General features: G+C 33.6%; 1 protein-coding gene, 2 long non-coding RNA genes and 1 pseudogene across 7 annotated transcripts; 1 reads left to right on the top strand and 3 right to left on the bottom strand.

Moving 5' to 3' along the window:
- Window positions 1-6,814: 6,814 nt before the first annotated feature.
- On the bottom strand, window positions 6,815-16,995 carry LOC141661518 (uncharacterized). Of its 5 annotated transcripts, none has more exons than XM_074468539.1 (6): window positions 16,867-16,995; window positions 16,448-16,781; window positions 15,971-16,185; window positions 15,730-15,849; window positions 15,594-15,638; window positions 6,815-8,332 (listed from the first exon to the last, which is right to left on the bottom strand). In XM_074468539.1, the coding sequence occupies exon 6, from the start codon at window positions 8,199-8,201 to the stop codon at window positions 7,299-7,301; it is 903 nt and encodes a 300-aa protein (XP_074324640.1). In that variant the 5' UTR covers window positions 8,202-8,332; window positions 15,594-15,638; window positions 15,730-15,849; window positions 15,971-16,185; window positions 16,448-16,781; window positions 16,867-16,995; the 3' UTR covers window positions 6,815-7,298. The 5 variants fall into 4 exon arrangements, with proteins under 5 accessions (XP_074324638.1, XP_074324640.1, XP_074324642.1 ...); XM_074468537.1 differs by having other exon boundaries at window positions 15,730-15,899; XM_074468542.1 differs by lacking the exon at window positions 6,815-8,332 and having other exon boundaries at window positions 15,473-15,638; window positions 15,730-15,899.
- A 7,761-nt stretch (window positions 16,996-24,756) lies between these two features.
- LOC141661819 (uncharacterized) lies at window positions 24,757-26,244 on the bottom strand. The gene is made up of 4 exons (XR_012550144.1): window positions 25,611-26,244; window positions 25,259-25,357; window positions 25,078-25,167; window positions 24,757-24,988 (listed from the first exon to the last, which is right to left on the bottom strand). It is a non-coding gene; the product is annotated as an uncharacterized LOC141661819 (long non-coding RNA).
- Window positions 26,245-29,926: 3,682 nt separating this feature from the next.
- Window positions 29,927-32,629, top strand: LOC141724644 (uncharacterized). Its single transcript, XR_012576833.1, has 3 exons — window positions 29,927-30,100; window positions 30,697-31,566; window positions 31,961-32,629. It is a non-coding gene; the product is annotated as an uncharacterized LOC141724644 (long non-coding RNA).
- Window positions 32,630-48,326: 15,697 nt separating this feature from the next.
- LOC141660505 (uncharacterized) lies at window positions 48,327-55,016 on the bottom strand (annotated as a pseudogene).
- Window positions 55,017-72,089: the final 17,073 nt, after the last annotated feature.

Raw genomic sequence — 72,089 nt, 5'->3', positions numbered from 1 at the left:
GGTCTTGCGGTTGTTTTCAATCAAATGATCAATTTTGGCAAACTACTTTTACCCATTCTTCTGAGATGTCTCACTACTGCTTTACGTGATCATTCTACAAATCGTAGGGTTTCGTGCTACTACGCTCATTTTCTCATGCTCATAGCAGAACATCTTCTCTCACCTGAGCATAAAGCTCTTTTTGCTAACTCTTCAGTAACTGAACCCACTCCAGTAAGCAAAAAGATTTACACACGCCAAGACACAACCTTGAAATTCATGCAAGTTCCAGTACTTGTATCTGCTTTCATGGCCACTTACATTCCATTACCTATCTTCAATCTTCCCGGTCATGAACAGCAAGCTCAACCTCCAGTGGTTCAAACCACCCAGGCTCAAACATCAGATGCTCTTCCTCTGCAGGTAATAATTCCTCAAACTCAAACTATTCCTACTTCTGTTGAAAGACCCCCAGTGGTTGATAGGACTGACCATGAAGTTGTAGAACCACAGCTTCAATCCCAGGTCATAGGGCCAAACACAGAGTCACAACCTATCTCAACCTCTCCCCCACTGTCTAAAATGTTGCCTAGAAGGTTAGTAGGAAGTAGTATGTTGGTGAATGTGAATGAACCCTCAGCTCTGCCTCCTCCCAAGAAAAGAAGAACATTTACTGAGGCATCTGAAAGCCCATCCTTGTCCTCCCAACATGACATGGACTTTGATATGGCCAGTGAATAGTTACTAGAGACATTCTATCAACATGATGAATCTATTGAAATTCGCCATAGGGCCATGGCATCCTGTACTGAGTCAAGCACACTTCCATTACTTACAATGGAAGCATACAGACCAATAGATGATACTCAGGACACGGAGAGAGGAGTGCACATTGAGTCGGTTACAGTGTCTGCCATAGTTACGACAGAAGAGCAGTCACATGCTTCTGAGGGAAAATCTGACTCTCAGCCACCTTTAATAGAGTCATTTTCTCCCCTCCCAGATCCAACACCTCTGGCTCCCTCACGGGATTCTCCACTCGCAGATTTATCTGGAGAAAGTGGAGGGCAACTCGGTCAATCTATCCCTGAAGCAATTCAGACATCTATTTCACATGAAAAGATAGGTTTGACTGAGGATCGGGACTCGCGGATTCCCATTGCACCACCATTGACCTCTCTTGAAGAGGCTAGGGTGATTTCAATTGCAGGTACAGACGATCAGCATCAGGAAGACTACTCACGAGCAATAATATTGAGAGATACACAAGCACGTGGGTTGAGTGAATCAAACAGGAGAGATATTCAGAAGAGCGCACACACAGACACAAACACTGAAAATCTGTTAGCTCAAATTGCTGAACTGAAAGAACAGCTTGCAAAAAGTCAGGCTGAGGCTCAATCATTCAAAGCACAAGTGGCTGAACGATCTTCTTCTTCCACCTCTGTCAATAATCAGCTGGCTCTCATTAGGACTGAAGTATCAGATTTGAAGACCTCTGTTGTACTAAAGCTTAACTCAATTCAGACATCTCCAACGTTATCAGCTGAAGATATTTCAAACTTCTGTTCTCTCCATACAAGAATGACTTCTCTTGAAGACTTGGTTGAAATGAATCATTCACTGGATTCCTCCAGATTTCTGAAGATAGAGACGAGCATGGAACATCTAAATGAAGGGATGAAGCACTTGTACTTCATGATCAAAAATTCTCACTACCCTAATGAAGAACAAAGAACTTTCTTTGAAGGGCCGTCTGGTGGAGGCTCAGGCTCTGGAGGTGATGGAGGTCATGGAGGGTCTAAGGGAAAGTCTGTAGAGGATTCCTCAACTAAGGGGGAGAAGAAAGGGAGAAGTGAAAAGGGAAAAGAAAAAGATTCGTCTGCTGGAGGCACATGGAAGGCTGATGATGTCTACTATAGTGGAGAACAGGATGACTTTGATATTTTTGACGTTCCCACTGAACCAGTCTTGGAAGATAAAGATGGTTTCTTAGAAGCTGAGGAGGAAAGTGATTTTGAAGAATGGGAAGAGGAAGCTCCAGTGGATCCTGTTTTTGAGAAAGAGTTTCAGCAGCAGCAGTCAGAGTTGAAAAGAAAAGAAGCTGAACTTAAAAAGGTATCCCAGATCATTGATATGAGGAAAAACATTGAACGAACAGAAACTCTTGAAAAGCAACGTCTTCATGACATTAAAGCTAAAGAAAGGAGAAGAGATGTCAGACTGAAGATTGGTGAAAAATGGGATGAAGCTAGGAGAGTACTTGATATGCCTCAGCTGAGCACAAACAATGATAGGCAGTTTCTACATCTTCTTGACAAATTGGAGATCTCTAATCCAAACAATGACGTGTACATGAATGCTATAAAGACTGAAGTCTCAAGGATCACAACTGCCTTTGACAGATCTCTAAATGAAATGAGCATATTTGTATATTGTCAGAGCGAAGGATCTTTCAAGGTATCACTTCATCTGTTTGAGAATCGTTCTTCGTCAGAGATTTGGGTTCTTCTCAACAAAGTCAAAAGAAGCTCAGAATTGAATGAAGTTCTTCGAGAAAGGCTCAAAGAGTTTGCCAGCAGGGATAGTCCTCAAGTGGTCAACAATCCTCATCATGTAAGATTCTTTAAGTCTGACTGTCTTCAAATCTGCCAGCTCGATTCACAATCTCTTAAAGACTACTCAGCTAAGCATCTTGTCTGGATGGAACATCACTTAATCCATGTTGAACTCAAGCAGCTGATCTGATTCAAGCTTATTGTGAAAAGAATATTAAAAGGTACAATCAGTTCAAGAATAAGCTAAAGTCAGTTGGAGTTCAACCAGTCAGACCAGCCAGCTTCACTTCTGAAAAGGATCGTGTCTTTGACAAGGAATTGCTTCAAGATTTGGAAGGAGGTGAATTCGGAAGGGAAGACAACTGAATTCAATTAGCTCAAAACTTAATGTAATATGATTAGGGCTTTATGAATCAAGATAGAATAATGTAGTTATATGTTCAGTCTAGAGGAACATCTATCTTGTATTCACTTGTAAATTTCTTTTGGAATCTGGAAAATGTTAAATATAATCCAGAACTTTTCTGCTATTTACTTTGCATTACTGTTTATATCTTTTTCTTATTTGTTAGTTGAGTTATCCTCTAGGTATTTATTGTTATTGTCTAACAAACAAATAGGGGGAGATTGAAAGACATATCTCATAGCCTATTTGTTTATTCGAGGATTTAACTCAACTCAAATAAGGATGTAACAAGTAAATAGTGGTTCTATCGTCAGAGAGATCTCTCAAAGTAACATATGTCAAAGGATTAAGTAACATTGTTCGTCTACAGACTTGAGGACTTAATTCACTGGAAGAAGCTCAAGAAATTGATCAAGCCTCAGTGATATAAATCAAGATTGTGGATTTAATCAAGTAACAGAGATCTCGTCAGGGTATCAATTAATTTCAAGGATTTAGTCTGAAGAAAATCAAGAGTATCAAAGTCAAGGCATGAAGAAACGTCACAGAAGTTAGTCACTCATGAACCAGACAGTACATCGAGTGTCAACATTGAAGTGGTGGAATTGATTCATAATTGACAGTGATTTTCAGAAGATTTTCAGAAGAATGGTTGCTGCTCAAGATTAGTATTAATTCTCTATTAATTAATTAAGTCATATAATTTAATTAAGAGAATAAATTAAATCTGTAAAGATTAATTTATTGATTAATTGAATTGATTGATTAATTAATTCAGAATTATTATTTGATTAAAAACTATTTTAATCTAGCAAGACTATCTTTTGTATTAGCGAGACAATCGGTATGACAATCAATAGTCATACCGAAAGTCATGCTAGTTCATTTAGATTGTCTTGCCGAAAGTTCTTTCAGTTCAATGGATAGTCCTACCGAAAGTTCTACCAGTTAAAAGGATTGTCATACTAAGCTAAAAGGATTGTCTTTCCAGTTAAATCAAGGACCGATTTAATATAAAAGAACTGAAGTTGATTTTCAACAGAAGCAGTGCATTGAATATCAAACACAGAAGAACACAGAACAGAGAAAAAAAGTAGAGAACTTATTGCAAATTCACAGATCATTTATTTCTAGTATTTATTGTTAAATCTAATCCACTAGAAATCCTTGTCTTGTTCTTGTGTAACTATCTAGCGGATCAAAATCCCTACAACTTAATCTCAAATTATATTTAGCATTTGATCCTTTTTATTACAAAAATAGAAAAAGTTCATATCGAATTTATTCTAGATTTGGAATAATTTATTTGAGATTAATCCCTTGTAAACGATACCATTGTTAAAACACCTTTCAAGTTTAATAATAGTTTTATTTAACTTGAATTTTGTTTCACTTTTTTATTCCGCATTTTATTCGATTAAACGGTATTTTTTGTATTCAACCCCCCTTCTACAAACATATTGAGACCTAACATTATTTGTATTTTACATTCCTTTGATTTGCTATTATTTTGTTTAAAATTCATTATTTTAAATTATAATTAAAATTTGATGAATTAAATATCTCAGAACACATGAATTTTATTCATTTCTCAAGATAAATTTATATAATATTGTGATTAAAAATATATATTAAGAATATTAATTTAATGTGAATTACTAATTTATTGAGTTCTGATTTGAGCAACTCTCTATATACATATAGGGGCAAATTTAAGAGAGACTCTATAGTGGTAAAAGATCCAAAAGACTATTTATCTAGTGATTGATTTGACGGTTAAAATTCATATATTAATTTATTATTATAAATATTATATACTAAAAATAGAGAAAATGACAATATTAAAAATATAAAAATACATATTACTTACAGTTAACTATCATTTATGTTATAAATTAAAAACAAATTTCATTTACAATAACAAATAAATACATATCTTATTATAATATATGGTAAGAAGTAAATTAATGTAATTCGATCAATTATATAAAACATATTATAAATTTATATCTCAATTAAATATAAGTTATTATAAATTCATATTATTAATTTTTGGCTATCTATTATCTATATTAAGAAATAATTTATATAATTCTAAGTTTTGAATATGTACAATATAAAATATTATAATTTAAATATTTTTCTAAAATTATTAATTATAATATAATAACAATAAATATTATAATATTTTAAATTCAGTAAATATTTGAAGTTCTAGCTTTATTCATTTTATGTAGTATAGCTTTAAATAATATACGTAAGATTTTACTAGATAATCTAATAATAATATTAATTTTAATTCAATATAATTTATTATTCTTTCATCGATAAAATAAATATGTTTTCAATATATATTTTTTCTTAATAATATTATATTATATTTTAAATTTTGATTTTTTTTAATTTTTCAAAATATTATAGGAATTCGTAATTAAAAAAATATGACAATGCTGAGATTTTCTAATGTATTTAATTAACTAAAATTTAAATTAAAAACTTTAAATTTAATTTATAATAAAAATATAAAGAATTTATAATATTGTACGTATTTAGAATATTTGATTATATACACGAAAATAATTTGTTAATTTTGAATACTTATTGATATGTAATCTCCCAGTGCAGCAGCTTTTATATCATCTTTAAACACCAAGACAGAATTACAACTCCGTAGGATCAAAAGTTTACACATGATGATAGCTACCAAAAAGAGTAGTTAAGATTTAGCCCTCGAAAGTCTTGCCTGATGTCCACATATCCTCCCAAAATGAGCATAACATTAATCCTTTTATAAGAATCTTAAATCATCTGTCTGCAAATGCAAAGAAAACTATAAAAGTTGCAGGTCCTCTATTATATATATAGGTTTTTACTCAAATAGAAACTAATCTAAACATGTTCAATTTAATCTAAGGGCCTACGGATGCACCCACACATAAATATAATACACCCCACTAAAATTTCTAAACTAAATTAAAAATTTACACAAATTTCATCAAAATATAACACATATGGTATACAAATTGATAGTTGGGATTAGATGGGATTGTATATATTAGATTGAATATGTGGCTGAGATTAGATCTAAGTTTTCATTTTCAGAAAAGTTCTCATGATTTCAGCACCTCCCTATATATCTATCAACACACTAAAATTCACAACATAAACACTTAAACCAAATTTTCTATTAAAACTATGCAGAGATACAGGAAAGGAAAAACAAGTGCAATGTATAATATTTCAAGAACGGTAATACTCACTACCTAAGAAAACCAACTGGAATAAAAAATACTTTATCAAAAAAATAATCATTCACACGCAATGCCTTGTTGTCAACATACCATATATATATAACTGATTATTATATAGTATATACACTTGTCTTTTGACTGATCCGCTTTTTTGGGGGAAATGGTTTCTGGATCGTTTATATATCACAGAACCCTAAAGAGGGAAGGCGCATTAAAATACATATTCATATCGATTAATATTTGCATGTAGTAAGCAGTAGACAAAAACGAATTCATTATTTTAAATGAAATCATCCCTATCACCTCATACTAATTAAACATCATAATCTTAGAGAACATTATTTTATAATACTATCATACACAATAAGATTTAAATCAGAATTTTTACCTCTTACAATAGCTTTCTGGTCACCGGAAGTCTCAACTCACCCTTGCCCTATTATCCTCAACGCTCTCCAAGCTCCTTTGGATATTCTTGGCTGGATGCAGGAGTCCTCACACGGTCTCTTCCATATTGCTATTTCCCAAGGTATTATTTTCCTGAATTAATCCTGATTGTATATGATACATATAAAATAATCTTTTCTCTTATTATGATGTATTCTTAGTAGAGTTTATAGAGAGTGAAGAAGTTTAGCCAGACATATTCAAAGAGAGAATTGAACTTCAGAATTTTTTTTGATATCCTTTACATTTTATGTATGGACTTATTTATAGTAGTCCTTCTATATGGTTACAGATTACCGGGATAACCAGTTTATTTTACATAATTACTAATAATTCTCTTTTGCAGGTTTTTTCCACGAATCTTTTATTTTCTTTGTCTGCCATTTCTTTGTCTGCCATTTCTTCTTTTGTCGTCTCTTCATATTTTCTTCATCTTTATCTTCTATGTCTGCCATGATATCTTGCAGGATCTGTCATCTTTTCCAGGGAATCTGCTTTTCCCTGCTTTTCCTTTTCTTCTTTTTCCATTTTTGTCATTTTGCCTTGATATTTTGTTGTTGAAAGGAATCTTTTATCTTCTGGTAGTATAGCTCTTTCATATTTTTTGGTTTTCACCATTCAATTTACAGTGTTTTGGTGTATCACACCATTTTTGTATCATGCAAAGGGATCAGAATTCCCTTTATCATTATCTTTTAGACTGATAATAGGTCTCTTTCTAGGACCTGTTATTCTTTGATAATATTCAGTAGTATGTTTTACATGATTATATTTCAGGTTTTCTATTTTATCAAGCATTATCTCTAATGCCATAGTACCTGAATTTTGTATAGTATTATCATAATATAAGGTTATTATGCTTTCGGTGAAACCTCCACCATGGCTTTCAGAAATGATTATAACTTTCCGAGCTCGTAGTATATCTTGTATTTTGGACCTGAGGGTAGCTAGACCAATGGCTCGTTTTTCACATAACCATTCTTGGAATTTGTTAATATCACAGGGATTTGGCAATTTCAAGCTTTTGGTTTCTTCCACAATATCTGCCATATTCCTTCCTAATTTGAATAGTTGGCATATTACTATGGGTTTTCCAACCAGATCAGTTGATGCATCAAAAACTTGTATTCCGTATGAGCCTGCTCCCATTTCCCGTACCATAGCTTCCATGGATTTGACAATTATACTTGGTAGTTTTAATATACAATACATGGTTTCATTTGTTAAGATCTTGTCAACAAAACCATGTATAAACAGGTTATAGACTATGTCAGGTTTTGCATTTTCACAACAAATATATCTGGGATATTTTGTAGATTTTGTCAGTCTGCAAACATCAGGGTTAGATTTATAATCATAATATTTCATCATTTGCTCATATGTTTTCACTATCTCAGGTGAGTGTTTCAGCCTATCACTAATTGATAAATTTGACAGAGTAGTTGATATGTTGGTTGAAGGTGATGGCATGGTTGCAAGCTTTGATGAAAATGTCATAGGTTTTATTGTAGGGATTGCAACTGAAGCTTGTAGAGTTGTTTTGTCTTTTATAGCTTCCATAATTTGTTTCAGAAAATGTTGGTTCTCCTGAACCAGGGTTTCTATCTCCTTTTGGAGTTTGGTGATTTTTCATTATTGGTTGATATATGAGAAGTGACATCAGTGATATATTTCTCAAAATTTTCCATATCCTGCTAAGAACAACAAACAATTAAATTTTCCCTTTACAAAAACAAAATGCATGACATTCAATGGCATTTAATTTTCTAATAATTGATATTAATAATTCATCAATATACCTTCTATTAGGAGTGAAATAATAACCAATGTGTTTTTCTATTTCTAGAAATCCTTTATATGCTTCTTCTAGTTTTTCTGTATTATTTTCATCTAATCCTTCGAGAGCAAAATTTTTTATGAATTCTACAGCTTCTAAAGTAGTAGTCCATATTATTAAAGATCCCGATATTATTTTCCATGGTTGAGCTTGTCTGCTAGTATATTCTATTTTCATTGTTTATTTTCTCTACTAAGATAGTCAGCTAACACATTTTTTGTTCCTGATATATTTTTTATTACAAAATCATAACAACAGAAAAAAGATTGCCATTTTCTTCTTTTATTTAATTATGGTAATAATTCTATTTTATTAGTAATAAAGGCTTTTACTTGAGTATTATCTGTTCTTACTACAAATTTAACAGGCAATAAATGATAATGAAACTTCTTAATCCCATATTTTACAGCTAATAGTTCTTTTTCATTTATGTGGTAGTTTGATTCATTAGGTTTCCAAGTTCCTCCTGCATATCCACATATATGTGGCTTTTCTTTATCTATGTCATCCTTCTCATATGCTATTAGGACTGCTCCCCATCCTATATCGCTAGCATCAGTATATAATTCTAAATGATCTGTTTCTATGGGTATTCTATGTTTTGATAAATCTTTCACCTTTTCCTTAACAATTTTTATACAATTTTCATGTTCTTTTATCCATTCAAAAGGTTTATTTTTTGTTAGTTCCTGTAATGGTTTTCTTAATTTAGGTAAGTCTTTAATATGATCTGAGGCATAATTTACTATTCCTAAAAACTGTTGTACCTCTTTTTTGTTTTCTAATTTATCCTTAAAATTTACAAACTTTGTTACTATATGATCTTGTAATTGTATACCTTCTTTATCTATTTTGTATCCTAAATATTCTATCTTATTCTTAAAGATTTCAGATTTCTTTTCAGACAATAATATTCCATGCTGGTTTATTGTTTTTATAAATTGCTCTAAATGTTTTATATGCTCTTCTAGAGTTTCACTATATATTAATATATCGTCTACATATACTATGCAGAAATCTTTTAATTTTCTAAAGATTTGGTCCATTCTTCTTTGAAATATTTGTGGCGCATTTTTTAATCCAAAGGGTAATACTATCCATTCATAATGTCCTTGCGGAGCACTAAAGGCTGTTAAAGGTCTTGATTCTTTGGTTAATTTTATTTGCCAAAATCCACTTTTACAATCGAATTTACTAAACCATTTCTTATTTCCTAGTCTATTTATAAGATTTCTTTTATATGGTAAGAAATATCCATCAAATATAGTTTTCTTATTTAATTCTCTATAGTCTATTACCATACGGGCTTTTCCCCTTTTCTGTTCATTATGTTTTCTTACAAGGAAAGCCGGGCTGCTATGTGGACTTTTACTTTCTTGTATTAATTTTAGTTTTAATAATTCATTGGTTTGATTATCAAATTCTTTTTGGTCTGAAGGGCTATACCTTATAGGTTTAGATCTTATTATATCATTAGGGTTTAATAATTTTATTTTAGCATATATCTTTTCCTTATCCCATAAACTCATAGGATTTTCTCCGAAGTTGGATTTTAATAAATTATTATATTTTTCAGTTAATTTTTGTAGATTATTATTTCTTTCTATTCTTAGATTGTTTATTCTTATAGTATTTATAGTACTTATTGGCATAATTCTTTTTAATACTATCCACTTATTACACGGAGTTTGTAATGATATGGTATTTGAAGTTACTATATGTGTTTTAAAATAATCTAAGAAGTTATTTCCTAATAATATAGATTGCTTCATCTTATTCTGATATACAATAGGTAGACTGAATAATGTTTTATTTAGCTTTATTCTCATATTTTTTGCTATTACATCTAATTCCTTCTTTTGTTCATTAAATCCTGATACCCTAGTTCTATGTGCATTAGATTTTTCCCATCAATATGAAGCTAAAACTTCCTTTTTTACTAGACATAGATCTGCTCCACTATCTATAAATATTTTTTGTTTTAGGAATTTATATTTTTTATATTATACATCTGCTTCTATGTATATTGCTACCATTCCTCCCAATTGCTTTCACTAGATGATTCATAATTTATAAAGTTTATTTCATTATCCGTTTCACTAATATAAAACTCTTCATATGCATACCATCTATTGTCATCTTCTTTAATTTGTTCTATTTCCATTATGAATTGTGATGTATTTATATATTTTACTTTCTTTTCTTTCAGTTTAGGACATTTATTAGCATAATGTCCTTTTTCATTACAATTCCAACATTTACATTCACTTATATCTTTCTTTTTAAAAGGTTTTCTTCTAAACTTTCTCTTATTTTTATATCTTCTCCTATTTTCTGGTGTATTTCTAAATTTCCTAAATCTTTTTCTCTTATATCTATTGTATTTATAGGGATAATTATTTCTATTTTGTTTGCTTCTGTACTTATCATATGATTTTTTTCTTATTATACCTCTTCTTATAGTTTCTATAGGGTTTTTTATCTTCACATCCAAATACTAGTCTTCTTTCAGTGAATCCACATATTTCTCTTAATCCTAGTTTTTTATCCTTTTTAACCTTCTGTTGTACCCTATATTCTTCACATTTTCTCATTAGATATCCTCTTAGTACTCTTATTCTTTCACCCAGAGTGTTCTCACGGGGTTCTAACTTATTATATTCCTTAGTTATCTCAGTATTATAAGGTTCTGGTAAATGATCATAATATAATTGTTGGTATATATGTCCTTCTTCGGGTAAGAATCTAGCTTCATAAAAGAATTTAGTAAAACTTATAGTATATTCTGGTAATTTGTTAATTTTACAGCATTTCATGTTATTTAGATTCATTATTATTTCTATTTTTCTTTCTATTAGAACTTGGTCTCTAGCTACTATCCAAGGTTCTCCTAAGAATTCTCTTTTTAATATCATATCAAATATTTGTAACATTGATTTCCAATCCGTTGCATACCTTAGTACTTCAGTTTTTAACTGATATTCTATGGATTCTATCCAATATGCTACCTTTCCAATTAACGTTTTTGAGATCAAGTTATAAGTATATTCTAACTCATCTGTATGAGTGGAATTCATTAATGCTATATACATTCCTAAATTCCAATCAGTTATTCTCATGCTAATTTCTTGTTCTTCATATACATTATCTAAGTCTAAAAAGTATCCATTTAAGTTTACGCCTTGTGACATTGATCCTATGAATTCTTTAAATTCATTATGTTGTCCTATTGGTATGTGTTTTGGTATCGTGTTCCTATATCTTGTTATAACTTCCATATTATGGTCGGTTACTTCTTCTTCTGGATAGTTATCCATCTCCTCATTTTTTATTCCTTCAGTTTCTATATCAGTATAATTATTTTTATCTTCTTGGTCACTATTCGATTCTTGTTTTATTACTGCATTTACATTTTTCATTCTTTCTAAAGCTTCTATTATATTTTTATTTTCTATTTCCATTTCAGAATTTTCCTCATAACTACTGTTATATTCTTCTATTATATTCACCGTTTTTCCTAAATTATCATGTTCCGATTCACTAGTGCTTGTATTATTATTTGTAGATACAGTACTAGAAACTTCACTTGTATCCTTTTTTTTGTCTTTTAACTTATTTAATTGCCTTTTCAATATTTCTATTTCTTTTTTATTTTCTTCTGTTTTTTCATTTAATTCCTTTTTTGTTTGTCTTAAATCTCTTTTTACCTCTTTTAGTTCCTTTTTAGTTTCTTTATATTTATTTTTATATTTTTTATATTTTTCTAACCATTCTTCATTAGTATTTAATCGTAGTTTTTTATTCTCCGTCCTTATTTCTTCTACTTCTTCCTTTTGTTGTTCTAATTTTGACTTTAAATATTCTATCACAGTTGTATCAATCTTAAACTCAGCTTTGTTTTCACTAGTTGTTTCCTTTTTTAATGGTTCATACTTATATTTTTCTCTTTCTAAAATTTCTTTTCCATGATTCTTTAAAAATGTTATCACGTTATATTCTTTTTGTTCTTTAGTTTCCATTAGAACTTTCCTTTTTTACTAAGTTGTCCCAAATTATCTAATACCTTTCCTATTGGTTCAGATATATTAGGTTTCATTTTACTTATATCTATCATCATTGGCTCATTAACTCTTCTCCATGCATTTATGGCTTTTAGTTCTGGCTTATTTGTAATTTCTTTTTCTGGTATAATTTTTTGTTTTCCTTCTTCTAATTTTATTAACTTGTCTAGTATCATTTTTAAAGTAGGTATTTCAGAATTATTCCATAAGCTTGTTAATTCTTCTCTTATTATTTGTCTCAAATTTTCTTGATTATCTTGTTTTTCTACCAATCTCATTATTGCATTTAGTTTTTCCTTAACTATTATTTCTTCCCATAAATTTTTTATAAATTCTGAGTCTGACATTTTATTATTTGTTGATTCGCTTCTTCCAACCATTTCCAACATCTATCCAATATTTACTAGTATTTTTACTCTGTTCTTCTAATTTCTTAATATCATTTTCTAACTTTGTTTGTCTTTCCTTATATTCTAAGTATTTTATTTGTGAATCTATTTCGCTTTCTAACATACTCTGTATTTTCTTTAACTTTTCTTTCTTATTCTTAATTTTTCTTGTATATTCATAGTTTTTCTATAAATCTTTCTTTTCCTTGATCTACTATCTTTATTCCATTATTATTAATTTTATAATTTATCATTTTTAAGAAATCGCTTCCTAATAATAATTCACTCGAACTATCATATTCTATTACTCCTATATTTATATTGTATTCCAAGTCTAATATTTTAAACTTTAAATTAGTACATTTAGTAATAAATATTTCTCTATCATTTTCTGCATATCTGTAAGTCTGAGGTTCTATCCATTTACAATTTTCTTCATTTACCTTGCTTATATGAATAAAACTTTTGGTAGCTCCGGTATTAATTTCTGCTATACAGTCTCTTGTTATTGTTTCGTCAAATATTATTATTTTTATTTTCAAACTATCAGTATCTATTTTTATTAAATCTATCTTTCTACTCGTCATACTCATTGATCTAATTAATCTTATAGGGATTTTGTTCTTTTCTAAAACTTAATCTAGATCCTTCTAATATTGGTTTAATTCTTTGCCTTGGAATCATTTGTCTATTACTAAAATCTATTGTAATTTCTTCTGGGATTGTTATTTGAGATTCTTCTTTATGTTCAATTTTTTCTAATATATCATTATATAACTTTGGTACTATTATTCCTAATTCCGTTTGTTTCTTTACGTGATGGTTTCCAGTCATAGCATAAACCATTTTGGTTTCTATACTAATAACTTTACTTCCTTTTTGCATTTTTATTCCATCTAACTTATAGTATAATGTTAAAGATCTTTCTTTATTTTCATCCCTTAGTGATATACTGAAATCGGGTTGTATTATAAATTTTAATTTCTGATATATCAAATTTCCTTTTATTACCGCTATTAATGAATCTTGTATATTTCCTATTATTCTATCATCCAATACATATATCTGTATAGGAGTATCGATATTTTTCTGAAAATATGTTTTTATTGTAAATTCTATTGCTCCAAAATATATATTTTTTAGTTTATTTGCTTCCTTTTGTTTTAATTTGGATAATTCTCTTTTTATTAATCCATCTGTTATTAAATTTATTCTTGTTTTTCCATTTATTGTATCTATATCTATTACATTCTCATGTTTTTGGGCTATATACCTAACTTCCTTATTTCTTTCAAAATATGATGTCTTGAATATCTTTTTTATTGTTAATTCTTCTGTTTCACTTTGAATTTGATTATATATATCTGGTTTAAAACTTAGGGTTTGTGATGTTCCTCCTTCGTATTCATCCATTTGATAATATATATCTTGTTTTTCACTTATTTCTTCTAATGACATTTTATCCATCTATATTTTATCCAGTTATATTATTTGTTAAAATTATTCTTTTAAGTCCTTGTATTCTTAGTTTATCATTTCTAAATGTTATTATCATATTTCCAAGTTGTTGGTAAATTCTCATAATTTCTTCGTTATTCTCTCTTGTCCATGTTATTTTATTTTTTCTTTCTAGTAATTTTTCCAGATCTATTTCTAATTTTTCTTGATTTTTTATTAATTGCTTTAGTTTTCTATTATTTCTAGTTATTGCATTTGGATCTGTCCAATTCATTTTTTAATTTTTTGTCTTAAATCGTCTATTAGTCTATATTGTTCAGTTAATACTTCTTTTAAATCTTTTATTTCGATTTCTAAATTAGTTTCTTTAATAAATTTTTCTCGTTTTAATAAAAACTTTTCTTCCTCTAGTCTCCTAATTTTTTCATCTCTTTCTTCCAACATTGTTTGTAATATAGTTATAATATCTAATTTTTCATTTATTATTTGCATGCTTATTTTACAATTTTCAATATGTTAATTTATTAGCCTATTATATGTTGGTTCTTTATTAGCTATATACTGAATTGATCGTATCTTTAAATCTTCCATAAGTCAGATTAATTGTCTGTATAAAATTTTCTTACACATCTGTTGTGTTACTTTGTTTTCTACTATAAATAAAATTAATAGAGTTGCTATTATTTTAGATTTATATCTTTTATTCCTTTCTCTATTTATTCTTGTCGGAGGTCTCATTTAACCTTCAAATTTTATTTCATTTTTATTATTCATGTACCTTTTACTATTCATTAGTTACTATTCACGGCTACTTTTGCTACAGTGTTTTACTGTTCATTTTCCGCCTATTACTGGCTCTGATACCAATTTTTGGGGAAAATGGTTTCTGGATCGTTTATATATCACAGAACCCTAAAGAGGGAAGGCGCATTAAAATACATATTCATATCGATTAATATTATTGAGGTACTTACAACTAACTTTATTATTATGTAGTGTAGTACATATATTAAAAAATGTAGTATATTTTGTTTCTATTAGTATATATATGCCCCCTTATGTAAAGTTTCTGCGTCTTACGTAGTGTAAAACAATTAAGCAATCCAGATATATAAACTCATTCATATGCATACATAATTAAGCAATCAGGGTCATCACAAGAATTAAACAAACATAGCAGGAATCCTCTGTGGCTAATTATGCATACCTAAGTGCATATTATTCTTGCTTATCAACATCAGACCTTCACTTACTGCAAAATTCACAAATTAACAAAAGAATCCTATGAGCATGCAATTATTAGAAAGTATAGGTTATCTTGATGATTACGCAGATAAACTCACTTCATTTTAGCAGCTGCCTGGGACTTTCTAATTGATTTTTTCCTGCTCTGAAAATTGGCCTGAACTCTACCTCTCTTCTTCAGCTGGGACTTCCCTTTGTCCGGTGACATAAGCCTTTGCCTGCAGTAATTTCACGCAAGACGTAGTTGGGCTTTTTCCAAGTCCTCCCGCTACAAAAGTTACAATGTGAATATTGAGACAATCCAACTACTACTCAAATTCGGAGTACAGAACCACAAACCTTCATGTCCTCGAAGAATGTGTCAATATGCATCCGCACACCACGCATAATTTCATCATGAAACACACCTCTCGAGCAAGCAATATTAGTAGATACTACTATAGGGTGCGACATACTTGATGTCGGGAGTGAAAGCGAATAAGAATGTTCATTTCCCTTTATTGGTTCCGGAAGATGCTTCACCAAAAACTCTATCAAATGCTCAGGAAGGGTATCTACAAACAAAATAAGCATAGCCGCTTAAATACAATCATCTATCAAAGGAGACAGCATGATCACAAGGCAAGCATCTGACTTGAAATAATCCTTCTTAATTGAACTACTTTGCAACATGGTCCTGTTTTCCCTAGGATTTATGAGGTCTACCACGTAACATTCTTTCAATAAGCGTGATATAACTAGTCTCCAAGATTTCGGGTACTTAAAGATATGGAATGATCCTATTTTTTTTTTTCATAATCTAATCGAGAAACATACCATTACAAGCTGCGTTACGGTACATCTGAGCCTCATCATCAGATCCAAATGGATGATAAGCTATGAGTTCAAACACTTCAGCGAAGCGGCTGACGTACTCCTCAATCGCTATATAACTTCTCTCAAAGTCATACACTTTATGAGCTCGGAAGAGAGCATATCCAAGTGACGAGTGAAATAACATATAAGTTGGCAAGTTGTAGACAAAAAGATAATAGAATGGTTAAAAACGAAAGAAGGCAATGGGAGAAAAAAATACCAAGTGCATGATGCACATGAAATTATATTATTTACCTTCTGCTTTTCATACAGAGTGATGTGTCCCCCAGCATCCCTAAGATTATTAATTCAAGAAATCAAATAAGCTAATGATCATATAATTTAATTTTCATTAAGGTTCAATACGATAATAGAGGTACCTATTTAGGTGCGGATGAGTCCAGAAAGAATTAGTCTCAAATGTAAGAGGCTCATCCAGCTGAAATTAGAATAAGAAGACAAATTACATTTGAGTTCAAAATGAGAGAACACAAAAAGGGATATACTTGTAAAAAGCATTGTATATGGCTCAAGTTCAAAAATTGGGGGTGTTATCGATTAAGTGTTGACCAGTTGACCATACTAAAAGTAATTTAGTATTCAAGAGCCTCACGTTGATGCGAAAACCACCAATAGTGTATGCATGGTCACTATGAAATGGTTCCAAAGTAAGATGCTCGAACTTTTTGAATTGACTCATTCTTTCTTCTTTACCCAAGGCAGCAAACGGAGCATCCCCACGGTTTGCCTATCATTGTTTTGACACTCATTTACGGTTCAAAAATAAAATTAAAAAAAATACAGTACCAAAGGAATCAAACCTTGACACACACCACGTAATGTCCACCAGCTTCAACAAACTACACAGCATTCATATATGCTAAATTGAACTTGGAAAAAAAAACACCAAAATACAAAACAACTCAATCTTTAGTCAATATTATTTAAAGATGTATATTTAACAATATACTCATGTTTAAAATTTTGTAATATAATAAATTCATTATTCCCTGAACTAATTAGGTTTTATGGTTTCCGTCCCTTAAAACCTAAGGTCATTTAACTTTTAATTTTTCTGAATTAGTTCCTTCCATTAAAATCCAACTAACAGATGTTAATAAACATCTTGCTCACTATACAAACACAAACATACATAAAGAAACACACACACATACATACACCAACATACATGCATATTTTTTTTATTTTCTGGCGACCAGATATAATAACCGGAACCACCATCTTCTTACCCCTCTTTTCCCAGTTTCTCTGCCATATACACACATGCTTCATACATGTTTAAAAATAAAGGATGCTAATTTAAATTAACCAACCCCTCCCCTCCCTAATCATCTCCTTTCTACCTTATACATCCCCTCCCTCCCTCATCATCATCTTTCTACCTTGTCACTTCATCCAACCGATATTCACCTTATTTTAAAATTATCCATCTCTTCCCCCAAATTACAAACCCTAATTTTATTACAATTACAAACAAAAGATAATTATACATAAAAAAATCTTAATAAATTATAATAGAGTAAAATATATCTATTGTTAATAGTAGGTTATTTTCCTAAAGTTATACATTAAAACGGTTGTTTTGTAGTACAACTATATATTCTGTGTTAGAAAAAATGTAATCTCGTATAATTCACGTGAATGAATGAAGTATTCATGCTTTGAATTATACACTACAATAAAAATCACTAAAATCCACCACAAAAAATCGGTGGAATTTAGCTATAATCGACCATATTCGGTGGATTTTAGTATAAAATCGACCGGAGCAAGTTGGTGGCTTTAGGCGGATGGAATTTAAGTTTTGCGGTGGAATTTATTTAAAATCCACCGGATCTTTGGTCGCTTTTATAAAATAGAAATTTTCAAATTTTAAATTTTTTGAAAATTTGAATCTCCCGCCCCAGATGAAATTACACCAAAATCGGTGGATTTTAACAAAACATATTTAAAAAAAGAAGAAGAATTCAGGAGGGCCTGAAGAACCATGTTTCTGCTTTAGGTACAGATGGACTGAGTTAACTCAGTCGGAGTTAAACACAAACCCTTCAACACATACAGATTTAACTACACAATATATATGGCTACCAGAGACATATCAAATAACTTTAAAACTAAATTCATAATTTTAAATCAGATTATATAAACAATTACAATTTGTATATTGAACAGTCTGAAGACAAAAGAACAAGACACACAAATATTTCTGATAACCACTCAATTTATTTCTGATATGTTTTTCCAACAGTTCATTCATATTACAATGCAAAGGAGCAATCTATTTATAGTCACAAAGAAAAGAACAACTCCTGACCTTTCACCTACAGAGTAAAACTCTTGGCCTTTCATATTTTTATTAACTTCTAAATTTAAGACCCACTTAAAATAACATTTAACGTTTATTCAACAAAACTCCCCCATAAACTTAAATACTTCTTCCATCTATCATGCCAATCATCTTCTTGTATTTGTCGAGAAGTATCTTCGGTAGCGGTTTTGTGAAAATATCCGCAACCTGATCCTGACTTGCTACATGCACCAATTCCACACTTCCTTTGTTCACATGATCGCGAATAAAATGAAAACGAACGTCAATATGTTTGCTTCTTTCATGGTTTACAGGGTTCTTTGCCAATTCAATAGCTGATTTATTGTCAACTCGAATCACAGTAGCACCTTGTTGCTTTAGCGCCATCTTGCTTAACAAATTTCTAAGCCATATTGCATGACATACACACCACGATGCTGCCACATATTCAGCTTCACACGTTGAAAGTGTTACGATAGGTTGCTTCTTTGAAGTCCAAGTAAAAGCTGTGTTGCCCAGGAAGAATACATACCCTGATGTACTTTTTAGATCGTCTATGTCTCCACACCAATCACTGTCAGAGTAACCAATTAACTTGTTATTTTCTGCTTTCGAGTAGAACAACCCGAGTGACACTGTCCCTTGGATGTACCGTAGGACCCGTTTTAGCGCCTTCCAGTGTGAATAATACGGCTCCTCCATGAATCGACTTAAAATGCCAACACTTAATGAAAGGTCTGGCCTGGTGCATGTGAGATAGCGAAGGCTCCCTATTAGACTTCGATATATACTCGCATTAACACGTTTTCCTCCATCAAACTTTGAAAGTTTTACACCTGGTTCCATTGGCGTTGACACTGGGTTACATTTTGCCATCTTGCATTTTTTCAAAATCTCTTTTGCATATATCTCTTGTGACACAAAAATACCTGTCTCTCCTTGTCTAACCTCCAACCCAAGGAAAAACTTCATCAAACCCAAATCTGTCATCTCAAATTCCCGTGTCATCGCGCCCTTAAACTCTTCTATCATCTCATTATTGTTACCCATGAAAATAAGGTCATCAACATAAAAAGCAACAAACATTACATCACCTCCACTCTTCTTTGTATAAAGGGCATGTTCATAGGGACACTGCTTGAACCCATTTTTCTTAAAATATGCATCAATACGAGTATTCCAAGCCCGTGGGGATTGTTTCAACCCGTAGAGCGCCTTTTTCAATTTTAGTACCTTCTTCTCGTCTCCGATTTTTATGTACCCGGGCGGTTGTTCTATGTAGACTTCCTTTTCAAGTACACCATTCAAAAATGCCGATTTGACATCCATTTGAAATATCGACCATTTAAATTGAGCTACAATGGAAATGAGCAATCGAATTGTCTCCATTCTCACAACAGGAGCAAACACTTCGTCGTAATCAACTCCTGCCTTCTGCTTTTATCCTTTCACAACAAGTCGCGCCTTGTACCGCTCTACCTCACCTTGAGCATTCAGCCTTTTCTTGAACACCCATTTCACACCAATGGTCTATTTTCCTTCTGGCAATTCTACTAACTCCCATGTATTATTACGGTCAATCGCTTTAATCTCCTCATCCATGGCAGTTTGCCACTTTTTGTCTCGTACTGCCTCTTCAAAACAAACATTTTCAGAATCTGATAAGAGACATATAAGGTGCGCCTCATTTGTTGAATCATACATATCTTGTAAACTCCGTATTTTGGGTTGTCGTGGCTCATCTTCATCATCACTAGTTTCAGAGTTTACTGGTATACTTGGCGCAAAACCTGTTGATTCTTCAACTTCGTTGGTAGCCTCTGTCAAATTATTCCAATCCCACTCACTTGCTTCATTTACTCGCACATCACGACTCACTGTCACTTTTTTACTTGTTGGGTCAAGTAGCTTGTACCCTTTTGTTTTTTTTCATCATAACCAATAAAAATATACTTTTTGCTTTTGTCCTCCAGCTTCGTTCTTTGTTGATCCGGTATGTGTGCATATGCCACACTGCCGAACACTTTGAGATGAGAGACAGTTGGCTTTTTTCCATTCCAGGCCTCTTGTGGTGTTTGATCTTTTAACTTCGCATGGGGACATCGATTCTGTACATAGATGGCGCATTTCACTGCTTCTGCCCAGAATTCTTTTGGCATCTTTTTGCTCTTGAGCATTGAACGAACCATGTCAAGAATGGTCCTGTTCTTCCTCTCGGCCACACCGTTCTGTTGAGGAGTGTAAGGAGCGGTTAGAAATTTCCTAATACCTTGCTCCTCGCAATATTTCACGAAAGCAATTGAAGTGTACTCGCCACCTCTATCAGATCGTATAGCTTTAATTTGTCTACCAGTTGCCTTCTCTACCATCACTTTGAATTTTTTAAAAATCTCGAATGTCTCAGATTTTTCTTTCAGAAAGTAAACCCAACTTTTCCGTGAGAAATCATCGATAAAAGAAATGAAATACCTTCTACCACTGAAAGATACGGGAATAATTGGTCCACATATGTCGGTATGAATCAGCTCGAGAGGTTGCTTAGCCCAATATTCTGCCTTCTTTTGGAACGGAGTTCTCACATGCTTGCTAAGGACACATTCTTCACAAAAATTTCCTTCGTAGTCCATGTTGGGTAGCCCATGAACCATGTTTTCCTTTGTTAACTCTTTCAGGCCACCATGATGTAGGTGACCAAAACGGAGATGCCAGAGTGATGCCTTGTCTTCTACATTTACTTGTAAACATTTTTCTCGTATGCTCCTCAAATTCAGTTTATACATCCGATTTCTTTCCATTTCGACTCGAGCAACCGAACGCCCTTGATTGTCCTTCAAGTGTAATAATCGATCCTTTAAGAAAATTGAGTAACCTTTCTCTGTGAGTTGCCCTAAACTCAAGATGTTGGTCTTGATGTTTGGTACGTAATAAACATCCTGGATTGACCCTATTGAGCCATCCTTTTGTTGGTAACAAACCGTACCTCGGCCTTTTACCTCCACCTTTGATGCATCTCCAAATGACACATGACCGTCTTCAATCTTTTGCATTTCTTTGAATAGGTAATCGTGACCACACATATGATTACTTGCCCCTGAGTCGAGATACCATAGAGAGTCATTGTTGCTACTGATTTTATTTTGAGCCATCAAGAGAAAATCTCCATCATTTTCATCTTCCAAGACTAAGTTGGTTGTTTCTTCCACCCTTTTGTCGACTCTACAATCTTTTGCAAAATGGCCCAATTTTCCACAATTATAACATTTGTCAGAGTTGCAATCCTTCGCATAGTGACCATATTTGCGACATTTGTAGCACTCGATGTTGGAAAAATCTGACCGGCCACCTCTTCCTCTACCACGTCCTCTTCCACGCCAATTTTGTTGGTTTGACTGTCCTTTCTCCTTATTGTACCCTTCATTACTGCTACCTTGACCACCGCGACCATTTCCACGTCTTCCATGTCTTCCACGTCCACATCCTCTACCTCAAATGTTTTGAGAATAGAGTACCTTTTCGTCTTTGATTGAGGCTTTAGTTTGAAGTGCTTGTTCGAGTGTTTCCTCCTTTTTCTTCTTCTTACGCTGCTCGTGTGCCTCGAGAGAACCGGTGAGCTCATCAACCGTGAGAGTTGCTAGGTCCTTTGACTCTTCTATTGCACACACAACATTCTCAAAGTTATCGGTTAATGATCTTAAAATCTTCTCCACAATTCGAGTATCCGTTAATTTTTCACCATTTCGGTTAAGTTGGTTTGCCACCATCTGTACACGAGTGATATAGTCAGATATACTCTCTGACTCCTTCATCTTCATGCTCTCCAATTCGCCTCGAAGAGTTTGGAGACGCACCTGCTTGACTCGGTCGGCACCTTTGAACGCCTTTTCTAAAATGTCCCACGCTTCTTTTGAAGTAGTTGCACCGACAATCTTCTCAAAGCCAGACTCATCAACGGCTCTAAACAAAGTGTATAGTGCCATCTTATCTTTTGATCGCGTCTCTTTCAACGCCTTGTTTTGTGCCGCCGAAAAACCTGTGGTGGTTGCTGGTTCTTCGAAACCTTCTTCGATCACCTCCCAAGCATTTTGAGAATCGAGCAGGGCTTTCATTTGAATGCTCCAGTTCTCGTAGTTCGACTTTGTTAGTCGTGGCAGAGGCAATTGACTCGTCACATTCGCCATGGGCTCTGATACCAATTTGAAGACAAAAGAACAAGACACACAAATATTTCTGATAACCACTCAATTTATTTCTGATATGTTTTTCCAACAGTTCATTCATATTACAATGCAAAGGAGCAATCTATTTATAGTCGCAAAGAAAAGAACAACTCCTGACCTTTCACCTACAGAGTTAAACTCTTGGCCTTTCATATTTTTATTAACTTCTAAATTTAAGACCCACTTAAAATAACATTTAACGTTTATTCAACACAGTCATCCCAATATCCAAAAGTTCACTAGCAACAAAGAAAAGAAAAATTATACACAACTATTACTTGGAGATATCATGTAGTATGCTTCTACCGTTTTCATTGTTTTGTCTCTGCAATCAAGCTGTTTTTCTAAGGAGTTCACCCTTTCCTATCATCCGGCTTCTTTCAGAGGCATTAAGCGAGACCGAAACCGAAAGACGGTTTTGATCCGTACGAGTCGTTAGTTACTACTGGTAAATGGAATAAAAACGGTTACTACTTAGATAATGTGTCTGAGTGTCCGGTTTGTGGAGGTGGTTTTACGGAGGAAGAGGTGGATAATGTTCGTGATGAAGGTAAGGGGGATAGGGAAAGTGAATTCGAAATGTGTGTTGGTGCATATGTGTCGGGGAAGCCTAATGAAGGATGTGTTGATAGTGGAGGGTGTAAAGAATGGGAGTTTGCAGGATGAGTGAAAAGAAATGAAGGATATAGGATGAACAATGGGGTAAAGATAACACTGAGGTATAGTAGTGTGTGGTGGTTTACTATTGGTTGGTTTAACATCACCTGGATTGGTGAGTTGGTTACCTTGCTATGAGATGAATTCCATCTTTATTTAAGTACCGTAAAGTGCATGTGGCATTGTATGCATTATTTTAACCAACTTAATCAATCAACTAATTGACCATTACATCAGCAAAATTATTTAACAAATCACAAACTACTTTCTCATAATTAGTTTTAGGGGTTTATGAATTATTTAAATATATTTCTTATTTTCAGTAAAGATATTGTGCATCTAACATTATTTTTCATTATAAATTTTATTAATATTTAATTATAATTTATATTAATTTCATAAAATAATGAAATATGGATAAGATAAAATATTTTAAATTTAACCTTAATATAAAAGCCACCAAATTCGGTTGTTTTTGTAGTTTACATTATTTGTAATTTTTAAGAGGGAAGTTTCCCGCCTATTTATGTTGAATTTGACCAAATAAAAAGGGCAACAACATTAAATTCCACCGGCTAAAAGCGACCGATGTTAAATTCCACTCTATGCGGTGGCTTTTATTCATTAGTTAAAGAAAATACTAGTTGACCTTAATTCCACCAAAATCGGTGGAATTTAAGGTCGGTGGCTTTTAGTTGGTGGATTTTAGTTATTTTTGTTGTAGTGATACTATCAAAATTTAATCAAGAATATTTTTGAAATTGAAAGTTAAAAAGCATTAAATGATTGTTTTTTAATTAAATAAACTTAGGACTATAAAATTACCTATTTTCGTAGTTAACTTTAAGAAAATAATCTACAGTTAAATGTAGGTGTGTGTAATTATATAAGGAATAATTATTCAAAGAAGTTCAAACTAGGTTTGTCAATTGTCATCTTCCAAGTAGGCATATATTAATGTCTCCCTTAATTGTATATTAATGGAAGGACCTAATTAAAAGTTAAATAACCTAAAATACAGGGTTTTTTGTTTAGGGGCACAAACTAAAAAATCGGAACAGTTGAAGAACAGATAAATTATTTTTCCCTATAATATAATAATATTTGACCAGGAGTGAAAGGAACTTGTTCCATAGTATCCAGAGTAGCAAACATTACATCTACCATATTACCAAGCATACAGTGTTTATAAGGGGCAAAACTCTCGATAATTGGTATGATATTGTTGCGTTTTTCTGCAAAGGTTGGAACAGCGTCGTGGTTGAATATGAAGGGATCCACTACATAAACCAAACCAAGCTGCAGGTACATGTAAATGTAAGAGTAACTAATAAATATTAAGGATAGAGGGCATGGTTTGAGTAAAAGGGGAAGAAGACTAGACTTACAGAGCCAACAATATCAGATATGTGTGATATAGTAGTTCCAAATCGAACATCATCACGAGAGTAAATTATGAGCACACGTGAACCAGGTTTCTTGAAAAACATATACAATACAAATATGAATGAAGATATAAAAAAATGAAAAATGCAATAATAAACATATATGGTGCTGAGTAGAGCTTACAATATATATATTTTGAGCTCCACACAAAATGGCAGCAGCTAACTTTGATTGAAAAGGATCCCATTCTCTATACTCAACTACACTCCCATCATCATCATCCTAATAATAATAATAATATCAATAATAATCTGGACAGAAATTACTATCTATAATAGCAAGGAGTTGTGCCCGGTGGTGCTAGGTCGTCTTGTTTTGAGTCTGTTTTAGATGAAATAATAATATAATAAAGGATGAAATCTTTTTTTGGATAATTTTTCCATGGAAATATGCTCTATTAGTTTGCATGTCCTTATGCTGATTACTTAAAGACATGTAAACGGATTCAAGAATCAATTGTATGAAAGTATACTACCTTAACAGAGATTACTACGTCGTCATCGAAGAGAGGAGTTCCAAAATTCTTGGTATAAAGGATATTGCCATTAGGGCTGTTCACGAACAGAGCTGTTCGCGAACAAGCTCGAGTTCGGCTCGGTAAAGGCTCGTTCGACTCGGCTCGTTTTTCAACTCGAGCTCGAGCTCGAACACCAAAAAATGTTCGTTAAGCAAAACGAGCTCGAGCCGAGTTTTAGGATGTTCGGCTCGAGTTCGGCTCGAACTCGTTCGTTAAAAGCTCGAAAAAAATCTATATTTACTGAATATTTTATATATATACCATCACTACCAACAAGTGCGCAAAATAAAAAACCAAATTTTCAGCCGCCCAATCAATCTCTTGAGAGAGAGATACATAGAGATGGGGATAAGAGTGATTAACCGGAGTAAAAGGCTACCCAGACTCCATCTCTTTGTTTTGAACCCTCTCTGTTTTCATCACATGTGCCACGACCACGAACCACAACAGTTTGTTCATACAACTTGCAGTAGCTTAGAATAAGAACTAGTATAACATACGTATATAGTCTAAACAGAAGTATGAGTAAGGAATTTCAAGATCTAATTGGGTGTGTATATATTGTTTTTGTATATAATATGTGTATAGAATTTAGTCATTTGGGCGGTTCTCATAGAGATGAGAAGTGGTGAATTTACTAGGGTAATGTAGGGATATTTGTTGGGCTTGGATTAGTTGGGCTTAGCCAATCTTTTTTATTTCTGAACTTATTTTTTTAACGAGTTGTTCGGCTCGGCTCGGTTCAACTCGGCTCGTATTTGTTCGTGAACAAGCTCGTGTTCGGCTCGTTAGTTAACGAGCTCGAGCTCGAACACGATTTTTTGTTCGATAAGAAAGCTCGGCTCGGCTCGGTTCGTCAGAAAAAAAATGAAGTTCGGTTCGTTTACACTAAAACTCGGCTCGACTCGGTTCGTGAACAACCCTAATTGCCATCGCTGCTCGTGTACACACCGTCGATGAGTTTATGTGGCACGATCGCCTGACAATGATAATTTGGCATCGAAAACTGCATATTGTTACCCCGCTGAATAAGATGGGTTGCGACCTATGAACTAACACGAATCTGTTGTTAAAATAAGATAGGGGTCTAGTACTAATTAGGGATTTGGGTTGGGGGTATATTAATTTTGTACGTATTTGGGTTGATGGGCCAGGTACCGGTTAGAGGGCTCCGTCACGGTATACAGAATTTTCCATTTATGGTATACAACGCCTGTTCTTTTGGGAAAAACCTACTAACCCTCAGAACAGAACAAGTGGCGTTCTGGGTCATTTAAATTTTTTTTTCTTTTTTTCCAGTGATGAAGTTGTGTTAGTGTGTTTTTGAACGAAATAAAACGAGGTGAAGGACTGTTTTTGGACTCCGATAATAAATGGTAAATGTTTTCATTAAATTTTTTTTTGTTGGCTTGTAATGTATTAAACCTAATATCTAAAATATATGCCACTCCAAACATGACACCTGTTGGCAATAATTTTAGATCACATGAAAATAACAGGCTATATATATTGAGTCCATGTCATCTCCAGGTTAAAATATCTTCAAATCATACCCTAACCCTAACACCGAGCCCTAGCCCTCTTTTATATATTATTATTTATTTATACATATGACATGCTACTTTAAATTATATTTTAAATATTTAAAACATATAAGACACTTTTTAAATATATAATATTATAATATAAGAATAATGTTATATTTATTCTTGTATTATTTTTATTTTTATTTATAAATATTAATTTTAAATGATCATAAGTGTAAAAGTATTATTTTATTATTAACCAAATTTATAAAAATACTAATATTCTAATATAATAAAATATATTCTAGTTATATGTTTTATAATATATAAATGTAAGTAATTATGTTTGTTAATTTATTTGAATATATATATATATATATTTAAAAATAATAATAAAATAATATATTTAAATATAGCTAATGAATATATATAATACCAACTTCCAGCGAGTTATCATGGGGGTTTTGCAAAAATGGAGAAAAGAATTGACTCGATAATCACCTCTTGTCAAAAGTCATGGAAAGCAACCACCGAAGACCTTTATAATAATAATTAGTATAAATTTATAAAGAGTTATATTAATTGATCTATAAAATTTTAATATAATCAATAAAATTCTATTAATTGACCTATAAAATTTCAATATAGTAAAAACAGAATATACTCTCTAAAGTTCCAATATATTCAATAAAGTTCTATTAAATGATATGTAAAATTCTCAATAATTAGTAAAGTTCTATTAATTGATCAATAAAATTCTAATATAATAACAAGAAAAAACAATCTATAAATTTTTAATATATAATCAACAATAACTATATATAATTAATTTAAATTTGTAACAATTTCTTAATAAGAAAATATAATCTATAAAATTTGAATATATAATTAATAATAATAATTATTATAATTATAATTATAATCCATATGAATCTACAAGGAGTTCTATTTCAATAAAACTTTAATATAACAAGTGTTCGCTTAAAGTGTTCACTAAAAAATTATCAAAGTGTTCCATTTTAATATAATATATTATATTAATAGTGTTTTTTGATGTATTTTTTGATATTACAATATTAAATATTTGAGTTTGATATTATAGTTTTTTAAAATGTTCAAATATAATATTAAACTATTATAATATTTAAAATTCTTTGAGCTATTCATTTTTTATATTATTAAGTATAATATTGAAGTTCTTCAAAATATTAAATTATTATAATATTAAATTTTTTTAAAAATATTCAGGAATAGTTCTTAAAAGTGTTCACTTATAATATTAAATCAACTTAATAATATATATAAAAAAATTCATATAATATTTATTTTTTATAACAGATATATACTATAACATTTATATCCGAGCACTTTACTAGTAGAATTAGAATGTGTAGGAGATTACATATCAATAAATATTCAAAATTAACAAATTATTTTTATGTATATTATCAAATATTCTAAATACGTACAATATTGTAAATTCTTTATATTTTTATTATAAATAAATTTAAAGTTTTTAAATCAAAATTTTAGTTAATTAAATACATTAGAAAATCTCAGCATTGTCATATTTTTTTAATTACAAATTCCTATAATATGTTGAAAAATTAAAAAAAAATCAAAATTTAAAATATAATATAATATTATTAAGAAAAAATACATATTGAAAAAATATTTATTTTATCGATGAAAGAATAATAAATTATATTGAATTAAAATTAATATTATTATTAGATTATCTAGTAAAATCTTACGTATATTATTTAAAACTGTACTACATAAAACGAATACAGCTAGAACTTCAAATATTTACTGAATTTAAAATATTATAATATTTATTGTTATTATATTATAATTTATAATTTTAGAAAAATATTTAAATTATGATATTTTATATTGTACATATTCATAACTTAGAATTATATAAATTATTTCTTAATATAGATAATAGTTAGCCAAAAATTAATAATATGAATTTATAATAACTTGTATTTAATTGATATAAATTTATAATATGTTTTATATAATTGATATGAATTAAATTAATTTACTTCTTTCCATATATTATAATAAGATATGTATTTATTTGTTATTGTAAATGAAATTTGTTTTTAATTTTTAACATAAATGATAGTTAACGGTAAGTAATATGTATTTTTATATTTTTAATATTGTCCTTTTCTCTATTTTTAGTATATAATATTTATAATAATAAATTAATATATGAATTATTTTAACCGTCAATTCAATCACTAGATAAATCGCCTCTTGGATCTTTTACCACTATAGAGTCTCTCTTAAATTTGCCCCTATATGTATATAGAGAGTTGCTCAAATGAGAACTCAATAAATTAGTAATTCACATTAAATTAATATTCTTAATATATATTTTTGATCACAATATTATATAAATTTATCTTGAGAAATGAATAAAATTCATATGTTCTAAGATATTTAATTTATCAAATTTTAATTATAATTTAAAATAATGAATTTTAAACAAAATAATAGCAAATCAAAGGAATGTAAAATAAAAATAATTTCAAATAAATCGCCTTTAGTTTTTATTAAATTTGGATCTTTATAATACTGCTCAAATTGTTAGCAAAAATGAAAAAAATAACGAATTTTTAATTAGAAAAAAGGAGAATACCGATTGTCCGAGTTAAGTGTTGAAAATACCCTTTTTAATACCCAGTACAAACTTGCGTACTAAAACTACCCCTTACACATATGCGTATTCCCCACCCGATCCAAACCCACTTGCAAACCCACATCTGTTTATTTTCTTTCTTCACTATACCTGATACATAATTCTTCTCCCCCCTTTAATTAAGACGACGAAGTGCTGATTGATCTTTTCTGGATACTCTTGTCATTCAATTTCAACTCCTCCGTATGCATATGTGTATCAATTCGTTTGTAAGTTATTTCTTATTTGTTATTTGCGATTTAGGGCTAAACATATGATTATTGAACTTGTAAATTTTCCTTCATAAGCTTATAAGTTATATAGATTTATCTAGTTCAGTATGTTTGTTTATACTTAATGTGCTTGATTAATTGTATGAATAAGTAGTCATGTAAGTGATTTTTGTACTTGTGTATGTTTGGTTCCTGATTTAGCATTCCTATCATTTTTACATATTGTTTTTCTCAAAGATGTTCAAATTTTGGTTATACCGATCGTAGCCGATTACAATATGTTTTCTATTACTTCATTATTGTATAAAATTTGTATTATAATTTAGACGAAATTATATTAATCTATGCTCTTTGTAACTTGTACCTTAACTTATTGTGCTAAACTATTATAATTCATTGATGACACTACAAAACTTATAAATAATATGGCATAGTTTCCGCTCTTCATAATTTATAATCTAATAAATATGATAGGTTGAGCTGAAATTAATCTTATTTATGTAGACTTTCGTTTGCTTAATGGATTTCACAGTACTAATGTTTTACTACTAAGTTCCCTGTTGACAAATTATTTTGATTACTTTTGCCAACAGAACATGGATGAGATCATGGATGAGATAAATATTGACAGTTTCGAGTTGAAGCCTGGGCCAAGAGACACCGCCATATTGTATTTACAATCTGAACACAGGTCGTCTACTATATGGAATGTGGTTGGTGGCGATGTGTTAAGAACAAGGGTTCGTAACCCTAGCAGTAATAGATTTCCTTCGTTACATCCTCGGATGGTTCCATTGCTCACAGATGTGGGCTTTGATGGAGTTGCGAGACTGACAGGCATCCAAACGGATTGGAGTTTAGTTACAACATTAGTTGAACGCTGGAGGCCAGAGACACTCACATTCCATTTACCAACTGGAGAATGCACTATTACTTTACAGGATGTCAGCGTGATTCTTGGATTACGTGTTGATGGTGGTGTAGTTAGCGGTTCAACATAATTCAAAGGTGGTTGGAATAATCTTATTGAGAATGTTTTTGGTAATGCTCCTGGGAAGCAAGATATAGATGGCGGCAGGCTAAAGTTGAATTGGTTGGCGAAATTATTCCCTGCACTTTCAGATGATGCAAAAGAGGACGAGCTCATCCGATATACATAATATTATATATTGCAACTAATCGGTGGTATATTATTCACCGATCATCAAGGATCGCAAGTTCATTGTATGTTTCTGCTTTTGATACAGAATTTTGATCGTTGTAAAAAATTATCTTGGGGTTCTGGTGTGCTTGTGTTCCTCTACAGAGAAATGTGCAAGGCTTGCAAAAAAGGAAAGGAAGAAATTGCTGGTTGTGTGTTGTTATTGCAGCTATGGGCATGGACGAGACTACCTACCCTTGCTCCAGTTCCTCGTGGACAATGGAGATATATGGGGTGATCTTCCCGGACCATTTGAATTGAGGTAATAATGTATTTTTATTGTGTAGATCGTTATTTTATTGCGTAGATCGTTATTTTGGATTGAGGTAATAATGTAAGTGCATTTATTCTCTAATTTATCAGAAAACACAGTAGTTGACTAGAAATAAATTTATATACTTGACTGAGAACATATTAATTTAAATGTTATGTCGTGTATTAAATTGTACATCGAATTAGGGTTTAGGGCCCTAAACCCTAGGAACCAGCGTTTAATTTTATTTTTACTTAATTTAACAATTTAGGGTTCACCGTCTCCCTAATTGGGGTTTAGAAATATCTAGCTCTTTAAATGTCTTGAATACTAGGAATAAGCATATCCTTATGTCTTTCGAATTTTCTTCTCTTGTTTAATCGTGGATGTATTTATTTACTAGGTGGTGCGCTCCCAAGTCATATGCTAATTCCAGTTCTCATGTTGTGTATATTGATCGCCTTTCACTTGATGTTCTAGTGCCAGATCACTTCATATGGTTGCCATATGCTGATGTACTTGACAAATTATCCAATATTTATCAAAAAGGTAGTGAAATTTGGTGTTACAAGGGTCCAATAATATGTTTTCATATAATAGAGCCACATGAACCTGATAGGTGCTTGCGTCAATTCAACATGGTCCAGGATATACCATCATCTCCTAGCATCTATTCTACTGATTTACACAAGATGAATTTGAAAGGCAAGACTGAAATTGATTGGCGTGATAAGCACACTACAAGAAATTTGCAATCACACAACACCTATGAAATAACGGTTGACAAAAAAACTGTTGCCCCAAATTCGTAGACAACTGTGAATTTCCTTTCCTCGAAAATCTGTTGTTGGAGTACATGTAGAACAACGGTTATAGCAGTTTTTTGAAAGACTTGTCTCTTTGGCATCCTCTTACCGAGATAGACAACAGTTCGGATTCTGCACTGTTGTCATAAATCTTTCACATAACAATCAAAAACCGTTGTTAATAAGCTAACTTATGGTAGTATGAGACTACAGTTTTTGGCCTTATGTTGTGTAATTTAGACAAGTGTTTATTATAACCCTTATCTTATTTAACATCAAACAATGGTTTTTACATACCATTATTAAAAGGAAAGCTCACAAACAATGGTTATTAGTAGTGCTATGTAAATGAGGTTCAAACAACAGGTCTTGTGTCTTGTTGTCTGAACACCTTATTTAGATGATTGTTTTACACATTGTGACAGTAACCATTGTCTGTTGAGTAATGGTAAAAAAAAAATTTGACTTGCATATATGCAAGTCCCCACAAAACAAATCCAAAAACATTTAACCACGAAATTTCCAAACCATGAATCATTCGACCAACAAACTAACAATCAAAAAATCATGAGCCAAATCAAAAACCAAAAATACTACCTCAAATGGACGAGTTCAACTATTAAACTAAAAGTTTGGCGATAAATAAATACAAATCAAAGTGTACTCTCTTTATAGTAATACAAAGCTGCAAAATGCAATCTCTATTTCATGGAGACCGCATTTTGCAGCTCTTGCATTACTATAAAGAGAGTAAACCTGGACACGTATACATTCATCAACAAACTAAATATTTTTACAAATTTACAAGTTCATCTATGAATTGAAAAATACACAAATTAATCACAATGCCATAATACTACAAGTCCAGTGAAGAGCCTCCGGTAATTGGTGTGAGGTAATTATCATCATTACTGGTTGTGCAGAAATCTTAATGATTGATTGTGATGCCTGGATTTACGTTGGCTATTTTCTTAAGTAACCAGGCCATGTTCTCCCGCACCTTCCTCTTTGCTCATCTGCAGCTTGTCCTGGTCTTGCAACAGTTTTTCTTTAGCCAGATTCTTGAGCTTAAACATACTATAATTACTTATCTTAATTAGCAACAGAAGAAAGCATTCCAACACACAAAACAAAAACTCTGGTTTACCAAATAAATGCTATAACAGAAACTTAACATTCCAATAACTGTGTGTTTTCCACTGAATTCTATTCAATTGTTATTCCTACCATCCCTCCATCAATCAATCTTCCAAAAAGTGCTCCGTAACAAAAACTAAAACTAAAAGAAATTTTGAAAATAGATTCATCCATCACACTTGAACATATGCATCACTGGATCATATTATACACCAAGCAGAAACGGACAGTGCATTCGGTCTGGGTGTTTTCTAAACTTACTATGTAATTATATGGATTATGAGAGAGAGCTACCACATTCAGATATGTTAATAAGCACTATGCATTATGTTCATCAGACACAACTTTAAGAAGAACATCAAGGCTTTAGTCAAGTCGTATAGTACCTGAAGAAACTCCAAATGTCACAGCGAAGGATCTCTAGGCAGGAACGTAACCTTGTTATGGCATCACCACACAGATCAGACACGTTGAATTTTAATACCAATTGCAGCCAGCAAACCTCAGTATCATATCAAGAACCTGCACAATATGCAAAACATAAAATAAGATATGATACAAAAATTAATAACAAGATGAAATAACCATTCCATAGTGCTAACAACTCGACACTTGAAACTTCTTTGAAGAAAGTGAATAAAAAAGGAAATAAAAGCTAGGGCTCAAAATGGTCTCCACCAGAACCTGACTCAATGCCTTAAGCTTGACAGTCTACAAGTTGTAACATGACAGAACAACAAAGATAAAGAACAAGCATACCAAGAAGACATATCAGCAGCATAGCTCCCATCCCTTTAATTATATAGACCAAAGAACCCCTCATCTCTGCATATTGTACGAAGCGTGTGCCCCATACCCTGATAATATTCTTCTTCTTCCCCATTCCAGACTGATATTTAATTCAATTAAATTCAATAACCCTTCCCTACCTAGATTACTTCTTGTTTCTCTATCTAGATTACTATCAGCAAATGAGGTGATTAATGAAAATTACTTAATCGATGTGATTTTGAAAAAATCAAGGTAAGAAATCGTAGATGGAAGAGCGGCAGAGAAATGAAGGAGTGGAAAGGGAAATTGGAGATGAAGGAAATTGGATAATTAAAGGAAAGGAGTAGTGTGATTGGGAGAAAAGGGGGGAGATAAAGGGGGCAAATGAAATTTGGAAGAAGGGGGAAATGAAATTTTATGAGAGGGAATGGAAATGAAATGTGAAATTCATCTTTCTGGATTAGAAAAATGCAGTAAAAGTACCCCTCCCGACAATGAGACTCGTTCCCGATTTATAAGATTAATTTTTTAAATGAATTTTTCGACAATCCAACCGTACGGATGTCGAGATATATCAATTTTAGTCATATGAAAAAAATATTAAAAAAATTGAAATTCATCTTGCATCTCAGGATTAGAAAAATCCAGTAAAAGTACCCAATATAATTATAATATAATTATAATATTATAATATGGAGTTTGAGTGTATACTTATAATTAAGCTACTTTTAAAGTAAATGAAATGAGTTACTCCAATATTAAAGATATATTTTACACCCTCCTATATACGATAAATCTTTAAGCAAGGACTATATAAATATGCAGTTGTTCAGACATAATTAAAGCTCAATGACTGTGATATTATCTTAAATTTTGAGTACTGGTTTGTGTAATTTCCAGGTAAAAGATCGGATTAATTCATCAAGTCGATGAATCTCCAACTAGGTTTAGGATTTTCGAAATTTCGGGTTGTGTGATTTTCGGGTAAAAATCAGATTAATTCATCAAGTCGATGAATCTTTTTCTCGGTTTAGGATTTGCGAGATTTCGGGTTGGGTGATATATGGGGAAAAAAACCGAAGTACTGCATCATGTCGATGAATTACTAACTCGGTTTAGGATTTGCGAGATTTCGGGTTGTGTAATATACGGGAAAAACCGAAGTACTGCATCATATCGATGAATCTCTAACTCGGTTTAGGATTTGCGAGATTTCGGGTTGTGTGATATACGGGAAAAATCGAAGTACTGCATTATGTCGATGAATCACTAACTCGGTTTAGGATTTGCGAGATTTCGGGTTGTGTGATATACGGGAAAAAACCGAAGTACTGCATCATGTCGATGAATCTCTAACTCGGTTTAGGATTTACGAGATTTCCGGTTGTGTGATATACGGGGGAAAAACCGAAGTACTGCATCATGTCGATGAATCACTAACTCGGTTTAGGATTTGCGAGATTTCGGGTTGTGTGATATACGGGAAAAAACCGAAGTACTGCATCATGTCGATGAATCTCTAACTCGGTTTAGGATTTGCGAGATTTCGGGTTGTGTGATATACGGGAAAAAACCGAAGTACTGCATCATGTCGATGAATCTCTAACTCGGTTTAGGATTTGCGAGATTTCGGGTTGTGTGATATACGGGAAAAAAATCGAAGTACTGCATCATGTCGATGAATCTCTAACTCGATTTAGGATTTGCGAGATTTCGGGTTGTGTGATATACGGGGAAAAAACCGAATAACTGCATCATGTCGATGAATCACTAACTCGGTTTAGGATTTGCGAGATTTCGATTTGTGTGATATACTTATCTGGGTTATTTAGGGTACATTATATTCATGATCTGATCTTATTAATATGATATACTTATTCGTATAAATTTATCAAAATTGTAGGATAAAATTAATTAATTGAACATATAATGTATAATTCAAAAGTGCTCATACAAGGCCGGGTTAAGGTCATCCGGCCTGGAGGCTTTATCTGGATGCATGCTCTTAATTGCTTTAGAAAATTCTTCAAACGAGAGTGTCACTGTCAACATCTCATTCCATCTTTCTTAATTACCGATTACTCAAGGTTTAGATAAAAATATCAAAGTTGCTAAACTCAAACAACTACCGGGCTAATGGAATAGTATATTAATTCAAAAGAATTATCTGAATCCAGACTCACAACTTATGTTAACTATTTCTCTCACTCCCTTTAATCATAGTGATTCATGGTTTTGGCACTATAATAAGAATGAGAACTACTATGTTAGTATGGGCACCAGTTTAACAGAAACTCAATTTTCTGTCAAGTTACTTTCTAGTTAAGGCCATACTTTTAATCTCTAAAGGGTTATCTAAAGAGGTATAGTATACATGATGTGCACGTAAATACTAAATAAAATCCCTTAATACTTATAAATAGATGTATAAGCGTTAACTATAAAGTTCAATGAGCCACATCACTATTAAGTAGCCATAAAAAATGCCTCAATATTACTTTTTTTTTATGTCTTTAGTATTTTATGTTAAAAACGGAAATGATTATCAACATAAAATGGTCGTAATACTGCAACCTTGTATTTTAATGATGTTGTTAAGAGGCAACTCGTATCAAGTCCATCAAGGTACGTTAAAAGAATGATATACGATCCATTTGGAGCCTCTCTTTAACATTTTAAGTTTTTAGATGAGTTGTTTACTCGTCATGATATCAGAGATCGGGAGAGACTCGAACCCGAGACCTATATGAAATAAGTCATTTTTACAATAAAAAAACTGGTTTTGGTTGTTTTTGAATGAGTTGTGATAATTTAAAATTTGTAAGTAATATTGTTAAACAGGGATGAAGACAACGTACGATAATAGGGGGGCAAAAAAAAAATTTACACGCTAATCAAACATGTCGGTTGTCATATATAATAATTCTAATTTCTAAATTTTTTAAGAGAGTAAGAGACTATCATGAGTAGATAACACCCCAACAAAACTATCATCCCAAACTAAAGGATAAAATGTATATAAATTAGAATGCGTAAAAATAAAACTCAAATAATGAGATGTAAGTTAAGGAGTGTATTGGTAAGCAAACATGAATTGAAAGTCAGAGTGAAGCAGAGTAGAATAGAGATGGGAGATACACAAAGACACTGAGATGGAGGGTATACAGAACTAATTAATATAGAGACTTAGAATCTCAAGAGTTACTAATCAGAAAAAAATAATATTAAATATTTGAATATATTTTTTAAAAATAAAGTATCTATCTAATGTACTTATTTCTAATTTTTATTTTAGGTTTAATAAACTTAATATGCGAAAATTTTATTTTGGAGGAGGCAAGATTGTAATTATATTAAGAAAAAAATTAAAATTATAATATATATATATAATATAAATATATTAATATTAAGATACTCTATGGGTCATGAGTCATGACCACTTCTTTCCTTTATGTATCTCTGCCCTTCATAAAAAGTGCAACTATCTCACCTCTGAAACGGTGAGGGGAAGTTACTTACCGGTCTTTTTCTCTGAGAGCCGAATTGTGACAACAATGTACGGATTCAAAAAACTTGTTTGAATGGATTAAAATTTAAGTTTAATGGTGATGGCGTATTTTCGTTCATACTTTAATGGCAAAAGTGTAATAAATCCTTTTATTAAAAATTGGTGGGAGGCATATGTTGGACGCATCAAGAAAGTCATAACACATGTTTTTTTTCCCTAATCGTAGTTAACCGCAGCCGCTACCCCATGACATGACACATACTTCAAGTTCCGGAGTATTTTGTTGTTTTCTCCCGGAAGGCATATGTTGGATTAGGCTTGTTAATGAAGCGGGGATCCGGTCCGATCCGATTCGATCCGGAACTTGATAAATGAATATAGATTGTATAAAAAAATGTCCGATCCGCTAAAAATCCGATCCGATAAGGATCCGATCCAGTAAAAAGCGAATATGGATTTTACGTGATCTGATCTGTTAAAAACTCAGTCCGACTTATAATATATATATATATAATAAAATCTATATATTTAAATATTTTAAATTTTCAAGTACATAATTTTCATAAAATTTAAATTTCTTAATATTTCTTCCTTACAATTTATATATTGAACCTGATACATAAAATATTCAAATATATTCATATATTTGCCGTTTATGTAACTTTCAAAAAATATCTATATTTAACCGTAGAAAAGTGAAATTTTACATACTCAATTTACTAATAATTTAATTTCGCTACATGAATCCTCAAAACTGAATCTATGTGCAAATTTTTGTGATGTAACTATATCGGTGCTATATTTTAAAATTCATAACTTTCGATTGACTCATTTCAATATGCAAAAATAAATAAATTGAAATTCGATGACACAAGTCTTTGAATGGCTTGCACATTCATCTAAACACACATCGTATCATTTCATATTTTTCTTCGTTCGTTCTTTTTTTAATGCTATTCTCCCGACAAAAAAGATGATATCAGGTTTTTTCCTCGCATTTTTAGCTTTATACACTTTATTCTACAAATATTTTTCTTTGTTCGTTCATTTTCGATGTTGCTTGTGTGATAAGTTGAATAATTAGTTTATGCCATTTCGAGAGATTTTTTTTGATAAATTGATTTTATGCACATTATACCCTTAATTTTACAAGTATTTTAATTCTTTTAAAGTTACTTTTCATAACTTTGGTAATTTTAAAAAAAAACTTACAAAATTATTGTGTAATTAAATTTCGTAATTAATAAATAAAATAAATATTTTATATTATAAATTATTCTATAATCTAATAACCCTTCTAAATTCTAAATAATAATTGAGTTTTAGAGTTCTAACTCCCACCAAATACCGTAATTGATGGGTCTGGTGACTATGTCATTGTATATTTGCAATATTAGATAACTTTAATTTTCAAATATTTTATATTTTCATTTTTAGAAATCAGCATCTAGTAAGAATAATTTAATTTAAGAAATTTTATATATTTACATCTAAATGGATTGGAGCTCCAATCCGAAATCCGAAAATCCTAATGGGATGGATATGGATTGAGCTATAATTTATCCGACACGCGATCCGATCCGAATCCGATCCGAAAAAATTAAATGAATTTGGATATGGATTTACTTAAATTCGATTCAAATCCGACCTGTTGACAAGCCTATGTTGGATAATAAACTTTCTTAAATGATAAAAATCCCTCTTAGGATTATTATATTTTTGATATAATTCATTTTTTGAGTTTGTTTTCTCATAAAAAAAAGATTATACAAGAATTTGGAAATTAACTTATGACTAACATTGTGTTCCGATATTTAGTTTTAAAAAAAAGAGAAATTTTTTGTAACAAAATATATTAAAAATTTATTTTTAAATATGTAGGTTTAAAAAAACAACATTTTATTTTTCTTTTCCATTCTTTCATAAAGTGTAAATACGAGGTTAATATTAGCTCAGTTGTGTACGGAGGCCGAATATCGTTTGGTTGCTAGCTCTGTAGTTAAATTGAATTGAGTTGTAAATCTTTGGACTGAACTTGAGCATTCAGTTTCCTCTCCCGCGATAATGCTGGGGCAACATATTTATGTCATAATCCTGTTTTTCATAGTGATAGTCGTATGAAACATATTTGTCTTGATTTTCATTTGGTTACAGATCAAGTGCACCGCAAGCTCATGTTAATTCCTTACATCAGGTGTTCGATCTTCTCACAAAGCTGTTGCCTAAGTCATTGTTTCAGAAGCATTTTAACTAGCTTGGCCTCATAGCGCTTGAGGAGGCATAACGTACCTAAATGATCTGATAAACCTTATCTAGAAACACATAATCTTAGTTGATGTATTTGTATATATAGCATTGATCTGATGTAAAACATAACTTAATAAAAAACTTCAGTTCGTATTCACTTATTCGGTAATTGTTTTGTTAGTTATATGTATCTTTTAGTGGGATGTCTGGTAGACAACGCGTGATTTGATCAATAACAGGATATTTATTTAAGTTGTTGCAGTATATTTGCTGGTACATAATCGTGCTTTAGCAAGCTAAAATGAGGGAGTAAGAAGAAGAAGAAATGCTTGACAATGAGTAGTACCCTACAAGGCTTAACAATGAGTAATCCTCAGATGTTAGAATAACATACATACAAAATGAGATTGGTGCCCCAGGCTTTAACATTTGGTAATCCTTGGGGGTTCAAGAAAGATAACAAGATGTCTGATTTGCTGATTTGCACATTTCTGATGATTACCTAATTCAAGATGTACGTAGAGAATGCAGATTATGGGTCTTAGTTGTTATAAGTGATAGGGTTTGGTGTAATTCTATTTGACTGGGTAAACAAGTTTATCTCCAAAACAAACTCTATCTTGATAAACCTATTTGAACTTTTCTAATCTTATCCTTTCTAAGGTTTATCTTTTACAACCAACTAACGGGTTGTTATACAAAGACTTATTCAAATATTTTCAAACAAATATATTATTCAATCTTATCTCTTCTTTGTTTTGAAAATCAAACTCGTTAGATTTGTGTATATAAATACACATCTTGTTTTTCAGATTCAACAAGAGTTCTTATTTCACGTTCTATCTTTATTATCTGAAAAACTCTTCTTATTCCATTCTCTTGAATATTCTTTCTAAGAAGAAGACACATCTCATGTTTTCAGATTACACCTAATGATTCCATGTTCTATCTTTATAATTTGAAACACCATTCTTGTTTTATATCTCTTGAATATCCAGTCAAACAAGAAGCCTAGTTTGAGTTGTAATCAATCTATTTTTACTTGTACTCGTGTATTCATATCAACTTTGTGCCGGGTTGTGGCAAACTTGATTTCAAAGTATAGCAAGGTAGCTAGAAGGCTAAAGAATAGCGGTGAGCTAGGTAGCAAGGTAGCTTGGGAAAGGGTTTCTTTCAAGTGCTATATTTGTAATCAAGGAAAGACTGTAAGTTCTTTATTAAAGTTGATATAATACATTCTATATGCTAGTTGACATAGGGACTTGGATGTAGGCCATAGACTAGGTGTAGGGGCCGAACCAAGTGAAAACTTCTGGTATTTTTACTTATTAAGTTTTCAGCATTCTGCATATTCATCTCTGTTATTTTAATTCTGTAGTTAATTGAGACTGTCCCATTCATTGTCTCATTTGTAAAGGGACTGTCCCATTTGCATAAGAGACTGTCCCATTTACTTTGACAGTTAGAATATTATATTATCTATCGAGCCATCGAATTTCAATTGGTATCAGAGCAGGTGCATTTAATTCTCTTTTTAGTGTTTATTTTGCTAGCGATCCATGACTCAACCAGATAGGTATTCAAACAATTATCCACCACTGCTTCATGGTGCTGAAAACTACAATGACTGGAAGTTCCGGATCAAAATTTTTCTCCAGCGTGATGCATTCGAATGGGATGCTGTAGAAAATGGCTTTACAATTCCTATGAAAGAAGGGAAGCCAAAATTTATCAAGGATCTTTCTCCTGAAGAAGTGAATGCAATGAACTCAAATGCTAAAGCTATGAACTCACTTCTCAATGGCATGGTAGCTACAGAATTAAGAAAAGTATCAGCATGTACTACTGCCAAACAGATCTGGGATACGATCAAAGTCAGCCACGAAAGCACGTGTAAGGTACGTGAAGTAAAATTAAGTATGCTCATGAGTGACTATGAAGGTTTCAGGTTGGAAAGAGATGAAAGCGTGCGAGATGCTCAAGGGAGATTCCTGACATTGATGAACTCTATCTCACTTCTGAAAAGGGTCATTCCTCAATCTGAGATCAATAGGAAAATTCTCAGAGCAATGCCAAACAAGTTTGCTCCAAAGGTTACCATTCTACAGGATTTAACGCTGCTTTCGACTATGGATACTCTAACATTGTTCAGTGAATTGGAAGAATTCGAAAATCAGCTACGCATATATGATGAAGAAGATGAAGCTCCTCGTAAGAAAACTTTTGTACTTAATGCAGATGCAGACGAATCTCCTGATGATTCTGATGAAGAGATTGCTCTTCTAACAAAGAAGTTTCATAAATTTCTTACCAAACGGAATGCCTCCAAACGACCTATGAAGTCACAGTTTCCAAAGAAGGACTTCAAATCTAATCCGAGCAAGGAGATTAAAACGAATCAAAGCAAGGATACTTGTTTTGAGTGTGGAAATAAAGGGCACTTCAAAAAGGACTGCTACAAGCTGAAGAACAAAAAGAATGCATTAATTACTTGGAGTGATGATGAATCTGACGTGGAGATCGATTCAGACGATGAAGTTGCTCAACTTTATTTTGCAGGACTTGAGGACAACTCCAGTGACAATGATGAGGTACATAATATAAAGTATAATTTAAATATATCTTCATCTATTTTAAATTTGCAGGTCCAGGTTAAGAAGTTAAAAGAAAAGAATGCTTATTTAAAACAAGCATTAAGTGAAGTTCTTAGTGAAATGGATGACCCCATGAAGGAAGAAGCCTTGGTTGCCGAGAACAAATACTTGCTTGAAAGGGTTTCAAAACTTACTGAAGAAAATCAATATCTCAAAAATGAAATTGAGATGAAAGATGTATGTCTTGAAGCCTTGAAGAAAGAGTCAATATCTGTCGATCCAGAAACCGTTAAAGAAAACAGTTCTCCTGATCCCCTGGTTCCAGAATTAAAGTAGAAAGTTGAACAACTTGAAAAGGATTTAGCTAAATGTTTCCATGGAGAAGGAACCTTGAATGCTCTTCTTGGTGAACAAAAATCTTCTCTTGATAAAGGAGGTTTATGATGTGAATCAATCAAGAAACATACAATTCAAGGAGAGTACAAGCGAGCTCCTATGAAATATAAAATGCCTTATGAGAAATGTCGAGATTGTGGCAAAGCTGATCACCCTACATCTGAATCTAGATTATGTGGTATCAAGGGCCACTCTTCTAACTCATCTTATAAATCGTGTGCTAGATATAAATCTGCTAATACTTCTGTTAATATTCTTCAGATATGGATTAAGAAATCAGATAGACATTTATATAAGATTTGTGATACTAACCAACCAGGACCCAAAGTTAAGTGGATACCTAAGAGATAAAGCAATTTTTGCAGGTCTGCTTGAAGGTCCATATTCCGCGAAATAAATGGATCATCGACAGTGGTTGTTCACATCAGATGATAGGTGATAAATCCAAGTTTCTATCTCTAGTTGCCAAGGAAGGTAGCTTAGTTACTCTTGGAGATTCAAACACCGTCAGAATTATTGGAAAAGGTACCATTGGTAATGACAGGTTTGCTATTTCTAACGTTCGTATAGTTGATGGTTTGAAATATAATCTTATTAGTGTAAGTTAACTTATTGATGCTGGTCACAAGGTTAAGTTCGATAAAGATGTATGTTATATTGGTACTAAGACTAACGAGTTTGCTTTAGTTGCCAAGAGGAAAGGAAATATTTTCGTGTTAGATTTTGATGAACAGAAGGAGGAAATTTGTCTTGCTACTGTTCAAGATCAGCAAAATCTTTGGCATCGACGTCTACGTCATGTTCACATGGATCTTCTTTGGAAGATATCTTCTCATGATCTGGTACGAGGTCTACCCAAGCTGAAATTCAAGAAGGTTGAACCTTGCACAGCATGTCAGCTAGGAAAACAGGTAAAGACATCTTTCACTGCTAAGAATCGTGTGTCAACAACTGACCCTTTGCAGCTTCTTCATCTAGATCTTTTTGGTCCTGAAAGGTATATAAGTTTGGGAGGTAAGAATTATGCTTTTGTTATAGTTGATGATTATTCTCGCTTTACTTGGGTACTATTTTTGCGTACTAAGGATGAAGCTTTTGTTGAGTTTAAGGATCTTATTAATAACCTTGAGACTAAGTATTCATATAAGCTCAAAACTATCCGTAGTGATCATGGAGGTGAATTCGAGAAGGATTTCATAACCTTCTGCAAATCGAGAGGAATCACTCATGAATTCTCAGCTCCTCGTACTCCTCAGCAGAACGGAGTAGTAGAACGCAAGAACAGGACTTTACAGGAAACTGCCAGAACTCTACTGCATGAGAGTAAGCTTCCAAGAAAATTTTGGGCTGAAGCGGTACACACTTCTTGTTATGTTTTAAATAGAGTACTTATTCGTCCTATTTTGCTTAAAACTCTGTATGAATTACTTAAGAAAAGGACTCCTAACATTAGTTATTTTCGAGTATTTGGTTCCAAGTGTTTTATTTTAGATACTCAGAATAATTGAGGCAAGTTTGATGCGAAATCTACGAAAGGAATTTTCTTGGGATATTCTACAACAAGCAAAGCTTATCGTGTTTATAATTCTGTCAAGAACAAAGTAGAAGAATCCATCAATATTTCTTTTAATGAATCCTCAAGGAATATATCTTCGATTGATGAAGACACTGCGGATCTACCGTCTCATTCCCAAATGAGACAGTCTCATTCTGAAAAGAGTCAGTCTCATTCTGACAAGTCGAACAGTCAAGACTCTCCAGGTCCTTCGCGGTCTTCTGATAATTCTTCAGGATCTACTCAAGCTTCAGATGAATCTTCTGGCTCTCCAAATACTCCCGATAGTGTATCAAATGTGATTTCTGTTACTCCTCCAGATATATCTTCACAAGCGGAAATGAGGCAGTCTCTTTTGAATGAGACAACTCCTATTCACTTCCAGGCAGAAAATTCTAATAAGGAAGAGATGAGTAATATTCAACTTCCTAAGTCTTCTAGGACTGTGAAGAATCATCCTCCAGATAATCTACTTACAGATTTGGATCAAGGAATCTCTACGCGAAGCAGACTTCATAATCTATGTGCATTCTGTGCTTTTGTTGCTGAGTTCGAACCAAAGAACGCTCAAGAAGCAGTTGCAGATGAACACTGGTCTGTTGCAATGCAGGAGGAATTGAACCAGTTCGAGCGTTGTGATGTTTGAGAACTCGTCCCACCTCCTCAGGATGCCAAGGTCATTGGTACTCGTTAGGTTTTCAAGAATAAGAAGGATGAAGATGGCAACATTATTCGAAATAAAGCTCATTTGGTTGCTCAGGGATACAACCAATAGGAAGGAATCGATTACGACGAGACATATGCTCCAGTAGCTCGATTAGAAGCTATTCGAATCTTAATGGCCTTTGCAGCTCACAAGAAATTCAAGCTTTACCAGATGGACGTCAAGAGCACTTTTTTAAATGGTTATCTCAAGGAGGAAGTCTATGTGAAGCAGCCTCCAGGTTTTATTCATGAGAAGTACCCTAACTGTGTTTACAAGCTCAAGAAATCTATCTATGGATAGAGACAGTCCCCTCGTTGTTGGTACGAGCGTCTCAGTCAGTTTCTTGTGAACAATGGTTTCATTCGCGGTACACTCGATCCAACTCTCTTTATTTTTCATAAACGTGATAACTTTCTTTTAGTTCAAGTTTATGTAGATGATATAGTCTTTGGATCTTCTAACGAATCTCTGTGTAAGTGGTTTTCTGATTACATGCATAAGGAATTCGATATGAGTTTGATGGGTGAATTGCAGTACTTCCTAGGTTTGCAAATTAATCAGTCTAATGCAGGAATATTTATTCACCAAGGCAAGTACATAAAGGATTTACTCAAAAGGGTTGCACTTGATCATATCACACCTAAATCAACTCCGATGAGTACTTCAGTTAAGCTTTCGAAGGATGAACAAGGTACACCTGTAGATGTCACTAAATTTCGAGGTATGATTGGTTCATTGTTATATTTAACTGCCTCACGACCTGACATTATGTATAGTGTATGCTTGTGTGCTCATTTTCAATCTCAACCTAAAGAATCTTATTTGAATGTCGTTAAACGTATATTTAAAATATTTGAAAGGTACGAGTGACTAGGGATTATTTTATCCAAGCTCCTCTTCCTTTGACTTAATCAATTTTTCAGATGCTGACTATGCAGGGTCACAGGTTGATAGAAAAAGCACAAGTGGTGCTTGTGAATTTTTAGGAGATTGTTTAGTTGCATGGCATAGTAAAAAGCAAACTTCAGTAGCTCTTTCTACAGCTGAAGGAGAGTACATTGCAGCTGGAAGTTGCTGTGCTCAAATTTTGTGGATGCAACAAATACTGCAGGATTTTGCTATTTCTTATTCAAATATTCCTATTTATTGTGATAATACCTCTGCAATTAATATCTCTAAAAATCCTGTCATGCATTCTCGTACTAAGCATATTGATGTTCGTCACCATTTTCTTCGAGATAATGTTTCTAAAGGTAATATTGAGCTTATTTACATATCTACTGAGAAACAGCGTGCATAAATTTTCACTAAGCCTTTAGCTGAAGATAGATTTTGTTTGATGCGTCGAGAACTTGATATGTGCTCCTTGTGTGATTAATTCTTTTATCCCTTTTATGATGTTGAGGGGGAGAAAGAGTTGTTTTTCATTTGGGTCTATACTTATTGTTATATCTGTTGCATAACGATATAATCTGCATATGCTATTTTCTTGTTACTAACATCTTGACCAGAGCTTAAAGTATTTTTGATAGGGGGAGCAATTGTTCTCTTTGTCATCATCATAAAAGGGGGAGAATGTTGATTTGCAGATTTCAGATGATGACATAATCCAAGATGTACATAGAGAATGCAGATTATGGGTCTTAGTTGTTGTAAGTGATTGGGTTTGGTGTAATTCTATTTGACTGGGTAAACAAGTTTATCTCCAAAACAAACTCTATCTTGATAAACCTATTTGAACTATTCTAATCTTATCCTTTCTAAGGTTTATCTTTTACAACCAACTAACGGGTTATTTTACAAACACTTATTCAAATATTTTCAAACAAATAGATTGTCCAATCTTATCTCTTCTTTGTTTTGAAAATCAAACTCGTTAGATTTTTGTATATAAATACACATCTTGTTTTTCAGATTCAACAAGAGTGCTTATTTCACGTTCTATCTTTATTATCTGAAAAACTCTTCTTATTCCATTCTCTTGAATATTCTTTCTAAGAAGAAGACACATCTCATATTTTCAGATTACACCTAATGATTCCATGTTCTATCTTTATAATCTGAAACACCATTCTTGTTTTATATCTCTTGAATATCCAGTCAAACAAGAAGCCTAGTTTGAGTTGTAATCAATCTGTTTTTACTTGTACTCGTGTATTCATATCAACTTTGTGCCGGGTTGTGGTAAGCTTGATTTCAAAGTATAGCAAGGTAGCTAGAAGGCTAAGGAATAGCGGTGGGCTAGGTAGTAAGGTAGCTTGGGAAAGGGTTTCTTTCAAGTGCTATATTTGTAATCAAGGAAAAACTGTAAGTTCTTTATTAAAGTTGATATAATACATTCTCTATGCTAGTTGGCATAGCGACTTGGATGTAGGCCATAGACTAGGTGTAGGGGCCGAACCAAGTGAAAACTTCTGGTGTTTTTATTTATTAAGTTTTCAGCATTCTGCATATTCATCTATGTTATTTTCATTCTGTAGTTAATTGAGACTGTCCCATTCATTATCTCATTTGTAAAGGAACTGTCCCATTTGCATAAGAGACTGTCCCATTTACTTTGACAGTTAGAATATTATATAATCTATCGAGCCATCGAATTTCATGAATCAGAAAATAGTCCCTAATGCATATAACAACAATGCAGATTTTTCACTGGTTTCCCAAGGTGAAGATTGGTGACCAAATAAATAATTACCAGGAGATGAGAACTGACCACCTCTCGATAAGAAGATTCAGTCAGTAGAAATAGAATAGTTTCTGGTGCATGTAGAAGACTAAAACCGCATTCATGAACCTACTCTTAGTTTACGAAATTTCACAAAGGGAGGTTCCATGGTTTGTTTAGAAGTATAGAATTTAAATATTAAATAAACTTTATAAACTATGAATCTGTTAATGTCCTATGATGAGCAAACTTTGAGATAAAATAATGGAAATAGATCATTTCCACACAAGAGATCTGTGAATCTGATACTCAAGTTTCACTAAAGATTTTGGAAAAGTTCTTCCCATATACATAGCATTCATCACATAGAAACCAACCAATTTATTAAAGCTCATCTTTAGTCTTATCTTTTACTTTACCAGCAAAAGATGAAAACTCTTTGATTATGGATTCATAAACTTCAATGCCTTTCAAGTATTCGTCCTTGTACAAAAACTGCAAAGTGAAAATACAACCAATTAGACAAATGAAATGTAATTTCCAAACAAATCTATCAATTAGTATAATTAGTTTAGGTAGGCTTGATGTTGGAAGAAGTGTTTGCAGTTCAGAGTATCATCATTTCCTACTAGAAGTCGGATTATTTTTAGTTGAAATAGTCTTAGAACCAAAAAAAGATACAAAAGCTTTGTTTCGTAATACTGTTGAAGATTTGTAGTGATAGATAAAGGTGTTTTAAAAAACTGATTACTGGTTGACAATAATAGAGATTTATCATGTTAAAAGCTAAACTTGATTAGTCTGGTTCATGTATCTAGTCTGTTATTAAGTTCATGCATATTGATGTCTAGTTCAGTGAATTAGGAAGTCCAGGAGATAATCTTTATTACTTATTCATGTACCAAACTCACTGATGGAACTATAAATTGACAGCCTACAATCAGTTGTAATAATAAAAACAAGAAAAATCTGTTATATACCAGTAGTCTCCAGTTTACATATTAGATAGTTTCTTCTGTTTGTTTGCGAACAGAGTGGCATCAGAGCTTATGGAAAAATGAGTAACTCATTTCCTTTTGTTGTGCCTAAACTTACTAAGGAGAACTATGGCCATTGGTGTCTTCGCATGAGAGCATTGTTGGGCTCACAGGATGTATGGGAGACTGCTGACAAAGGTTTTCAAGAACCAGAGAATGAAGCCACCTTGAATCAGAATCAAAAGAATGTGTTACAGCAAATTCGGAAGAAAGATCAGCATGCTCTCTCCATCATTCACATGGGCTTAGATGAAGCCATGTTTGAGAAAGTTGTTGTAGCAACAAAGGCAAAAGAAGCCTGGGAAATATTGGAGAACAATTTCAAGGGAATCGATAAAGTAAAAAAGGTCCGTCTTTAAATTCTACGCGGTGAATTTGAAGCATTACATATGAAGGAAACTGAATCAGTCCAATACTATTTTACAATAGTATCCTCAGTGGTCAATCAAATGAAGCATTACGGAGAAAAGATTGATAATGAACGTATTAATGATAAAATTCTCAGATCTGTCAACACTAAACTACAGCTTGTCGGGGTCTCTATTGAAGAAGCAAATGATACGGAAGCCATGTCTGTCGATCAACTCATGGGATCTCTACAAGCATATGCAGAGAGATTAATAAAGAAGGAAGAACCAGATTATCACACTCTTCAAACTAATGTCTCGTATGGAGAAAATAACATGAAAGAGTAGGAACAATACAAAAGAAGAGTACAAAATCGTGGACGAGGAAGAGGCCGAGGCAGAGGTGGAAATTTTGGTCGAGGTCGTGGCCGATCTACCGAAAGCCAAAATTTTAATAATGAAAGGACATTCAACTACTCAAGAGGATGTGGGAATCAGGTTGCTAAAAGAGGTGGAGGCAGAAGGTATGATAAATCAAATATTCAATGTTATGCTTGCCAAAAATATGGTCATTATGCCAATGAATGTAGGAACTCAAATATTAAAAAAGATGAGAAAGCTAATTATGTGGAAGCAAAGGAGGATGAAGAATTGCTTTTGTTAATGGCAACCAGAGAAGAAAAAGATAGAAAAGTATGGTATCTTGACACAGGAGCAGCAAATCACATGAGTGGAAATAAGGAGCTGTTTTCAACTTTTAATGAAATGGTGACAAGAAATATTGTTTTTGGAGACGACACCAAAGCGCCAATCAGAGGAAAAGGTGATGTTCTTATTCGTTCCAGAACTGGAAATCATATTCTAATTTCTCAAGTTTATTATGTTCCTAATCTGAAGACAAATATATTGAGTTTGGGACAATTACTTGAGATGGGTTATGATATTCACATGAAAGACAATCATTTAACTTTAAAAAATGATTTGAATATGTTGATTGCAAAAGTTCCAATGACAAAAAATAGAATGTTTTTTTTTAATATTGAGGTTGATCATCCGAAATATTTGAAAACTTGTGTTGAAGACACTTCATGGATACGGCACTTGAGATTTGGCCATCTTAATTTAGAAAGCCTAAAGTTATCATCAAATATGGTGTATGGTCTACCCAGAATCAATCATCCTAATCATATGTGTGAAGGATGTCTTTTCGGCAAACAAGTAAGAAGAAGCTTCCCACAAAAGGCGACATTTCGAGCAACAAAGAAATTGGAACATGTTCATGCTGATATATGCGGACCGATCAGACCTTCATCATATGGTAAAGCAAATTATTTTTTGCTTTTGATTGATGATTTTTCTCGCAAGACATGGGTTTATTTTTTGCAGTCAAAATATCAAGCTTTTGGAGTCTTCAAGGAATTCAAAGCTCTTGTAGAGAAAGAGAGTGGTTGTTACATCAAAACTTTAAGAACCGATCGAGGAGGAGAATTTACATCCACTGAATTCAATAAGTTTTGCAAAATTAATGGAATTCATCGTTTCCTTACAGTTCCACGAACACCGCAGCAAAACGGTGTTGTGGAGCGCAAGAACATAACCATTTTAAACATGGTACGTAGCATGCTTAAAAGCAAAAATATGCCAAAGGAGTTCTGGGCGGAGGCGGTATCATGTGCAGTATATTTGTCAAATCTATCAGCATCAAAAAGTGTTCAGGGTGTGACCCCCGAACAAGCTTGGAGTGGTAAAAAGCCTACTGTCTCGCACTTGCGTGTCTTTGGAAGCATTGCCTATATACATGTTCCTGATGAAAAAAGATTAAAGCTCGAATCTAAAAGTGAAAAGTGTGTTTTCATTGGCTACAATCCAGGAACGAAAGGTTACAAGTTTTATAATCCTGTTATTAAAAAAATTATTATTAGTAGAGATGCTCAATTTGATGAAAAAAGTTGCTGGAACTGGGATATCTCTCAAGAAGAAGAATTTGTGATTTTTCCTCTCCTCGACGAAGATTCGGTTGCAAGAGAAAATGTAGCTACACCGCCTCACTCACATAGTGCCTCTCGATCATCTAGTAATGATGAATCTTCTGAAGGACCAGTTCGTACAAAAAGACTTTCTGAGATTTATGCAGATTCAAGTGAGGTTGATAATCCAAGTTTCTATGTCGATCATAATCCAAGTTGTTTCTATTTATTCGCTGAAACAGAACCACTGAATTTTGAAAGTGCGAAGATGAATAAAGATTGGAAGCATGCAATGGATGAGGAAATTAAATCAATCAAAAGAAATGATACATGGGAGCTCGCTACACTTCCTAAAGGTCACAAGGCAATTGGCACAAAGTGGGTGTATAAAGTAAAGAGGAATGCGCAAGGAGACGTGGAGAAAAATAAAGCTAGACTCGTCGCCAAGGGATATAGTCAGAAGCATGGAATTGATTATGAAGATGTATTTGCCCCTGTTGCACGCTTGGAAACAATAAAATTAATCATCTCTATGGCTGCCCAAAATATGTGGAATATATTTCAAATGGATGTGAAGTTAGCGTTTTTAAACGGCTATCTCGAAGAGGAAGTATACATCCAACAACCTGAAGGATACATTATTAAAGGTCATGAAGACAAAGTTTTGAAGTTAAAGAAGGCGTTGTACGGGCTGAAGCAAGCTCCTCGTGCATGGTATAGCCGAATTGATAAGTATTTTCAAGATAATGGTTTTATCAAGTGTCCAGATGAACATGCTCTTTATATTAAAAATGATGAGAATGGAGGTTTTCTGATAGTATGTTTGTATGTAGATGATTTGATATTCACAGGAAATAATGTGCAGTTGATTGAAGAGTTTAAAAGGGCAATGACACTGGAGTTTGAAATGACAGACCTTGGTCTCATGTCATACTAATTAGGAATGGAAATACAACAAAAAGGAAATCAGTTTTTTGTTTCCCAGAAAGGTTATGCAGAGAAGCTTCTAAAAAATTTTAAGATGGATAATTGCCAGCCAACAAGTACTCCTATTTCTTGTGGAACTAAATTGTCAAACTTTGATGGTAGTACCAGAATCGATCCATCACTTTATCGAAGTCTCGTTGGAAGCCTCAGATATCTAACGTGCACTCGGCCTGATATTCTTTATGGCGTTGGTCTGATTAGTAGATATATGGAAGCACCTACTATTACTCACATGAAAATGGCGAAAAGGATACTGCGTTACGTCAAAGGTACTCTTGAATATGGTCTGAGTTACTCTCCATCTACACATTTTAAACTTTATGGCTATAGCGATAGCGATTGGGGAGGAGATGTTGATGATCGTAAGAGCACCACTGGGTTTATATTCTTCCTGGGAGACACTGTATTCACCTGGTGCTCAAAGAAACAGCCTATAGTGACTCTCTCTACTTGTGAAGCTGAGTATGTTTCCGCTGCATCATCAGTTTGTCACGCAATATGGTTGAGAAGATTACTAAAGATGATTCACATTCCTCAAGAAGAAGCAACACCAATATACGTTGATAATAAGTCTGCCATTGCTTTGGCGAAGAATCCCGTTTTTCATGATCGTAGTAAATATATCGACACTAGATATCATTACACAAGAGAATGTGTTGAAAAGAAAGAAGTGGAGCTGACCTATGTCAAGACAAAAGATCAGATTGCGGATATTTTCACAAAGCCGCTGAAATTTGAAGATTTTGTTAGGCTGGGTGCTTGGATTGGAGTTACAAAAGGAGATCAATTTTAAGAGGGGGTGTTAAAAGTTAAACTTGATTAGTCTGGTTCATGTATCTAGTATGTTATTAAGTTCATGCATATTGATGTCTAGTTCAGTGAATTAGGAAGTCCAGGAGATAATCTTCATTACTTATTCATGTACCAAACTCACTGCTGGAACTATAAATTGACAGCCTACAATCAGTTGTAATAATAAAAACAAGAAAAGTCTGTTATATACCAGTAGTCTCCAGTTTACATATTAGATAGTTTCTTCTGTTTGTTTGCCAACAGATCAATCAGTTGTTGGGGGACAAAGACATATATTTAAGCTTTTGCAAAATAATTTTTCAGAAAGTGATGGTTGTGATTATTTATGTTACATCATATTTCACATATTAATGAACTAAAGTAGTGGATAGAAATAATACTTCATTATGGTCATGAGAGAGAACGGGAGTGTTTTCCATTGGAGAAAAGCCAATTGCTGATAAACCTCGATCCCTGTAGTAACGAGCATCCGATGAGGCAGGTGTAATTTCTGGCTTTCCAAGTCTTCCTCCAGCTTTGGTGATTGCTGCTTCTAATAGTGACCACCAAGGATTTGATTCATCAGTAGCTGTAATGGCAAGCTTTCCAAACTTGTCATATACAGAAACCTTTTTCTTAAACTCAAATGTCATGTTACGTGAACTCGGAGCCCATTCTTCAGCAATTCATTTCTCAAATAATGCTTCATCAATAGTTGATGGGACTCGGATGTCAAAACCAGCCTCTGCTTCTGATGGCTGTATATTCATGACAAAACCAGTTGCTGATTGAGTACCAGCTTTCAAATATACCATATTGACCGAAACAACCTCACATTCAGCCATCAACACTGCCTTAACCAAGTCAAATTGAGAAGTTCTAAAACTCCTAATACTCTCAATACTCTTCTTCAAATTTTCAATTACTGTGTTATCATAAAGCTTAGCACCATGTCCAGGCGATCCTATTGCCTTGATAACCAACCACCATGGATTCATATCCGCATAAAACACTTTATAAAACTCACTAGGTGATGCCGATCCCTCATCCAAAAAATACCAACATTCATCTTCTCAAAAATATCAGAATTAGCAAACTTTTTCGAACCATCCTCCCCTCCTATCTCTTAATCAGGCACGTATGATAAATAGACATCACGTATTGGTTGAAATCCAGAACTTCTAAGCATCCTAATCGCCTCCAAGTACTGCAACCCTACACATTTCGTATCCTGAGAGCCTCTACCATAAATCTTATCACCGTCCACAATGGCATCAAAAGGAGGATGACACCACTTGTTGTGATCAGCAGGAACAACGTCGGTATGAGAATTAAGTACTATAAAAGGAAGTGCAGGGTCTTTAACGGGCCATTTGAGAAGGACTAAAGGTTTTCCTTCTACAAACTCAATGGACTGAGTTTCCAAGGATAGAGACTTTGCCTCAGATCTTATGAACTCAACTGCTTCATAGTAATCTGGATTTCGTTGTGCTGTTTTTATAGTATTTTCGAAACCTTGAAATGATCACTGACTCTTCATCAACCTCTGAACAATTTGTTAGCACATTTTTATTATTGCAGCAGCAAAAAAACACAAGATTAATATCACCAGTGTATAGCACAAATATTGAAGGACACTTTTTTCTCTCCACATTTCCATCCCCACACTTTCATCAAAGAGAAAACTAAGTTTGTAAGTTTGTACAAAAAATGGTGATAAACATATAAAATTCCCCCATGTTTTCTAAATATACTATTATTCTTCTTTTTTTTCTTTAACTGTACTTTGGCTTTTTCCTGTGTTTATTAATTCTTTTGGAATCTATGGGCCCATCTGGCCCTGCTTAACAAGTTATTTTTTGTCATAAGGTACAGGTACGTATAACAGGTTAAATATCAAAGTGGTCATTCAACTGAAAAATATACATCACTTTAATTACCCATCTTACTGGAATACCATTTGAATTATTGAAGTTATATTAAATATCAAATAGATAACTCTCAATACGTCGTCGAAAAGTAAAAATATTATTTTATTGAGTTGTAAACATTTTTTGTAATAACCCCAAAATTTTTGAACTTTTTGTAACCCTTATGAATAGTGTTTTTGCTGATTATGCTGAATAAGAAAACTTTTCATGCCACACTATGTAGGGGTTCTTTTATTGTTATTCTGAGATCTTATTAGTACTCTGTATGGTATATAAGTGTATGTAAAGATCGTCAGAATCCAAATTCGAACACTTTGATTTTTCCCGAAAATCCACCAGATACCGAAAGAAGTGAGTATAAGGTAACAGGATAAAAAGGATTTAAATTCAAGGATTATAAGAGAGGATCATAAAAGAAATATAATATATTGAGAAAGGTTAAGGGAACCCAAGTAATAAGATCCCGGGTATGATCCCTCAAATGATAAACGAAAACAAAAGTTAAGCGAACCGTATAACAGATCAGCGGTCATTAGCCAAATGATTAAGAGTTAATCAAAGGGTTAGTGGGGAGTGATGTCATCTCACCAACAAGAAGAGGACAAGTGTAGGAGGATGACATAGCATGATGACCTAAGCATGACCAAAAGAGAACTGTGTTGTTGGTTGATTGTGAACCACACAAAATTCACCATGGTTAAAAATAATTAATCAAAACAAAGCAGCCAACAAAGGCAAGCAAAACAAATCACAAAAAACACAACTTGACTTCCTTTTCTTCAAGAAAGCTCTCGGCTTTTCCATGGAAAGCAAGGGAAAGTTTTTCAAAACTTAAGCTACACACCTTCATAATTCAAGAGGTTTGTTTCTTTAGCTTCTATAATTCATAACTTAGATGAGCCATAAGTTTAAGCTCAAGATTCCATAATTATCATAGCTAATCAATTCATCAAAGTTCTTGGTGAATAGTGTTTTTCAAGAACTTAAAATTTTGTTCTTGAGTTTTTGTTTAGATTAAGCTTTTGTAAGGACTTTCAAGGGTGATTCCAAGCTCCTTAGTTACTTTTACTCACCAAGGAAGGTATAATCTCATACCCTAGCCCTACTTTCGTATATTTAGAGCTTTTGTGTTTGGTATGGTTCATGGGAAGCTTGATTATTGTGTAATTAGAGATGTGTTGGTTTTGTGATGTGTTTGTAATTCTCTTTAATGTGTTCAGTTGTTGTACCCTCGAACAAATGGTTATGTATATATTCGTTAATTTCAGTTCAAATCAGTTTGTTTATGATAAGTTCATATTGTTAATTGCACTATTAACACTTAAGAGAGTGTCATGAAGTCTATAGAACTTGAGAATTCATAATTTGTAATCATGCAAGGACTGAACGAGGGAAAGACATAAGCAAAGTAAGTAAAACAAATATACAGAGATTCTCAAAATTTTTCCAAGCAATATGCCCCCACGAGGAATAAGATTAGGGGCAAACCTTGAATGTGATAATCAGGGATGTCGCAATTAAGATATAAGGAACCCAGAATATAATGAAGTGGAAAATGAGGATTTTAAATTAAAAGATGACCCCAATTATGGGGAGTAGGAAGAAACATTTTGACTGAGAAAACAGAAGTCGAGCAAGATAGGAAGAACCAGGATGGTACTCCTATTGGGCAATCCATGGACCTGCCTAAAACAAAACTTATACTTTTACCCCTAACCACCACCTTGAGGAAACAATGTGGTGTGAAATTCTTTCAGGACCTTTAAGTCGCTAAGCTCTCAGAGTTCCAAGGAAATAGCTGACCCAGTCGAGGAAAGAGCCTGGCTAAAGGAAATACAGGAATCATTTGAGATTCTAAATGATTGACGAATCATAAAAGACTGTTTCTGTCACTTACCCTCCTAAGAGAGAGACCACCCACTGGTGAAAGACCAAGAAAGGCACGGAGCAAGAGGTTATGATAAACTGATTAAAGTTCAGTCAATTATTTTCGAGAAAGTAAATCCCAAGGTTATGGAGATAGTGTAAAAGCTTTAAGAGCCAGAACAAAGGCGGACGAATATGATGAATTATGAATCTACGATTATAAAAGTTGTAAAGATTCGTTCGGAGGACAAGAATCCCAGAACGACGTGATGTTTGAAGGAAATAATTAGTGGGTTCATGAAATGGTTGTAAGAGAAAGGAAAAAAAAACTGAAGTGGAAAGGAATATAAAGGCAATAGAGTTTGAGGAATGATAAGGGAGTTGGGTATGAGGAAACCCTAAAGAATCATAGTAATAGAAATAGAAAAATATGTGATCGTCAGGATGAAGATGATTCACTATGAGTTAAAGTTGATGGTTGAAGACATTAGAGATGTACATATTGTACCCCCTTTAAGTTGGGAGAATTTGAGGAAACCTTGAGATAGTTCGAAGGATAAATAATGAGACGCGGATAGACTGAGGAGACAAGAAAGTAGGAAATTAGGAAAATTGGATGAAGGAAGTGACCTTCAAGAATGTGAAGTGTAAGACCGGTGGCATGATACCTAGAAAGGGAGACGCCAGGTATAAAAGACATCCCAACATTGAGATGACTGTTGAGATAAACAACAAAAGAAAATGAGGATTTATTAAGAAGATGTTCACGTTGAACACGACCAATATCTTCCAGAACATCCATGTTATCATTACCAAATCAGGAAAGAAAAGCGGGTAACCATTGTTATCTTTGAAGGCCATATGTGTTGACCTCAGTTTGAATAAGGATGCTATTGTGAAATTGGTATAGACTATCTGGGTGGGAATTATTGAATAAGATAATCTATCAAGGATATATGACTTGATTTATCCATGGAAGGATGCAAGTACCTTTTTAAAGGTGGAATTAAGGATATAACTTCGATAACTTGAGATGAATCCTAGGGGAATGCATAAAGGTTGACATTCCACCCTTAATAGGGATATCATAAGTTTTGACAGTATGAATTGGAAAGGATCAAGGTAGCAACAACCTTTAAAGATCGGTAGAGAAAATTTTTAGAAGTACATAGACAATGGTTCTAGTATTAGTAAATGGTATTTTGATACGCCCTGTTCCTAGGGTGTACATGATGAAGGATTTAAGGATAACCTTAGAGGTTTTACAAGGAGAGAGGTAATATTCAAAGTTCTCAAGAATATAAATTTTGATAAAGGAAATGTGACGTAATTATAATAATGCCAAGTGGGGCACGTGTTAAACCACGAGAAAGTATGGATCGAACCAGTAAAGGTCGAAATTATTCAGGGCAATTAGGACCTAAGATAAAAGATGTCCTAAGTATGATCGAGAGTCAGTCGTGAAAATGATTAACCTCTAAAGACTGAGGCAATAACTTATGGAAACATGTTGATATATTTTGTTTACTCGTCAGATTTTAAGGAAAACATCTTCACACAAGTAGTGATTGGAAATGAAGTAGAAAAATTTAGTTGAAGATCATTTAAAATGACATTGATTGTAAGGAAATTTTACTATCAGGAAAGGCCAAAGAGGTGGCCGACACTCTAAGTGTAAGAGAGGAAATATAGGCGCTCGTGCCAGAGGAATATAGTGATGATGGTTGAAGCCGTGAAGGTTGTATTATGGTTTGGAAGATTGACATTCCTTCTGATGAATGTGCAATACCCAACCGTAATAATAGTTTGGTAAAGATTTAATTCGTGTAATCACCATGAGCAGGCTATCTATCTTAAAAGGTACTATCTCGAGAATAAGCCAGGACCATGTTTCAAAAAGGACTAAACAAACCTTTGAGTTAAGTCTTCTATTGAAGGCATATGATTAAGAATGGTATTAACCTGCTATCGTTGTTTTGATTGAACTCTTCTGCAATTTTATCTGCTTCATGTCATATGTACGTCAAGTTCAGGAGTGTTCTTCATGAATCATGAACGGTGATCATGTTACCTCCTTAGAAGAATTTGATACGACATGTATGGACTTCATATGGTTAGCTATTAAGATTTCATAGAAAATGAATAACTACAGTAGGTCAGCGATGGACCACAGTAATGTAGCAATGATTCTGCGAGTAATGAGTCGATTACAACCATGAGAGTTGTATTGGGATGGATGTTGAGATTGAGTACCACTAATCGGGTCGTGGTGGTGTATAAGTTATCATTGATAGACTAATTAAGTAGATTATCTACCTATTGAATACTTATTCCTTCTTATCAATAGAGAGTCGTATTACTATACGAGGAAGGTTGCGTTGCAAGCATAAAATTCTAGTAACGATGATGTATAGAATGAGATTCCAGATTCGATTTTCGATGTTGAGGGAGTTTTAAAGGTGATTGAGTATAAGCTCGAGGAAGAGCATGGGTCCATAGAATGATGGACGGAATAGCAAAAATATTTAAGCAGGCGAAATGCGATGCGATAATACTTGATGTTGATATATATACACATATGTTTTGTTCTCCTATGACAAACCTCTATAGTTCAGAGGTAGGTTCCAAGCCAGATATTTTGTGGCAGTATATTTTTTCATATATACAATTCTCTTCAATTCGTTCTTTTCTCTTCTTTTCATTTCATATAAGCTGAGAAGAATAACCCTTCCAGAAGGGGAGGTATTGCCGAATGACTATCTATCTGTGTGATAGAAGCCTAGTAGGATACCACATGTTGTTTAATTGCTTCTCTCAACAAATTCCTTTACTTCTATATGATGGATCAAGCTTTCGAAGATGGAGGCAGCTAGAGATGAAGTGGTACCAAGTAAGGTGGTATTCCGATTCTAACGCGTCCGTGATACTAAGGTTGACGTGGTTATTAAAAGGTTATAGAACACTAACGAGCAAAAGTGTAACCAGTATAGTATTATGTACGGAAGATAGTAACGACTACGAACTGGAAAAGAATGGGCAGTGAGAAGCAAAAGCTATAATGCTAGAAGATATGATGAGAGTCTGTGCAATAGACTTGAGAGAAATTGGAATGATCACTTAACACGGATTGAGTTTTATTACGATAATAGATCATATGTCAGTATTGAGATATCGCCTTATGAGATCCTTGAGGGAAGACAATGTCGATCTCCCTTATGTTGGGATGAAGATTACAGAGCGCAAGATTCTCGGACCAGCAGTGGTCCAAAGGACCAAGGATATAATAGATCTAATTAGAGGACGGCTGGTAGTAGCCCGAGATGGACATAAGAAGTATGTTGATTTGACACGAAAGGACAAGGAATAGGAAGTAGGGGACCTAGTGCTGTTATAGGTATTCCCTTGGAAAGGATGGATGAGGTTTAGAAAGAAAGGAAAGCTAAGCCCACGAATTGTTGGACCCTTTGAGGTATTAAGACGTATTGGCAAGTTAGCATATGAGCTAGCGCTACCCCCGAACATGTAGCAAGTTCATAACGTGTTCCACGTATCAATGTTAAGAAAGTGTAATCCGGATGCCAGACACATAGTGGAGTACGAGCATGTGGATATGCAACCAGATCTGACTTACGTGGAGAAACCAGTAAAGATTATGGATAAGAAAGAGCAGGTGCTTCATAACAAAATGATCAATCTAGTCAGAGTGCTATGGCAGAATCATAATGTGGAAGAATCAACATGGGAACTAGAGAGCGCAATGCTAGAAAAGTACCCCTATTTATTTTCATTTGATTCCGGGACGGAATCCTTTTAAAAAGGGGAGACTGTAATAACCCCAAAATTTTTGAACTTTTTGTAACCCTTATGAATAGTGTTTTTGCTGATTATGCTGAATAAGAAAACTTTTCATGCCGCACTATATAGGGGTTCTTTTATTATTATTCTGAGATCTTATTAGTACTCTGTATGGTATATAAGTGTTTGTAAAGATAGTCAGAATCCAAATTCGAACACTTTGATTTTTCCCGAAAATCCACCAGATACCGAAAGAAGTGAGTATAAGGTAACAGGATAAAAAGGATTTAAATTCAAGGATTATAAGAGAGGATCATAAAAGAAATATAATGTATTGAGAAAGGTTAAGGGAACCCAAGTAATAAGATCCCGGGTATGATCCCTCAAACGATAAACGAAAATGAAAGTTAAGCGAACCGTATAACAGATCAGCGGTCATTAGCCAAGTGATTAAGAGTTAATCAAAGGGTTAGTGGGGAGTGATTTCATCTCACCTACAAGAAGAGGACAAGTGTAGGAGGATGACATAGCATGATGACCTAAGCATGACCAAAAGAGAAGTGTGTTGTTGGTTGATTGTGAACCACACAAAATTCACCATGGTTAAAAATAATTAATCAAAACAAAGCAACCAACCAAGGCAAGCAAAACAAATCACAAAAAACACAACTTGAATTCCTTTTCTTCAAGAAAGCTCTCGGCTTTTCCATGGAAAGCAAGGGAAAGTTTTTCAAAACTTAAGCTACACACCTTCATAATTCAAGAGGTTTGTTTCTTGAGCTTTTACAATTCATAACTTAGATGAGCCATAAGTTTAAGCTCAATATTCCATGATAATCATAGCTAATCAATTCATCAAAGTTCTTGGTGAATAGTATTTTTCAAGAACTTAAAATTTTGTTCTTGAGTTTTTGTTTAGATTAAGCTTTGGTAAGGACTTTCAAGGGTGATTCCAAGCTCCTTAGTTACTTTTACTCACCAAGGAAGGTATAATCTCATACCCTAGCCCTACTTTTATATATTTAGAGCTTTTGTGTTTGGTATGGTTCATGGGAAGCTTGATTATTGTGTAATTAGAGATGTGTTGGTTTTGTGATTTGTTTGGAGTTGTAAATCTTGTTGATTAGTTAAAGAACTTAAGTAAAGCTTTTAGTTCATGTTGGGAAGTAGTATAAATTTGGAAATATTGAGTTGTTGGGGCTGTTGTAGCATTGTATGAATGGAGTTAGGTTGAATGATTGAATTATGGTTGATTGGTGGTTGATTTGGAGTAGGATAAAAATTGGTAATCGCGTAAACATAGCCGTCGTAATGTCCGATTTACTTTAGACTGTTTTTGTTCTTAACATCAGGACCCGAGAACTCACTGTTAGGTTTTGACCATTGCCATTATTAGATAGTTCATGTTATGAGCTTCGTTTTGATATATGGTTCGTTTGAATCCGATGTACGGTTTAGGAGAAACGACCGTTTTAAGTAACGGCATTTCGCGAACGAACCATTACCACTCGCCTTACTTTGAAACATTGGTTAAAGACCTTAAATGACTAATTGGAGTATGAAACATTTATGTAAAGTGGATTAGGCAGTTGGTAAGGTGCTCGTGAAAGAATCGCCTTAAAACTCTTAATGATTACTTTATTGAAAATGGTGGAGCCGAGGGTACTCGAGCGACTTAAGAGAATCATTGAGCGCAAAGCGAGCGTTAGAGTCTAATTGGTTAAAGTATAGATTCGTAAGCGACTTTGGTTTAATTCCAACTTATATGTGGTTTATAGGTTACCAGACTCATCCCAGGACTTTTACCACCCCCAGTCGCTCAGACAAGTTTTCTACCCGTTATACTGTTGTTGTGATGTATACATATGTATATGCATTATCTTGTGATAGATGTATGATGGTTAACGAGCAAATCTTGCGATATATTAGAGCATGTGATATGGTATATATGCATGTCTGTTTCGTAATCTTGATATATATCTATTGATTCAAATGCTTATTAGTTGCATAATACCGATGATAGAGATAAACAGTAGTTGCGTATACCCTTAGTATAGGGGACCCAAAGGTGGACATTTTTTAAAACCGGGAGTCGATGTTCCCGAGTATATTATATATATATAGTTATAGTTTTCAAAACTATTAATCGAATAAAGTTTATTCGATAACTTTATTTTTATTAATGAATATTATTTTGAATATTCATTCGAGGACATATGACTCCGTTTATTTTATTAATGAATATTATTTTGAATATTCATTCGAGGACATATAACTCCGTTTATTTTATTTAATGAATATTATTGAATATTCATTCGAGGACATATGACTCCGTTTATTTTATTAAAGAATATTATTTTTGAATATTCATTCGAGGACTTATGACTCCGGTTATTTACTAATTAATATTCTTTATTTTATTAAAGAATAATGTGTCGATAATCAAACTTACTTTTGATTATTCAAATAAAGATAGTACTTTCGTATAAGTATATCTTTGGTTATTTAATATTCATTTAAAGTATAAGTTTTAAAACTTCTACTTCAATTATTTTTATAAATATTATACTTTATGGGAATATTATTTAAATAATAATATTCAGATATTTTCGAATATATTGGGACTAATTTCTTTTATTAAATCAGCATCACTCCAAACATTCTTAAAAAATGTTTTCGAGTCTTCAAAATGATTTCTAAAGGTTAGGGCGGATCCCAAAACTCATTTTTATATTTAAGATCCTCCTTTCGAAGGGGATTTAAATACTCGCTCAAAATCTGAGGGATCCGGCTCTGTGGTGTATTTTATATTCGCAACAAGGTTGCTATTCTGATAAAAGAGTTTTTGATTAGTTACCCAACACTCGGGAAGTAAAATTCTTGGAACAAGTTAATCCATTAACAGGCATCGCCTGGGAAATATCGGTGAGTTTTCCTTTCCAACTAGATACGACTTCTTGGTGGAGCCGTATCAACAAGTTTCTACTTGGGGAAAGGAGAATGAGCTTTACGTTTCAGGGTCATGGATTTCATCTGAACTAGGAGTGGCGTAAGTGGTCGAGTGGCGCCGGCCCAGCCTTATTATATTGGCCCAAGTGGCCTGGAAGTTCCGCTAAGACGGTCCATTCCTTAGAAGTCCAGTGTTCGGTTGACAAGTAAATCCGACAGGTTCTCCTCTACATGTAGAAAATGGTGGGGTTGCACTACTACGACTGATCATCGTAAGTGGTCTTCCTGGCGCGGCAAACTCCCATAATGAGTTCATCATCCAATTGGATATTTCTGCAACACTACCCAGAGCACTTTGATAGAAAGGCGACGGTTGGGCGATTGTTGAGTGTTGGCAGGGTCAACTTTATAAAATGATGTTTGCATCAAATGAAGTATCTCATAACTTCATTTTATTTTGATGATATTTTAAAGATTGATTCTATACAAGTTTTGTCTTGTAGCTTAATCTATGGGATGAACTATTTATATATTGAACGGTGGTAGTTCAAGTAGTATTCAGAAAAGATATAAGTATATTGGAGTATCTTGTAACTTCATCTTTTAAACTTATATCTAGTAAATGATTATCTTGTGCATGTCAAAGATTTTCATAAAAAACGTTGAGACAAGGTTAGATATATGTGATCACCTTGCAACGATATTTTTATACAGTTATAAACTGGAACTCTGTGTATATTATACATGTCAGAGGATTTCAAAGATTGTGAAAAGTATATATATATATATACTGAATATTTTGTGACTTGGTCGCGTTAAGATATCAGCTTGGTTCATTTCTTCTTGACCAAGAATTTCATGAGTACTATGAGAATGCTCATATATTGTTAATTATTATACATATTATTTCGGTGGGCTTGTGGCTCACCCTTGCTTTCTTCTTGCATCACACAACAATAGATAGAAAAGATGAACATGACCAAGCTTCCAATTCGCAAGCAGTTAGGAAACGTTCCACAGTTTTCTGGAAGCGTTGATGCCGCCGTAGCTGAGGTAGAAATTACCAATAGGCTAGACTTTCAACTTCTGATGTACCAGACTTATGTATCTATATGAATTGTAATAATGGCAAAGAAATGTAAATTTATTCAGAAACCCTTTTAAGGTGTAACGGTTTATAATTGTGGAATAAAATGACTTGTGTCATTTTTGGTATTCATCTCTGAGACTATAACTTGTGGTGTGTGTGTATATTATGGGGTCATAGTACCCAGTAGTTGGTTGACTGTTAAGATTAAGTATTGATAAGGGAAATGGAACTCGTGACAACCCGAATCCCCGACCCCAGATTTTGGGGTGTTACAGAAGTGGTATCAGAGCCAAGCGTTATAAACCTCAGAGATGATGTGGCGTTATGATAATAAGTTCACTAAGATAATAAGAACCCTTGCCAAGTTCATAGTCGGGCTACCTAATGTAGTACTGACAGTTAAAACCCTTATGGGAACCTTTATAAATATCGTGGTAGTAACATAGTTCGTTATCATATAGGGCAGGGGGGCACCTAACCCTGAGGTTCAGGCGCATCAACATGAGGATGTTTTATTACATGTTGGATATCAAATTGTGAATCCGATAGAGTACCCTAGCGAGGGACCGGATGAGATTCATGTTGGGAATGTTGCAGTTGAGGATGTTATCCCAGAAGAGATTGTTGCTGAGGAGGATCTCGTGGAGGATCCTGATGGGAATAAGGAGAGGGCTGCTGAGGAATTGATGACCGTAGTCAGGGCGACTACTAGAGCTAGAATGGCCGTGAGGGTGGCACTAGAGGATGAAGAGTTACCAAGGGCACAAAGGATAATGAGGGCAGAAGGAGTGGGGCCTTCCACGACACCAATTATACCAGTATCAGACCCTCTTCCAGAGGTTCCTGTAGACATCCATGAGGTTCCACCAATTCTTGTTCCCTCCCCTGTACAGATCCCAACACCTACTGAGAAAATGCCACCTTTATCTCCTGCACCATTGTCACCTGATACCGTGCTTGGTTATCCATTTGGATCTCCTAGGTCTGCACCACCTGCACCCCATGGACTGCTAGATGCCACCACTCAGGCTTCTCTTATCGCCGATTATTATATGACTTTGGGTGGCCTGTCTGAGGCCCGTAATGTTAGGAGTGATCTGTTGGATCGACTTACTGCACCGAGGATTGAGGGCGGGGTACTTCCGGAAGGACTAACTTATAGCATGGAAATGATTGAGGCTACCACCCGTGTTACAGCTAGAGGCCATCTTGAGGGTCAGATTGATCCAGCTCTACTTGCAACTATCTTGGACCTTATCACCGCTTTAATGGAGCAGGTTAGGGATGTCGTGCGTGCCCGCATTTCTTGATCCATATTAGTGTGCAGAGTTTGAGCAATCTGACAAGAATTTCATGTAGCACCGCTTTTGGAGGATTAGCCTAAGTTATGAATGATTAGTTTTAATGACTAGATGATTATCTATGGTAGTACTTTTGGGATAAAAGCGATCAGATCAAATGATGTAATTCTCTTTAATATGTTCAGTTGTTGTACCCTCGAACAAATGGTTATGTATATATTCATTAATTTCAGTTCAAATCAGTTTGTTTATGATAAGTTCATATTGTTAATTGCACTATTAACACTTAAGAGAGTGTCATGAAGTCTATAGAACTTGAGAATTCATAATTTGTAATCATGCAAGGACTGAACGAGGGAAAGACATAAGCAAAGTAAGTAAGACAAATATACAGAGATTCTCAAAATTTTTCCAAGCAATATGCCCCCACGAGGAATAAGATTAGGGGCAAACCTTGAATGTGATAATCAGGGATGTCGTAATTAAGATATAAGGAACCCAGAATATAATGAAGTGGAAAATGAGGATTTTAAATTAAAAGATGACCCCAATTATGGGGAGTAGGAAGAAACATTTAGACTGAGAAAACAGAAGTCGAGCAAGATAGGAAGAACCAGGATGGTACTCCTATTGGGAAATCCATGGACCTGCCTAAAACAAAACTTATACTTTTACCCCTAACCACCACCTTGAGGAAACAATGTGGTGTGAAATTCTTTCAGGACCTTTAAGTCGCTAAGCTCTCAGAGTTCCAAGGAAATAGCTGACCCAGTCGAGGAAAGAGCCTGGCTAAAGGAAATACAGGAATCATTTGAGATTCTAAATGATTGACGAATCATAAAAGACTGTTTCTGTCACTTACCCTCCTAAGAGAGAGACCACCCACTGGTGAAAGACCAAGAAAGGCACGGAGCAAGAGGTTATGATAAACTGATTAAAGTTCAGTCAATTATTTTCGAGAAAGTAAATCCCAAGGTTATGGAGATAGTGTAAAAGCTTTAAGAGCCAGAACAAAGGCGGACGAATATGATGAATTATGAATCTACGATTGTAAAAGTTGTAAAGATTCGTTCGGAGGACAAGAATCCCAGAACGACGTGATGTTTGAAGGAAATAATTAGTGGGTTCATGAAATGGTTGTAAGAGAAAGGAAAATAAAAAAGAAACTGAAGTGGAAAGGAATATAAAGGCAATAGAGTTTGAGGAATGATAAGGGAGTTGGGTATGAGGAAACCCTAAAGAATCATAGTAATAGAAATAGAAAAGTATGTGATCGTCAGGATGAGGATGATTCACTATGAGCTAAAGTTGATGGTTGAAGACATTAGAGATGTACATATTGTACCCCCTTTAAGTTGGGAGAATTCGAGGAAACCTTGAGATAGTTCGAAGGATAAATAATGAGACGCGGATAGACTGAGGAGACAAGAAAGTAGGAAATTAGGAAAATTGGATGAAGGAACTGACCTTCAAGAATGTGAAGTGTAAGATCGATGGCATGATACCTAGAAAGGGAGATGCCAGGTATAAAAGACATCCCAACATTGAGATGACTGTTGAGATAAACAACAAAAGAAAATGAGGATTTATTAAGAAGATGTTCACGTTGAACACGACCAATATCTTCCAGAACATCCATGTTATCATTACCAAATCAGGAAAGAAAAGTGGGTAACCATTGTTATCTTTGAAGGCCATATGTGTTGACCTCAGTTTGAATAAGGATGCTATTATGAAATTGGTATAGACTATCTGGGTGGGAATTATTGAATAAGATAATCTATCAAGGACATATGACTTGATTTATCCATGGAAGGATGCAAGTACCTTTTTAAAGGTGGAATTAAGGATATAACTTCGATAACTTGAGATGAATCCTAGGGGAATGCATAAAGGTTGACATTCCACCCTTAATAGGGACAGCATAAGTTTTGACAGTATGAATTGGAAAGGATCAAGGTAGCAACAACCTTTAAAGATCGGTAGAGAAAATTTTTAGAAGTACATAGACAATGGTTCTAGTATTAGTAAATGGTATTTTGATACGCCATGTTCCTAGGGTGTACATGATGAAGGATTTAAGGATAACCTTAGAGGTTTTACAAGGAGAGAGGTAATATTCAAAGTTCTCAAGAATAGAAATTTTGATAAAGGAAATGTGACGTAATTATAATAATGCCAAGTGGGGCACGTGTTAAACCACGAGAAAGTATGGATCGAACTAGTAAAGGTCGAAATTATTCAGGGCAATTAGGACCTAAGATAAAAGATCTCCTAAGTATGATCGAGAGTCAGTCGTGACAATGATTAACCTCTAAAGACTGAGGCAATAACTTATGGAAACATGGTGATATTTTTTTTTTTACTCGTCAGATTTTAAGGAAAACATCTTCACATAAGTAGTGATTGGAAATGAAGTAGAAAAATTTAGTTGAAGATCATTTAAAATGACATTGATTGTAAGGAAATTTTACTATCAGGAAAGGCCAAAGAGGTGGCCGACACTCTAAGTGTAAGAGAGGAATTATAGGCGCTCGTGCCAGAGGAATATAGTGATGATGATTGAAGCCGTGAAGGTTGTATTATGGTTTGGAAGATTGACATTCCTTCTGATGAATGTGCAATACCCAACCATAATAATAGTTTGGTAAAGGTTTAATTCGTGTAATCACCATGAGCAGGCTATCTATCTTAAAAGGTACTATCTCGAGAATAAGCCAGGACCATGTTTCAAAAAGGACTAAACAAACCTTTGAGTTAAGTCTTCTATTGAAGGCATATGATTAAGAATGGTATTAACCTGCTATCATTGTTTTGATTGAACTCTTCTGCAATTTTATCTGCTTCATGTCATATGTACGTCAAGTTCAGGAGTGTTCTTCATGAATCATGAACAGTGATCATGTTACCTCCTTAGAAGAATTTGATACGACATGTATGGACTTCGTATGGTTAGCTATTAAGATTTCATAGAAAATGAATAACTACAGTAGGTCAGCGATGGACCACAGTAATGCAGCAATGATTCTGCGAGTAATGAGTCGATTACAACCGTGAGAGTTGTATTGGGATGGATGTTGAGATTGAGTACCACTAATCGAGTCGTGGTGGTGTATAAGTTATCATTGATAGACTAATTAAGTAGATTATCTACCTATTGAATACTTATTCCTTCTTATCAATAGAGAGTCGTATTACTATACGAGGAAGGTTGCGGTGCAAGCATAAAATTCTAGTAACGATGATGTATAGAATGAGATTCCAGATTCGATTTTCGATGTTGAGGGAGTTTCAAAGGTGATTGAGTATAAGCTCGAGGAAGAGCATGGGTCCATAGAATGATGGACGGAATAGCAAAAATATTTAAGCAGGCGAAATGCGATGCGATAATACTTGATGTTGATATATATACACATATGTTTTGTTCTCCTATGACAAACCTCTATAGTTCAGAGGTAGGTTCCAAGCCAAATATTTTGTGGCAGTATATTTTTTCATATATACAATTCTTTTCAATTCGTTCTTTTCTCTTCTTTTCATTTCATATAAGCTGAGAAGAATAACCCTTCCAGAAGGGGAGGTATTGCCGAATGACTATCTATCTGTGTGATAGAAGCCTAGTAGGATACCACATGTTGTTTAATTGCTTGTCAAGTACTAAAGGGTGGCCACCTTCTGTACTAACTATGCAATAGAACAAGTGTTCATGATCATAGTGATCTCTCAACAAATTCCTTTACTTCTATATGATGGATCAAGCTTTCGAAGGTGGAGGCAGCTAGAGATGAAGTGGTACCAAGTAAGGTGGTATTCCGATTCTAACGCGTCCGTGATACTAAGGTTGACGTGGTTATTAAAAGGTTATAGAACACTAACGAGCAAAAGTGTAACCAGTATAGTATTATGTACGGAAGATAGTAACGACTACGAACTGGAAAAGAATGGGTAGTGAGAAGCAAAAGCTATAATGCTAGAAGATATGATGAGAGTCTGTGCAATAGACTTGAGAGAAATTGGAATGATCACTTAACACGGATTGAGTTTTATTACGATAATAGATCATATGTCAGTATTGAGATATCGCCTTATGAGATCCTTGAGGGAAGACAATGTCGATCTCCCTTATGTTGGGATGAAGATTGCAGAGCGCAAGATTCTCGGACCAGCAGTGGTCCAAAGGACCAAGGATATAATAGATCTAATTATAGGATGGCTGGTAGTAGCCCGAGATGGACATAAGAAGTATGTTGATTTGACACGAAAGGACAAGGAATAGGAAGTAGGGGACCTAGTGCTGTTATAGGTATTCCCTTGGAAAGGATGGATGAGGTTTAGAAAGAAAGGAAAGCTAAGCCCACGAATTGTTGGACCCTTTGAGGTATTAAGACGTATTGGGAAGTTAGCATATGAGCTAGCCCTACCCCCGAACATGTAGCAAGTTCATAACGTGTTCCACGTATCAATGTTAAGAAAGTGTAATCCGGATGCCAGACACATAGTGGAGTACGAGCATGTGGATATGCAACCAGATCTGACTTACGTGGAGAAACCAGTAAAGATTATGGATAAGAAAGAGCAGGTGCTTCAGAACAAAATGATCAAGCTAGTCAGAGTGCTATGGCAGAATCATAATGTGGAAGAATCAACATGGGAACTAGAGAGCGCAATGCTAGAAAAGTACCCCTATTTATTTTCTATTTGATTCCGGGACGGAATCCTTTTAAAGAGGGGAGACTGTAATAACCCCAAAATTTTTGAACTTTTAGTAACCCTTATGAATAGTGTTTTTGCTGATTATGCTGAATAAGAAAACTTTTCATGCCACACTATGTAGGGGTTCTTTTATTGTTATTCTGAGATCTTATTAGTACTCTGTATGGTATATAAGTGTTTGTAAAGATAGTCAGAATCCAAATTCGAACACTTTGATTTTTCCCGCCCGAAAATCCACCAGATACCGAAAGAAGTGAGTATAAGGTAACAGGATAAAAATGATTTAAATTCAAGGATTATAAGAGAGGATCATAAAAGAAATATAATGTATTAAGAAAGGTTAAGGGAACCCAAGTAATAAGATCCCGGGTATGATCCCTCAAACGATAAACGAAAACGAAAGTTAAGGGAACCGTATAACAGATCAGCGGTCATTAGCCAAGTGATTAAGAGTTAATCAAAGGGTTAGTGGGGAGTGATTTCATCTCACCTACAAGAAGAGGACAAGTGTAGGAGGATGACATAGCATGATGACCTAAGCATGACCAAAAGAGAAGTGTGTTGTTGGTTGATTGTGAACCACACAAAATTCACCATGGTTAAAAATAATTAATCAAAACAAAGCAACCAACCAAGGCAAGCAAAACAAATCACAAAAAACATAACTTGACTTCCTTTTCTTCAAGAAAGCTCTCGGCTTTTCCATGGAAAGCAAGGGAAAGTTTTTCAAAACTTAAGCTACACACCTTCATAATTCAAGAGGTTTGTTTCTTTAGCTTCTACAATTCATAACTTAGATGAGCCATAAATTTAAGCTCAAGATTCTATGATAATCATATCTAATCAATTCATAAAAGTTCTTGGTGAATAATGTTTTTCAAGAACTTAAAATTTTGTTCTTGAGTTTTTGTTTAGATTAAGCTTTGGTAAGGACTTTCAAAGGTGATTCCAAGCTCCTTAGTTACTTTTACTCACCAAGGAAGGTATAATCTCATACCCTAGCCCTAATTTTGTATATTTAGGGCTTTTGTGTTTGGTATGGTTCATGGGAAGCTTTATTATTGTGTAATTAGAGATGTGTTGGTTTTGTGATGTGTTTGGAGTTGTAAATCTTGTTGATTAGTTAAAGAACTTAAGTAAAGCTTTTAGTTCATGTTGGAAAGTAGTATAAATTTGGAAATATTGAGTTGTTGGGGCTGTTGTAGCATTGTATGAATGGAGTTAGGTTGAATGATTGAATTGTGGTTGATTGGTGGTTGATTTGGAGTAGGATAAAAATTGGTAATCGCGTAAACATAGCCGTCGTAATGTCCGATTTACTTTAGACTGTTTTTGTTCTTAACATCAGGACCCGAGAACTCACTGTTAGGTT

Source organism: Apium graveolens, chromosome 5, assembly GCF_009905375.1.
Source record: "Apium graveolens cultivar Ventura chromosome 5, ASM990537v1, whole genome shotgun sequence".
NCBI classification, from domain to species: Eukaryota; Viridiplantae; Streptophyta; class Magnoliopsida; order Apiales; family Apiaceae; genus Apium; species Apium graveolens.
Note: the sequence above shows the minus strand (reverse complement) of the source record. Positions and strands in the feature narration are given on the sequence as shown.

Coding starts and splice junctions, on each gene's coding strand:
- LOC141661518 (XM_074468537.1), bottom strand. CDS start 8,201: ATGGAAGCTATAAAAGACAAAACAACTCTACAAGCTTCAGTTGCAATC.